The sequence below is a fragment of the Lolium perenne genome, chromosome 5 (genome assembly GCF_019359855.2).
Source record: "Lolium perenne isolate Kyuss_39 chromosome 5, Kyuss_2.0, whole genome shotgun sequence".
Lineage (NCBI taxonomy): Eukaryota > Viridiplantae > Streptophyta > Magnoliopsida > Poales > Poaceae > Lolium > Lolium perenne.
In genome coordinates, this window is record NC_067248.2 from 83,889,319 (window position 1) to 83,961,407 (window position 72,089).

At 42.5% G+C, this 72,089-nt stretch overlaps 1 protein-coding gene across 1 annotated transcript in view; it reads left to right on the forward strand.

Annotated features, from left to right (window-relative positions):
* Positions 1-1,539, forward strand: part of LOC127300713 (bidirectional sugar transporter SWEET13) — a 1,932-nt gene extending 393 nt beyond the window's left edge. Inside the window, exons 2-5 of the mRNA XM_051330870.2 lie at positions 275-311; positions 427-799; positions 895-1,014; positions 1,113-1,539. Of these exons, the coding sequence (XP_051186830.1) occupies positions 275-311; positions 427-799; positions 895-1,014; positions 1,113-1,427 (845 nt within the window). The 3' untranslated portion in view covers positions 1,428-1,539. The remainder of the gene's footprint in view (positions 1-274; positions 312-426; positions 800-894; positions 1,015-1,112) is intronic.
* The last annotated feature ends 70,550 nt before the right edge of the window (positions 1,540-72,089 follow it).

Here is a 72,089-nt window from a genome sequence, read left to right on the forward strand (position 1 = left end):
TATATATCTATATCGCTACTGATTGATTAATTAGCCTAGTACTAGTACCGTATTGTGTAGTGACATCATAGTGCACCAATAACACAAATAAAAACAGCTCTAATACAGCAGCCTACGTACCTTTGTTTGCAAAAGAAGGCAAAGCTTAGGCAAAAAGATGCACCTGGCGTTATCGCAGCTTATCTTTTTTTTTCGAGAGTACGGAAACGGCTTAGTCAAGTTTGCTAACTTTTGCAAACGGCTAATCTTGGCGCCTTTTTTTTTGGCCTTGCAGGCAACGTGATCTCCTTCGCGAGCTACCTGGCCCCAATGTAAGCACAACTATATGATGTTTCTCATTCATCTGATCTGATCTTGTTAACATGTTAGCTCGCCGCATCCACAAGTGTATCTATGACTATTTTTTATTGGAATCTGTGTGCGTAGACCGACGTTCTACCGTATATACAAGAGCAAGTCGACGGAGGGGTTCCAGTCGGTGCCGTACGTCGTGGCGCTGTTCAGCGCCATGCTGTGGATCTACTACGCGCTGGTAAAGTCCAACGAGAGCCTCCTCATCACCATCAACGCCGCTGGCTGCGTGATCGAGACGATCTACATCGTCATGTACCTGGCCTACGCTCCCAGGAAGGCAAAGCTCTTCACGGCCAAGATCCTGCTCCTCCTCAACGTCGGCGTCTTCGGGATCATCCTTCTCCTCACCCTCCTCCTCGCCAAGGGCGAGAAGCGCGTCGTCTCCCTCGGCTGGGTCTGCGTTGCCTTCTCCGTCAGCGTCTTCATCGCCCCGCTCAGCATCATCGTGAGTGCCCTGTCACCCGCAAACTTATCAAAATCAGTAGCTAGCTTGATGGATGTCGATCATGAACAGCTTACACTATTTTGTGTGTGTTGCAGGGGCGTGTGATCAAGACGAGGAGCGTGGAGTACATGCCATTCTCCCTCTCCCTCTCGCTCACCCTCAGCGCGGTCGTCTGGTTCCTCTACGGGCTCCTCATCAAGGACAAATACGTCGCGGTAAATAGACATTGAAATAATCTTAAAGCTTTGCGCATATAGAAGATCACTAGTATCTATATATATAGTTCACTCCTAACATCCTGCTTTTTTTGCAGCTCCCCAACATTCTTGGCTTCACCTTCGGGCTGGTCCAGATGGGGCTCTACATGTTCTACATGAACGCGACGCCGGTGGTGGCCGAGGGGAAAGAGGGAAAGCAGGAGGGGAAACTGCCGGCGGAGGAGCACGTGGTGGTCAACATCGCCAAGCTCAGCGCGACCCCAGAGAGGAACTACGGCAACGAGGTGCACCCGGTGATGCAGATGGCCGCCAGGGCTGCCCCCGGGAGCTGCGCGGCGGATGTGGCGGCGCCGGAGAAGGGAGCTGCACTGGCCGTGGACGTTGCACGTCCTGTCGAGGTGGTCGTCTAGATCCACGTACGCCTACGTCCGTGCATGGACCATGCATGCACACTTTATTATCTCCACAGGAGCAAACTGAAGGAGGACGACGGTATAATTATCAATTAATCTCCCTACTAGCTAAGCCTTTGATGCTTGCTTGCATCAGTGGTGGAGCCTGAGGACGCGAGGGAAGCTATATATTCCATATATGTATGATGTATAGGGTGATTATCGCTCTCCGTGTTGATTAGTGCTACTGTTGTATTCATTTCCATCGATCCATGATGTTCCCAATTACATGTCCTAGTTTGTTCCTTTGTACCTGTAATTCGTGTTTTCTAATAAAAATGTGATCGATCTCTAACTATACTGTCTACTAGTGACCGATTCCTTGCTAATAAGTAACACAAGGTTTTTCTTATTTTTTCTGCCATCTTTAACTTGTGTGCGATGCCGTGTACACAGCCGTGGAAACAGGCAGGAGAGGGAAAGCCGCTTATACTAAGCGCGTGCGGTCCAAGTGATAGGCACGTCACACGCACCCGACCAGCTTTGCTGTTTTAGAGCACACGTACGCGCCTCCTTTTACCTTTGCCTACTTTGGTAACGGCTCACGCTCTACCATGTGGTATACGTACAACTTCAGTTTACTTCTATATGTTTTAGCGACAATACTTTGTGGGGAAACAACTAATAATTTTACACCTATGAAATTATTCTTATAGAATACTGCTCAGGCCTCATCCGGTGCCAATGTTTTTTTTAATGTTTTGAGGGGTATTTTAGGTAAAAACACAAACCACCAAAAACATACCCAAAACACTATAAAACCCCTTTCATCCAAACACTTGTCAAAACACTTGTTTAAAACACTGGTTTTACAAACTAGTGTTTTCAAGTGTATTCAACATAAATGGATAAAAAGACAATATTTTTGGACAAAATTAGATTTGTATCACAAAAAATATGATATTTTTATCACACTAGAAGAACATATCTCACATCGATAATACAAAAACATCAGTACCCGAATGTATCATCGCTTTAACACAAAATGGATTTGATCATGCTTCTACAAGCATCAGTAAAGAAATGTATGCATTTCAGCAACAAGATCATCTATGTCGATCGAGTGGGGACATCTCTTGATCTCAAAGGCACATTCTTGTTACATACATCAGGGCATCAAAAAAATTAGCTCATAAAATCCATAGTACTAGTAAACTATGAGCATAAGTGAGTGATGCAACCATATGTAAAACATGCCACCAAAAACGACCTACAGAGGGAGCTACTAGGGAGCATATCATATCCTACCCGACATCCAACTTTACTTAACACTCATTCTAGCATGCAAAATAAGACTAATGCAAAAAAGGTCTCTGAGTTCCATTTAGCAAAGGAAATGAGTTCCATTTAGCAAAGGAAATGGTCTGTCAATGGAGTGTGGATATCTCTTGATCTCACCTTTTGGCAACTGGGCGCACACCGACCTAGATTATTAGAGGTTTTAATAAAATATTATCACTGTCCAATTGTCATACAAAGTAACCGTACAAGCGGGAAATGCTGCAAATGGTACTAGACTCAGACAAGCATATCATGAAAGGTGATATATATATCTTACAAATATGGAATACGGATATATTAGGAAAATGAATCAACTACCCCTTAACATGTTAAGACTCAGGCCTCATGTCTCAATCAAATGGACTATCCACACCACAAGTTTGATAACATACTCAAAATTTGCTAATTCTAGACGCGGATGTCCAGGAAAATAGGGAGCTTGCAGTTATGTCCAGGAAACCAGGATGTCACCACCAAGATCAAGACAACAATGGAGGTGCCTTTCAGCAACCTTCCACATGATGCCGACCTCTCATGTAACTTTTGGTAACAGTACAATCACTGTTTACTGCTTGCATTTTCATGTTTGGGCAACCTCACTGATAGCTTCATTGAATTAGATACACTGTGAAATTATGAAGAAGCGAGTATATGATCAGAAACAAATTTCTACGCACACTGAACAAACAGTACACATGTACACTGTAAGTATTACCTCTGTTCGACAAATATAAGCCTTATTAGAAAGCTAATTCTGCTATCTAAAAATGTTTATATTTAGGAACAGAGGTAGTAGCAAGCTATAGCTCCCTGTTTTAGTACACATTAGGGTAAAACAATATACATTCTTAAGATTGACATGGTTCTTGTGTAGTAGTATCAAGCGCACATGTTGGAGGAAATTAAGCTGGACGAAGTCTAACATGGTGTCAAACTACTTGAAAGGATCTTCTCTAAAACACTAGTATGTCATGTCTGGTATTTTCACCTAGCTATCTAGAAAATGATGAACAATCCATGTTTTTCGATTGCCTTTTTCGAACCACATTTGACTTGATTTCAAGTCTAGGTCGAATCACTGGGGCAGGGGACAAATGTGTTTCTTTTTGATGCATCACTCGTACTTGCGAGTTTTTTGGATCCCACAAATTCAGGGTAGCATCATCCCCCCTCCCTTCGCATGCAGAAAAATTGTTAGGCGAGTAGTAGAATGGCATGACCAACAAGTTTCGAGTAAAATTTTGAATATAAACAAAATGTACCAATTGATATATGAGTTAACTTGGCCTCATGGAAAAAAATGATGTCATTTAAATGAGTTAACTTGGCTTTTCTACCCTTGGATCCATAGGAAACTTTGTACTAATATAGTATAATAATCACCCGAGTTATTACACCAACAGTTCTGTCACTTACTTGTGGTTCCCATGTGTGAGATACCACACTTTAGTGAGCATAAGTCATGTGCGGTAGGTAGGCAAAATCCCATTCATCTTGTTTGTCAAGAGAAGACACATCAAGACTTTCTCTCGCTCTCTCTCTATCTCTCTCCCCAATTATCCACCTTCGTTGGCTGCCAGTTTTGGCAGGGCATTTCTAGCTCAGCTCGGAGGCCATGGTGTGCAGGCTCTGTAGCCATGGAGATTTGGTCGCGCCAAGTGATTCGTCCCCGGCTGCGACGAGGATCAATCCGGGCGGTGGCTGTTAAGGACCCGATCGCATTTCCTGCTTTCAGTCTAGGGTCCTCCATGTAAAAGTTAGGGATTTAGATGTAATTTCTTATTTATTTTGTGTACTGTTGTAAATTGTGCTCTGATGTGTATTGGCAGTCTGGGTCCTTCAGGATCCTTTGGTTGTCCCTCTCTAAAAAAAATCACTCTCATTCTTGGCCTCGCTCGCACCTCCTGCGCATTGCAAACCCTGCACAACAGTCAAGATCCACCGTAAAAGGGGAGACATCATGTGCTGCTTACTAGCACTACAAGAAAAGTTCTGATAGACAACGTCCTAAAATCGTCCACTAAGGAGCATTTTTCGTCGCCTATGGGCCTAACCCGACGATATGGGTTCTATTCTCGAAACTGCGTCAGGCAAAGGCCTACCACGTTTTTTTCGGTCCGTCGCATTTGGGCGCCCTTCCGCCATGGAAAATTGGACCGTTGCAGAAGTGTTTTCGGGAGCCTGTTGACTGCTGACGTCATGCAAAGTGACACGTGGCAGACGCTGTTAACTGCCAGTTAACGCCGTTAACCGGCTGAAACCCCGTGGTAGATGGTAGGCCCACACGGCCACGCCTTAAGCGGGTCGGCCCATTTAGTTTGCGGGCCGGGCCAGCTGACTTAGTTTGACCGGACAACTATTTAGCTGGGCTGGTCCATTAGGTACGTGGGCCGGGCCTAACCTCTAAGGTTGACTAGTCAAAATTTAAACGGGCCGGCCCATTAAGCATGTGGGCCGGGCCGAATGCACTCGTTTGACCGGTCAACAGGCAAAAGGGCCGGCCCACTAAGCATGTGGGGCCCACTTTCTGGTTACCGGGCCGGCCCATTTACCATATGGGGTCCACAATAAAACAAATGGGCCGGCCCAAGAAGGTAGTGTGCCGGCTGATGACCCACAAGTATAGGGGGTGTATCGTAGTACTTTCGATAAATAAGAGTGTCGAACCCAACGAGGAGCAGAAGGTGTTGACAAGCAGTTTCGATGAAGGATTCACTGTAAATGCTCACAGACAAGTTTTCAGGGGGTTTTGATATAGCAAATAAATAAAGTACAAGCAAGTAAAATGTGAGAGTAATAATTGCAGCGAGTGACCCAATCCTTTTTAGCACAAAGGACAAGACGGTTTGTTTTATAATGACCAAACGTTCTTGAGGACACACGGGGATCTAGTCTAGTGCTTTCGCTTCATATAGTTGATTAATCTTCATTGTTTTGATAAGTGTTGTGTGGGTGAACCTATGCTAATGCACCGCCCTTCCTAGGACTAATACATACTTGTGATTATACCCCTTGCAAGCATCCGCAAATACAAGAAAGTAATTAAGATAAATCTAACCACAGCCTTAAACTCTGAGATCCTGCTATCCCTCCTGCATCGATATACCAACGGGGGTTCAGGTTGCTGTCACTCCGGCAACCCCACAATTAGCAAACGAATACAAGATGTACTCCCCTAGGCTCATAAAGGTGAAGTATCATGTAGTCGACGTTCACATGACACCACTAGAAGAATAACACCACAACTTAAATATCAAACCATTAAATATTACTCAACATAGTTCACTACTAACATTTAGACTTCACCCATGTCCTCAAGAACTAAACGAACTACTCACGAGACATCATATGGAACATGATCAGAGGTGATATAATGATGGATAACAATCTGAACATAAATCTTAATCCAATGGTTTCACTCAATAGCATCAATAACAAGTAGTAATCAATAACGGGAGAGTTTCCCCTATGAAATACTCAAGATTCAACCCTAGATGTTACAGCGGAGACGAGGTGCAGCGGTGGAGATGGCGGTGTTGATGGTGGAGGATGATGATGATGATCCAAATGAAGTCCAGCTCGATGACGGTGACGATGGCGACGATTTCCCCCTCCGGGAGGGAATTTCCCCGGCGGATTCCTGCCCGCCGGAGAGCTCTTTTCTCTCTGGTGTTTCTCCGCCCCGCAGAGGCGGCTGTGTCTACGCTCCCTTATCCCCCGTGCCTTAGGTTTTCGGGATGATGAAGTACGCGAAAGATAGGAGGCCGAGGGGGGTCGTGGCCCCCCTCCCCACATGGCGGCGCGGCCAGGGCTGGGCCCGCGCCGGCCTATGGGGGGGCCCATGGCGGCCCTCCTCGGCTCCTCCTTCTAGCTGGCTCATTCTTCTGGAAAACTAAGATCTTCGATATAATTTCCATCAGTTATTGATCTTCAGAAATATGGTATCCTGACGGTGCTTTTTCCAGCAGAATTCTGACTCCGGTGAATAATTCTCCAATAATCATGAAACATGCAAAATAAGTGAAATAACATAAGTATCATCTCTAAATATGAAATATGTCAATGAATAACAGTAAATTATGATATAAAATAGTGATGCAAAATGGACGTATCAACTCCCCCCAAGCTTAGACCTCGCTTGTCCCCAAGTGAAACTGAGCTCAATAAACAAGACCACATGTTTATGGAGTGAAGAGTCGATAAATAAAATACGGACAAGAAGCATCATATTAATTCACACAAGACATTCTAGTAAACATCTTCCTCATATAACTCAACTTGAAATAAGTAAAGAGAAATCACAAATAAAGGTGCATAGGAAATCATAAACGGTTATGGCAAACTTTGTTCTTGGTCAGAGAACTATTAATAGATTGTACTTATCTTCCGAACAAAGCCTTTATATCAGAACTTTTATGGCCAAGCTTACATCCTTAATCATAACAATCTCCTCATAATCATTGATAACCTTCAAAGTCATATTCATTCAGATAAAATTTGTACTAAACAAGGAAGAGTAAAATGCATGATTAAATAGATCATAATATAAATGGTTGGATCACAACAACTCAATTGCTTGCATGAGATGGAGGGAAATAGGTTTACTGACTCAACATAAAAGTAAAAGATAGGCCCTTCGCAGAGGGAAGCAGGGATTAAATCATGTGCTAGAGCTTTTTAAGTTTTGAAATCATATAAAGAGCATAAAAGTAAGATTTTGAGAGGTGTTTGTTGTTGTCAACGAATGGTAGTGGGCACTCTAACCCCCTTGCCAAACAGACCTTCCAAGAGCGGCTCCCATGAAGGACGTTATCTCTACCAGCAAGGTAGATCATCCCCCTTCCCTTTTGTTTACACATGTATTTTAGTTTTATTATGGATGACACTCCCCCCAACCTTTGCTTTCTCAATCCATGGCTAACCAAATCCTCGGGTGCCTTCCAACATTTCTCATACCATGGAGGAGTGTCTATTGCAAAATTAAGTTGCTTACTGATAAATCAGGGCAAAACATGTGAAGAGAATTATTAATGAAAGTTATTAATTGGGGCCGGGAACCCCGTTGCCAGCTCTTCTTGCAAAATTATTGGATAAGCGGATGTGCCACTAGTCCATTGGTGAAAATCCGCCCAACAAGATTGAAAGATAAAACACCACATACTTACCCATGAGCTATAAAACATTGACACAATTAAGGAGTAATATAGTTTGAATTGTTTAAAGGTAGCACATGAAGTATTTACTTGGAGTGGCGCAAAATACCACATAGTAGGTATTTATGGTGGACACAAATGGCATGGGTTTGGTTTAAGGTTCTGGATGTATGAGAAGTATTCCCTCTCAGTACAGGTCTTTGGCTAGCAAGGTTGATTAGCAAGCATAAGAGTTGAGGGAAACAAACAAATATACATGTGATAGAAACAATCATGCATCTTCCTTGTAAGCACAAGCAATTTTAACTTCAGAATATTAAACTCATTAGCTAACAGGAAAGAAAGATAATAAAGTAATATATCTACATGTATTTCCTCTTTTATTTAAACTCAAAGTGTTGTTGCTATTGACCAATGCTAAGTTTGCCAAAACCAAATAGATTTACTTGATGCTCCCAAAGTGATATCAATACTAATGTCAAGAGTAATCATATAACAGAAATTGCAAACTAAAATAAGGTGTGCAAAAAGTAGATGATAAGACTTCTCATTAATATTCCATAACGATAACTCACACCAACGGATACATAGATAACTAACTAAGAGAGAGATACTTCCACACTGCAAACCATCTTATATGATAACTTCCCTACTCATGATATGACACTACTTGATAGTAAAAAGATAAAGATAGTGATGATGTGATACCGCGGCACTCCCCCAAGCTTGGAACAATCCAAGGGGATGCGAATACCAATGATGAATTACTCCTTCGGTGGTGATGGTGGAACGACCCTGATGGGGGTGAGGAACCGCCCTAGTATTCTGCAAAGTCGATTGTTCTCATCCTGAAGAATCTCCACTTCCCTTCTCAGAACACGGTATTGATCACAAAACTCATCGGTCACCCGAAGACCTTCTTCCGCAGCAGGGAAAGAGTTGAGGTCAGGTGCAGGTGGTAGAGGTCCCTGCAAGTTATGAGAAAAAGAACGTCGAGTGTTAACTGATCCCACCAAGATTGGCTTACTCCCCACAGCTTTCCGCTCTCTTTTTGTTGATGCCATCTTCTTCACTTCCTCATTGACCCCTTCATCCATCTCTTCCCGTCTTGTCACGACCCTTTCTTCTTCCGCCCATCCAACGAAGGTTCCTTGATCTAGATCCTGGAGGAGCTCACGTTGGCGACGCGTTGCATAGTCTTCTGAGGATGATCCTTGCGACGACATCTGAACAGAAACAGGTCGAAACAAAACAAGGCGAGAAAACGATATACGGACCTCTGGGGATCCGGGGGATTATATAGCAGATATTTTCACGACAAAAGGAAAGTACCAGGCCGAAAACGAGTGGAAATGGGACGCCGAGGGGCTGTCCCCATAGGGCGGCGCGGCCAGGGTGGGGCCCGCGCTGGCCTATGGGGGCACGCCCTCGTGCGTCTCCTCCACTCCGTTTCGATCTCGTAATTTTTCATATTTTCCAAAAATAACAGAAATATTGTTCGGAAAGTTAAACGCGGACTTTTTATTATTAAAACTGTTACCTATTTAAAGTCGAACTCTGCAGAACTGTCAATTTGATTTCTGATGAAAGCTTCCGGAGTCACTACTTGAATAACATCAATATCGATCTTCATTATAAGAATCTCCAGAAATATAATGCTTGAGTCTTTGTCCATTCACCACTTGTGTAGCATCATCTTTCAGCGAGGCAATTTTTATTGGTCCTGAACGATACACCTCCTCAATGACATATGGTCCTTCCCATTTTGAGAGTAATTTCCCTGCAAAAAATCTGAGACGAGACCGATACAATAGGACTTTATCTCCAACGTTAAATTCTCTTTTAATAATTCTTCTATCATGCCATTTCTTAACCTTCTCCTTAAAAAGTTTAGCATTTTCATAAGCTTCACTTCTCCATTCATCTAAAGAACTCAATTGAAGCAACCTCTTCTTACCGGCAAGTTTAAAATCTTTCTTAAGTTCTCTTACAGCCCAATAAGCTTTGTGCTCTAGTTCTAAAGGTAAATGACAAGCTTTTCCATAAACCATTTTATAAGGAGACATTCCCATAGGATTTTTATAAGCAGTTCTATAAGCCCACAATGCTTCCTTTAACTTACTAGTCCAATTTTTTCTAGATTTATTAACAGTCTTTTGTAAGATAGATTTAATTTCTCTATTTGATAATTCTACTTGCCCACTAGTTTGAGGATGATAAGCTGAAGCAATTCTATGATTAATACCATATCTAGCAAGAGTTTTTCTAAAACCACCATGAATAAAGTGAGAATCTCCATCAGTCATAATATATCTAGGTACTCCAAATCTAGGAAAAATAACATCTAAAAGCATTTTTAAAGAGGTCTCACCATCAGCACTTTTTGTAGGTATGGCTTCTACCCATTTAGTAACATAATCAACAGCGACTAGTATATGAGTGTTACCTTCTGAAGAAGGGAAAGGACCCATGAAGTCAATTCCCCAACAATCAAATGGTTCAATATCAAGAGTATAATTCATAGGCATTTCATTGCGTCGAGAGATATTACCAACTCTTTGACATTCATCACAAGATAAGATAAACTTCCTTGCATCTTGGAAAAGTGTTGGCCAATAAAAACCTGATTGTAGAACCTTTTGTGCGGTTCTATCTCCGGCGTGATGTCCTCCATAAACACTGCCATGACACTTACTCAATATCTCTTGTTGTTCATATTCTGGGACACATCTTCGCATAATTCCATCCACTCCTTCTTTATATAAGTGTGGGTCATCCCAAAAGTAATGCCTCAAATCATAAAAAAAATTCCTCCTTTGCTGAGCTGAAAAGGTTGGAGGCAAGTATTTTGAAACAATAAAGTTAGCATAATCGGCATACCAAGGACTATCTGGCGAGCTCACCTTTATTACAGCCAATTGTTCATTAGGAAAACTATCATTAACAGGAACAAGATCATAAGCAATATTTTCCAATCTAGATAAATTATCAGCAACAGGATTATCAGCTCCTTTCCTATCTACAATATGTAAATCAAATTCTTGCAAAAGAAGCACCCATCTAATAAGCCTTGGCTTAGCATCTTTCTTTTCCATAAGGTACCTAATTGCAGCATGATCAGTATGTACTGTGACTTTTGAATCAACAATATAGGATCTAAACTTGTCACATGCAAAAACTACGGCTAATAACTCTTTCTCAGTTGTATCATAATTTCTTTGAGCAGCATCTAGAGTTTTACTAGCATAATGAATAAAATTCAATTTTTTATCTACTCGCTGTCCAAGGACAGCACCTACAGCAAAATCACTAGCATCACACATAATTTCAAAAGGTAGATTCCAATCAGGAAGTTCAACTACAGGAGCAGTTGTTAAGGCTTTCTTCAGAGTTTCAAAGGCTTCCTTACAATCATCATCAAAAACAAAAGGTACATCTTTTTGAAGAAGATTAGTAAGAGGCTTTGAAATTTTAGAGAAATCTTTAATAAATCTCCTATAAAAACCAGCATGACCAAGAATACTACGAATACCTTTAACATCCCTAGGATAGGGCATCTTCTCAATTGCTTCAACTTTAGCTCTATCAACTTCAATACCTCTCTCAGAAATTTTATGTCCCAATACAATTCCTTCATTAACCATGAAGTGGCATTTCTCCCAATTAAGAACAAGGTTAGTTTCTTCACATCTCTGCAAAACTTTATCAAGGGTTCGCAAGCAATTATCAAAAGAATTCCCATAGACAGAAAAATCATCCATGAATACCTCAACAATCTTTTCACAAAAGCCATGAAAAATAGCAGACATGCATCTTTGAAAAGTAGAAGGAGCATTACACAAACCAAAAGGCATACGCCTATAAGCATAAGTTCCATAGGGACAAGTGAAAGTGGTTTTCTCTTGATCTTTAGCTCTAACAGCAATTTGTGAAAACCCAGAATAACCATCAAGAAAGCAGAAATGCATATTTTTAGACAACCTTTCTAACATTTGATCAATAAAAGGTAAAGGGTAATGATCTTTCTTAGTAAGTTTATTAACTTTTCGATAATCAATGCACATTCTATACCCTACAACTACTCTTTGAGGAATGAGCTCATCATTATCATTAGGTACAACAGTTATTCCTCCTTTCTTAGGAACACAATGCACAGGACTAACCCATCTACTATCAGCAATAGGATATATAATACCTGCTTCAAGAAGTTTTAATACCTCATTCCTTACCACATTCTTCATCTTAGGAATTAGACGACGTTGATGTTCAACAACAGGTTTTGCATCATCTTCCATGTTGATGGCATGTTGGCAAATAGCGGGAGAAATCCCCCTTCAAGTCATCAAAAGTATATCCAATAGCTCCTCGGTGTTTCTTCAATATTTCCAATAACCTTTCTTCCTCAAAATCTTAAAGCTTAGCACTGATAATAACAGGATATGTTTTCTTATCATCAATATAAGCATACTTAAGATTATCAGGTAATGGTTTCAAATCAAATACAAGATCTTCCTTTGGTGGTGGTGTTATACCTAGATCTTCAACCGGTAAGTCATGTTTAAGAATAGGTTGACGAAGGAAAATTTCATCAAGCTCATCCCTTTCTTCCCTAAAGACTTCACTCTCACTATCCTCCAAATGTTGCTGCAAAGGATTATTAGGAGCAAGAGCAATAGATGCACACTGTTCAACTCTAAAATCATCATTAGGCAAATCAGCTTTATAAAGAGTTTTGGAAAATTTAGAGAAGTTAAACTCATAAGATTCACCAGCAAATTTAGTAACAATTTTCTCTTTCTTGCAATCTATAACAGCTCCACAAGTATTTAGAAAAGGTCTACCAAAAATAATAGGACAAGACTTACTAGCAGCAGAACCAAGTACCAAAAAGTCAGCAGGATATTTAATCTTACCACATAGAACTTCCACATCTCGAACAATACCAATAGGAGATATAGTTTCTCTATTAGCTAGCCGAATAACCACATCAATATCTTCAAGTTCACAAGAACCAATTTCATGCATGATTTCCGTGTAGAGCTCATAAGGAATGGCACTAATACTTGCACCAATGTCGCATAAACCATAATAGCAATGATCACCAATTCAAACAGAGAGCACAGGAACACTGGCTTTCCTAGACTTATTAGGATGCGAAACAATATTAGAAGCATCTTCTCAAAAAATGATATGACTATCTTCTACATTTTCAGTTACAAGATCTTTAACTATTGCAACAGCAGGTTCAACCTATATTTGCTCCTCAGGTTCTATAGGTTTCTTTGCACTTTTATTAACTACACTAGTTATAACAGAATACTCCTTCATTTTAGCAGGGAAAGGAGTTTTTTCAATATAAGCTTCAGGAAGAACATGATCAACAGTTTTAATTTCAATGCATTTACCTATAGGTGAATCCGTTTTATCTTTATAAGGTTCATGATACTTATCAAAATTCTTCCTAGGCAATTCAAAATGAGAGGCAAAAGCTTTATAAATATTTGCAACAACTTGAGATTCAAGACCATAAGTAGCACTCATATTACGAAATTTATCAGTATCCATAAAAGTTTCAATGCATTCATAATCATAATTTATACCTGACACTCTACCTTTGTCATTCTCCCATCCTTCACTATTTTCTTGGATTCGATCAAGAAGGTCCCATTTAACCTCTTCTTTATTGCGTGTGAATGATCCAGAACAAGTAGTATCCAGCAAGGTTTTATCTTGAAAAGAAAGTCTTGCATAGAAATTATCAATGATGATATTACCAGGAAGCTCATGAATGGGGTATTTGAGCATTAAAGACTTCAATCTCCCCCATGCTTGGGCAATACTCTCTCCATCATGAGGCCAGAAATTATATATGCGGTTTCGGTCTTTGTGAATTTCACTTGGAGGATAGAATTTAGAGTAAAATAGAGGCACAATATCCTTCCAATCAAGAGAATGCCCATCCTTCAGCAGTTTATACCAATGCGCCGCTTTACCAGACATCGACATAGCAAATAATTTCTTCCTAACTTCATCCATTGAAATACCTGCACACTTGAATAACCCGCATAATTCATGTAAAAACTGTAAAAGATCTCCAGGATGAATTCCATCCCCTTCATAGCGGTTATCCACAACACGTTCAATAATTTTCATAGGTATTTTATACGGAATTACTTCCTCACCTGGTGCCTCATCCACTACCGTTGCAGTAGTAGTAGATTTCCCAAATAGAAATTCAAGAGAGGATCTCTCCATAATGACTTATAGCAGCAAGCAGAAACAAAATCAGCACGTACAGTAAAAGTTTTCCTTACCAATTCCACTTACCAATAGCGCTTCACTCCCCGGCAACGGCGCCAGAAAATAGTCTTGATGACCCACAAGTATAGGGGGTGTATCGTAGTACTTTCGATAAATAAGAGTGTCGAACCCAACGAGGAGCAGAAGGTGTTGACAAGCAGTTTCGATGAAGGATTCACTGTAAATGCTCACAGACAAGTTTTCAGGGGGTTTCGATATAGAAAATAAATAAAGTACAAGCAAGTAAAATGTGAGAGTAATAATTGCAGCGAGTGGCCCAATCCTTTTTAGCACAAAGGACAAGCCAGTTTGTTTACTTATAATGACCAAACGTTCTTGAGGACACACGGGGATCTAGTCTAGTGCTTTCGCTTCATATAGTTGATTAATCTTCATTGTTTTGATAAGTGTTGTGTGGGTGAACCTATGCTAATGCACCGCCCTTCCTAGGACTAATACATACTTGTGATTATACCCCTTGCAAGCATCCGCAAATACAAGAAAGTAAATAAGATAAATCTAACCACGGCCTTAAACTCTGAGATCCTGCTATCCCTCCTGCATCGATATACCAACGGGGGTTCAGGTTGCTGTCACTCCGGCAACCCCACAATTAGAAAACGAATACAAGATGTACTCCCCTAGGCCCATAAAGGTGAAGTATCATGTAGTCGACGTTCACATGACACCACTAGAAGAATAATACCACAACTTAAATATCAAACCATTAAATATTACTCAACATAGTTCACTACTAACATTTAAACTTCACCCATGTCCTCAAGAACTAAACGAACTACTCACGAGACATCCTATGGAACATGATCAGAGGTGATATAATGATGGATAACAATCTGAACATAAACCTTAATCCAATGGTTTCACTCAATAGCATCAATAACAAGTAGTGATCAATACCGGGAGAGTTTCCCCTATGAAATACTCAAGATTCAAGCCTAGATGTTACAGCGGAGACGAGGTGCAGCAGTGGATATGGCGGTGTCGATGGTGGAGATGATGATGATGATCCCAATGAAGTCCAGCTCGATGACAGTGACGATGGCGACGATTTCCCCCTCCGGGAGGGAATTTCCCCGGCGGATTCCTGCCCGCCGGAGAGCTCTTTTCTCTCTGGTGTTTCTCCGCCCCGCAGAGGCGGCTGTGTTTATTCTCCCTTATCCCCCGTGCCTTAGGTTCTCGGGATGATGAAGTACGCGAAAGAGAGGAGGCCGAGGGGGGTCGTGGGCCCCCTCCCCACATGGCGGCGCGGCCAGGGCTGGGCCCGCACCGGCCTATTGGGGGGGGGGGCATGGCGGCCCTCCTCGGCTCCTCCTTCTGGCTGGCTCATTCTTCTGGAAAAATAAGATCTTCGGTATAATTTCCGTCAATTGTTAATCTTCAGAAATATGGTATCCTGACGGTGCTTTTTCCAGCAGAATTCTGACTCCGGTGAATAATTCTCCAATAATCATGAAACATGCAAAATAAGTGAAATAACATAAGTATCATCTCTAAATATGAAATATATCAATGAATAATAGTAAATTATGATATAAAATAGTGATGCAAAATGGACGTATCACAAGCCCAATTAGCATGTGGGTCCCGCTTTCCTGTTACCGGGCCGGCCCATTTACTAAGCGGGGTCCACCATAGATCAAACGGGCTGGCCCAACAAGCTAGTGGGCCGGCCCAAAAACACAGGTGGGTCCCACTTTTCTGTTAAAGGGCCGGCCCAGTTAGTATGTTGGGTCCACCATCTAGCAAGTGGGCTGGCGCAACAAGATAGTGGGCCGGCCCAATAAACAGGTGGGTCCCACTTTCATGTAACCGGGCCGGCCCATTTAGTAAGTGGGGTCCACCATAAAGCAAGTGGGCTGGCCCAACAGGTTGGCGGGCTGGCCCAATAAACATGTGGGGCCCAATTTCCAGCTGACGGGCCGGCCCAGTTAGTAGGTGGGGTCCACCATAAAAGCAATTGGGCAGGCCCACCAAGTTAGTGGGCCGGCCCAATAAGCTTGTGGGGTCCACTACCGTGCTAACGGGCCGGCCCAGTTAGTACATGGGGTCCACAGTAAAACAAGTGGGCTGGCCCAACAAGTTAGCGGGCCGGCCCAATAAGCTCGTGGGGCCCACTTTCATGCTAATGGGCCGGCCTAGTTACCAAATGGGCTGGCCCAATAAGCTTGTGGGGCCCACTTTTCTGTTACAGGGCCGGCCCAGCTTGTGTGTGGGGTCCACCTTAAAGCAAGTGGGCTGGCCCAATAAGTAAGTGGGCCAGCCCGTTTAGTTGATGTTTATATGACGGCATGATAGGCGCTTTACGATTTTGCGGGCCGGCACATATATGATTTCGCTTAATTGGGTTGTTTAAGGGATGGGAATTTGTGATTTAGATTGCGCAGAACATAGAAAGATACTGAGAATATTTACGCAGCACATGATTTCTGTCGGATAGCCTCACTTAGCACAAGCACCTTAGAAAAAATGCGCGAAAGAAATATAAAAACTAACTAAATATTACATCAGCTGCAAGGCTTTGAAAAAATATTACAGAACCCAGAGAAATTGAATGGTGATTAAACCTAGCAATACAATGAAGCGATTCGACAATCTTTTAAGTTGTCCATGCACCACCTATATCTGAAACAAAGACATCATCATTTCGTCGTTATAACAAGATTATTGTAATGCGCACAATAAGCAAACAAAGAGTGCATGCCGCATACCAACAGCCAATATAACAGAGCACGTTAGAATGAAACATCAGACTTACTACTATCGAGTCCCATGCAAACCAACATGTTCAGGGAGTACAAAATTGGCATGAACAACATAGTAGCAGGCTATAAATTTTGTGACAACGACTGAGCAAGATGAAGTTATGATGGTTACATCTACAGAGCAGGGAATGTAAACCAAAAATAGAAGTTACAGTGGCAAAAGCTAAAGAGGAGGGAATGTGAACCAACATGTGCCAAGTGCAATTACTTCAAATTGGCCGTGAACTAAATAATACTCCTGAACTTATAGTGAAGGGGATGCAAATCAAGATGTTTTGGGATATAAACTTGTAATGAGCAACACATAGAGGATAGTTATGTTGGAGATATGCCCAAGAGGCAATAATAAAATGGTTATTATAATATATCTTTGTGTTTATGATAATGTTTGCATACCATGCTATAATTGTATTAACCGAAACATTGATACATGTGTGTTATGTAAACAACAAGGAGTCCCTAGTAAGCCTCTTGTATAACTAGCTTGTTGATTAATGGATGATCATGGTTTCGTGATCATGAACATTGGATGTTATTAATAACAAGGTTATGTCATTAAGTGAATGATATAATGGACACACACCCAAATGAGCGTAGCATAAGATCAAGTCATTAAGTTCAATTTGCTATAAGCTTTCGATACATAGTTGCCCTAGTCCTTCGACCATGAGATCATGTAAATCACTTACACCGAAAGGGTACTTTGATTACATCAAACGTCATTGCGTAAATGGGTGACAATAAAGGTGGGATTAAGTATTCGGAAAGTGTGAGTTGAGGCATATGGATCAATAGTGGGATTTGTCCATCCTGATGACGGATAGATATACTCTGGGCCCTCTCGGTGGGATGTCATCTGATTAGCTTGCAAGCATATGAATGGTTCATAAGAGATCACATACCACGGTACGAGTAAAGAGTACTTGTCGGTAACGAGGTTGAACAAGGTATGGAGATACCGATGATCGAACCTCGGACAAGTAAAATATCGCGTGACAAAGGGAATTGGCATCGTATGTAAATGGTTCAATCGATCACTAAGTCATCATTGAATATGTGGGAGCCATTATGGATCTCCAGATCCCGCTATTGGTTATTGCTCGGAGAGGAGTCTCGACCATGTCTGCATAGTTCGCGAACCGTAGGGTGACGCGCTTAAGGTTCGATGTCGCATAAGTAGATATGGAATATGGTATGGAGACGAAGTTTGTTCGGAGTCTCGGATGGGATCCAGGACATCACGAGGAGGTCCGGAATGGTCCGGAGAATAAGATTCATATAAGGAAAGTTGATTTCTAGGTTTCGGAAAAGTTCGGGATTTTTCCGGTGAAAGACCGGGAAGGTTCTAGAAGGTTCCGGGGGTCCCACCAGTGGGCCCACGACCCTAGGAGGCCTAGCATGGGCCGAGGGGGTGCACCCTAGCCTAATGGGCCAGGGGCACATGCCCCTCAAGGCCCAGGCCGGCCAACCCTAGGGTTTTCCCCAAAACCCTAGGGGGGATCAACTTGGGGGGGAATAATTCCCCCTCCCCCCTTTGGCCGCCGGCCCTAGATGGGTTTTGGGGCATTGGGGGGCCACCCAAACCGACCTCCCCCCCTATATAAAGAGGGGAGGGGGCAGGGGGGCGTTCACCCCTTACACAGCAAGTTCTGGCCGCCCCCTCTCTCCTCCATAGAGCTGTTCCGGCTTGGCGAAGCCCTGCAGCTTTTCTCCTCCACCACCACCACCACGCCGTCGTGCTGCTGGGATTCCGAGGGGATCTACCACACCTCCGCTGCCCGCTGGAACGGGGAGAGGAAGGGCTTCATCGACACCGTACGCGCGACCGAGTACGGAAGTGCTGCCGGATTGCAGCACTGGGGATGATCGTCTACATCAACAACGAGATCTGATCTCGTAGGCTTTGGAAATCATCAAGGGTTAGTATCTTGTCAATCTTGTTGCTTCGATCTTGTAGATTAGATCTTGGGTGTTCCATAGATTAGATCTTGGATTTATTCGTCTTGCGGTAGGAAAATTTTTGTTTTCTATGCTACGAACCCCATCAGTGGTATCAGAGCCAGGTCTATGCATAGATCTGTTGCACGAGTAGAACACAATGGTTTTGTGGGCGTTGATGCTTTTGTTGCTTTAGTTTGTGTACTTTGCATCTTGCGGGATGGTGGGATGAAGCGGCCCGGGCTAACTTTACATGACCGCGTCTCATGAGACTTGCTCCACGCTTGACATGCAACTTGTATTGCATAAGTGGCTTTGCGGGTGTCTGTCTCTCCCACCATAGTGAAGATTCCAATTTGCACTTTCTATTGTCAACACTAGTATCACCGTTGTGGTTCATGTTCGTAGGTAGATTGGATCTCACTCGAAAACCCTAAACCACGTAAAATATGCAAACCAAATTAGAGGCGTCTAACTTGTTTTTGCAGGGTTTGGTGATGTGATATGGACATGATGTGATGATGATTATATTTGATGTATGAGATGTTCATTGTTGTATTATGGCAACCGGCAGGAGCCTAATGGTTGTCTTTAATTTTTGTAAAAGACCTGCGTGTCTATTCATCATGTAATAGCTTTATTTCAAGTAGTTGTCATAGTAGCTGTATGTGATGGACAACCATGAAGCGGCGCCACGGACCTTGGTGCAATGCTGGTGATGATGGAGATCATGATCATGTGCTTTGGAGATGGAGATCAAAAGCACAAGAAGAAAGGCCATATCATATCACATATTATGAATTGCATGTGATGTTAATCCTTTATGCATCTTATCTTGCTTAGATCGCGACGGTAGCATTATAAGATGATCCCTCACATTAATATCAAGATAATAAAGTGTTCTCCCCTCGTATGCACAGTTGCTACAGTTCATCGTTTTGAAGCATCTCGTGATGATCGGATGTGATAGACTCTACGTTCACATACAACGGGTGTAAGCCATGTTTGCACACGCGGAATACTTGGGTTTGCTTGACGAGCCTAGCATGTACAGACATGGCCTCGGGACAACGGAAACCGAAAGGTTGAACACGAGTCATATGGATGATATGATCAACATGTTGATGTTCACCATTGAAGCTACATCATCTCACGTGATGATCGGTTTTGGTGTAGTGGATGTGGATCGTGTGCCACTTAACAACTATGAGGGATGTTGTATTAAGTGGGAGTTCATTAGTAATTAGATTAAAACATGAACTAATTATCATGAACATAGTCTGAATAGTATTTTGAATTAAATTTGTAGAATTGGCATCCGTTATCTACCATGCGCTAGTCTTGTAATTGAGATAGAAATACTGTTAAGTCTGACAAGTAACTCTACGGGCTGGTACCGTATTGTTAAAGAATCAAGAAATGATTAAGTCCTATTGCAAACTTTTAGTAAACTTCTCATTAATGATTCAAAGAACAATGGTTTCAATTAGTACCTAGAATCATCTTGCCTCCGTGAAACTTGAAGTTCAAATCTGTTTGAAAAGTAAGGAGCTGGAAATTTTGTTTTCAGAAATAAGCAAGGTATGAGATATATGTGATATCTAAGACCTTATTGCAAGATGATAGAATATAATCTAGTGAGACTACATAAACTCATAAGTTTTATGGGAATGTACGAAGGTTGAAGACGCCAGGCGTCCCAATCCTCCAACTAGTTGGGCACTAACGATATTCACATATTCATGAAGTGATCGTCCTTAGTATGCACCGTTGCTAAGACTCGTCGTTTCGAAGCATCACGTGATGATCGGGTGTGATAGATTCTACGTGTGCATAAAACGGGTACAAGCCAGATTTGCACATGCGAATACTGAGGTTAAACTTTACGAGCATAGCATGTACAGACATGGTCTCGGAAAGTCGTCATGATATGATGGACAAAATTATGAGTGAAATTGTTCATCATATTACAAAGTTACTAATAGTGAAATCTGGAACACTTGTCATATGATGATCAACTTCAAAGTAAGAACCTCAAGGTTATTGGTATTTGACCAATGGACTTAGAAGTCATTAAAAGTGAAGTGTTTTCTGAGAATGAGGAAAGCTAAAAGAGAAACTACAAAAGATATTTTGGCAGAAAGAAAGAAAATACTAGAAAGTCTAGCTCAGGTGTATATAGATAATATACATGTTATGAATGTATTCCCTGTTTTGGTCACACAATGAAATTCTTGGGTATTAGTACCATATTGGTTGGTATGAGGTGTCATACAAAACAACACAATACAAGAATACAATGGCCTAAGTGACTGAAAAGGAATATGACAGGAATGCACGTCTGGAACAAAAATAAAGTGTTATTATGTTCGTCGTTGGCATTTTGTCTAGCCATTCAGATTTATAATAAAGAACTTTATAATTGTTATTCTTGTTCTGGTTAAATGAAAACAATGAGTTGTTCAAATTGTAACAGCATTCCATGTACGATGGATAAGTTATTATAAATCTTTATGGTGAAGCACACATACATAACACTGACGCTAAAATGCCATAAGGCAAATAATGTGAATTGCACTCATTAGTGGAACCGCCATTTAGGTCATGTTAGAAAGGAACGCATGAAGGAACTCCATTTGAATGGATTTTTGGAGTCATTCGACTTGGAATCGTTTGGCGCTTGCAAATCTCTTCTAAAAGAGAATGACTTAAATACCGTTCATAGGCCAAGAGTTGAACGGGCAACTAACTTAGTGGAAACATGCATAGTGATGTATATGGTTCACTGGGCATAGTTGTGTGCGGGAGATTCTTCTACTTCATGAAAACTTCTAACAATGAATTGAGTATATATATGTGGATATATTCGATAAGGAAGAAGTTTGAAACATTTGAATGGATTCAAATAAATTTCAGCATGAAGTGGAAATCATCGTAATAGAAAAGTCAAATATCTCTGATTGGATCATGGTGGAAATATTTGAATTACGAGTTTTAGCAAACATCTAAGAGAGTTATGAAATTGTTCTACAACCTCACGTTTCTTGGAGTATCATAATGATGACGGAGTATCCAAGAGACGTATCCAAACCATGTTGGATTAATGATGAGATAATATAAAATGATGCCATTATATTTTTTGTGGATTATGCTTTAGAAACTATCGCTTTTACACTGAATATAGCATCATCATAATCCATTGAAATGACACCATACGAGTTATGGCATGGGTATAAACCCTAAATAGTCCTTTCATAAATTTTGGTATGCATAGCATAAGTAAATGAGTTTACAACCAAAATCGGATAAATGTCTTTGTTGATTATCCCATGAAATTGATTGGGAATTCTTTCCACTATAAAGTCAAAGACAAAAGTGTTTGTCGATGTTTCTTACTTATTTCAAAGAAATTGTTTCTAGTGAACTATTTGAGTGGGAGGACAATGGAACTTGATAAGGTTTGTGAACCTGAGCATGATGATCAGAGTAGCGCAGCGTCGGAAATGGTTCCGGAAGCGGCTACGAAGATCATGGCTCCCATGTCTACAAAGTGTTATAGTCATGGAGATCAAAGTACTTATTGAACCTTGTAGATTTGGTTTATTTTGTGATCAAATAAAAGATTTGTGAACAAAGGATTGATTTTGAACAATGATAAACCAACTACATACAAAGAAGTTATGATGGGCCCTGACTCCGTTAAAATGGCTATGCGCCATGAAATCCAAGATAGGTGAATACTTTTTGAAAGTAAATGGATCTATAGAATTGATGGACTTGGATGGAATATCCTTGAAGAAGCTTGACTTATCGAAAAGTAGTTTACGACAAAGTTCAAAGAGTTGACTACGATAAGATTAGATCTTCCGTAGCATTGCTTAAAGTCTATGTGGATTATTCTAGTAATCGCTACATATTTCTTTTATGAGATATGATAGTAGGATGGCAGAAATACATTCCTTACCAGAAGTGTGTATGAAGGATGTATACTAGATACAACCAAGAGTTTTGCTGGTCCGTGGAATACTAGATAGGTATACAAACTTCAATTGGATGAAGTGAGTATCGCGGAGTTGGAATCTTCACCGGATGAAATAATCAAAGAGTTTTGATTCCATCAGAAACGATGAAGATGCTTGCATTTGCAAGAAATTAAGTGGGAGCGCTGAGACATATTTATAATACTTTATGTAGATGACATATCGTTGATTATAAATAGTGTAATTATATAATTGGTTTAGAAGGTTTCATTGAGAATTAATTTCAATGAAAGGATATAGACTGAAACATATTTAGTGTCAAGATCTATAAAGATAGATTGAAACACATAATAAGTTTAAGTCAAGGTACATAGAATGGATATTGAAGTGGTTCAATATAAAAATGTTAAGAAGGTGTTCTTTTCCATGTGAAGGTTTAATAAGACTTCGGTGTATTTGACACTCGATGAGTAAATACACATGAGTGATTTTAGATCACGAATAATATGTACAAAGTCAGATGTCCTGTGCTCTAAAGTGTTACGAGCATATACCAGAATGATTCATGTAATGGTCATTGGACAATAGTAAGAATATCCCTGAGTACTTTAGAAGAACCAAGGATATATATAGTTTTATATGGGTAATGACAAACAAATCGATGTAAAGTGTTGCACCGATATTAGTTTGGTCACATATAAAAGTAAAATTTCAATCTCAATTAGGCTAAGTGTCATTTAAAAGGTAGCACAATGAGCTAGAATATGTCTATGCTAGATTTAGATGAGTTCTAAATATTGTGACGGATTCTACAAACGAAGGCAGAGTATGTCACTGTTTTGACAATGACTGAGGATGTTAAGTCGAGGAGTTCTTTGAGAACTTGGTGTAGTTCCGATAGTGTCAGAACTTTGAAGCTATATTGTGTGTGACAATATTAGTGACTTATTTCAGACCGCGGAATTAAGGTTCCACCAGAGGACTAAGCATATACAATTAATGCCAACTCATTTGGAAAATGAGTGATGCGTTGAGACGCAAAAGAATTGCAAAATACATACGTTTCTGAGCGTGTCAGATCCGTTGACTAAAACCTCTCCCGTGAGCAAAACATGATAAGCACCAGAAGGCCAAGGTGTTATATCTTTACATATGTAAACTAGATTATTGACTCTAGTGCAAGTGGGAGACTGTTGGAGATATGCCCAAGAGGCAATAATAAAATGGTTATTATAATATATCTTTGTGTTTATGATAATGTTTGCATACCATTCTATAATTGTATTAACCGAAACATTGATACATGTGTGTTATGTAAACAACAAGGAGTCCCTAGTAAGCCTCTTGTATAACTAGCTTGTTGATTAATGGATGATCATGGTTTCGTGATCATGAACATTGGATGTTATTAATAACAAGGTTATGTCATTAAGTGAATGATATAATGGACACACACCCAAATGAGCGTAGCATAAGATCAAGTCATTAAGTTCAATTTGCTATAAGCTTTCGATACATAGTTGCCCTAGTCCTTCGACCATGAGATCATGTAAATCACTTACACCGAAAGGGTACTTTGATTACATCAAACATCATTGCGTAAATGGGTGACAATAAAGGTGGGATTAAGTATTCGGAAAGTGTGAGTTGAGGCATATGGATCAATAGTGGGATTTGTCCATCCTGATGACGGATAGATATACTCTGGGCCCTCTCGGTGGGATGTCATCTGATTAGCTTGCAAGCATATGAATGGTTCATAAGAGATCACATACCACGGTACGAGTAAAGAGTACTTGTCGGTAACGAGGTTGAACAAGGTATGGAGATACCGATGATCGAACCTCGGACAAGTAAAATATCGCGTGACAAAGGGAATTGGCATCGTATGTAAATGGTTCAATCGATCACTAAGTCATCGTTGAATATGTGGGAGCCATTATGGATCTCCAGATCCCGCTATTGGTTATTGCTCGGAGAGGAGTCTCGACCATGTCTGCATAGTTCGCGAACCGTAGGGTGACGCGCTTAAGGTTCGATGTCGCATAAGTAGATATGGAATATGGTATGGAGACGAAGTTTGTTCGGAGTCTCGGATGGGATCCAGGACATCACGAGGAGGTCCGGAATGGTCCGGAGAATAAGATTCATATAAGGAAAGTTGATTTCTAGGTTTCGGAAAAGTTCGGGATTTTTCCGGTGAAAGACCGGGAAGGTTCTAGAAGGTTCCGGGGGTCCCACCAGTGGGCCCACGACCCTAGGAGGCCTAGCATGGGCCGAGGGGGTGCACCCTAGCCTAATGGGCCAGGGGCACATGCCCCTCAAGGCCCAGGCCGGCCAACCCTAGGGTTTTCCCCAAAACCCTAGGGGGGATCAACTTGGGGGGGAAGAATTCCCCCTCCCCCCTTTGGCCGCCGGCCCTAGATGGGTTTTGGGGCATTGGGGGGCCACCCAAACCGACCTCCCCCCCTATATAAAGAGGGGAGGGGGCAGGGGGGCGTTCACCCCTTACACAGCAAGTTCTGGCCGCCCCCTCTCTCCTCCATAGAGCTGTTCCGGCTTGGCGAAGCCCTGCAGCTTTTCTCCTCCACCACCACCACCACGCCGTCGTGCTGCTGGGATTCCGAGGGGATCTACCACACCTCCGCTGCCCGCTGGAACGGGGAGAGGAAGGGCTTCATCGACACCGTACGCGCGACCGAGTACGGAAGTGCTGCCGGATTGCAGCACTGGGGATGATCGTCTACATCAACAACGAGATCTGATCTCATAGGCTTTGGAAATCATCAAGGGTTAGTATCTTGTCAATCTCGTTGCTTCGATCTTGTAGATTAGATCTTGGGTGTTCCATAGATTAGATCTTGGATTTATTCGTCTTGCGGTAGGAAAATTTTTGTTTTCTATGCTACGAACCCCATCAAGTTAATGCTGGAGCTTAGGATAGACCAGATACAGAATATAGTGGGATCACCTGTGAACTTGTATAAGAGGGAATGCAAACCAATATGTTCAGCATTCCATATGTGAGCGTCATGCCAAGTCAGAGAAACAAGTCAATAATGCAGCTTTTGAAGAACAAGATGGCACACAAAATTATTATCTAGTAGTATGACAAGTTTATTTGTCCTACAGGCTAGATAGCAGAGTGATAGCATGCCAAACTAAGTCCTTACTTTGTTAGCTTACAATGAACTAGATACAAAACAATGGCATCACCTGTAGTACAGGGAATGCAAGCCAACATGTTCATGGAGTATAAAATTGGCACAAACAACATAGAGGCCATAATTTTTGTAACAACAACTGAGCAAGATAAAGTTATGATGGCTAGATCTACAGAGCAGGCACTACAACAGGGCAGAGCTTTGGTAACACAATCACGTAACACATTGTAAAATCTGTTACAGGTAAAAATATGGTAACACATAATTTGTGTGCCAATGACCGACTGTAACACAAACTATATAAGATCGAGAATTGTGTTACAAATATATCAACATAGTAACATATAAATATGTGTCGGAGGTAATGTGATACAAGTACGTTGACATAGTAACACAAGATATTTGTTCTCGGGAGTGTTACAAGCATTAGTTTGAGTAAGACATATCTCAACCTAATAGATATGACATATATCTTACCTGACAGATAAACCAAAAACAACAACATTGAGCATACATGAGAAGGAGAGCAACGAGAGACGTTGATGTGGTTCTTAGTTAAGGTGTGTGCACTTTGATTGCGGGAGGGGAATCCATTCGCTTGACCTGCTTCCCGTAATTATTTGTCCGATGGTTCCATGGAAGAAGATTTTTTTTGGAATGTGTCTTTTTTCTTGACTTTGCCAAATGACACTTTGGGTAGTGTGACATACCTTGTCATAAATCATGTAATATCAAGGAGCGATCCAGTTGTAATATTATAAACTAATTTGTATTTGAATAGAAGATCGATGTAGGTGGTGACCCTATCTTTCTTCATAAAAATATTGCATCTCTTAATGAAGGGCTTTTGAGGGATTTTTATACATTAGTCTAAGAGCTTCGGCAAAAGAAATAGGTAGGTTACGTGTGCAAATTGGGCACGGCACCAACCAAGCGGAGTGTGTCCGCGAAGTGTGTAATCAATTTTTACATATGTCATGTAAATCCGCAAAAGTATACATCCATATTTATTTCATTAATTTGTTAGTTCTTAGTATGTTATTTATTAAATATAGTCTCGCTCTAATTAATAAATGCATACATAGTATGCTCTATTTTTCTCTAACGCACTTCTCAAAATTATTTATTTCTCAAAATTTTCTTTGCCCAATTTAAAATTGCATTTCGAACCGTCTCCACATAGTTCTCGCAAAAATTTCTCTCCAGTTATCTATGTATAGAAATTATATCAGGAAGGAGACAGTCACCCTAGGAATCTCGGTGTTTTTTTTTAAATATCTTTGGGCCTATCTATTGTACTTGTTGATCAATACATTAAAAAGTCATATTTTGCAAAAAATCTTTTTCTGGCGCCAATCTGGTTATTTTGGCGGAGATGAAAAATCAAAGTATGGAAAATTTTGACGCTTCCCGCTAATGCACATATTTTCCTCCATTAATAGGCCCTATATATACAGTTATTCACCAAACCTACTCCCGCAATTATCTGATCTATAAACGCACAGAGTCGCACACTAATTTCCCCCACCGTGCCGCCCCCGATCGCCCCTCCCACAACCGCGCCGCCACCCCCCACTCCCACATCACCTCCCATCACAGCGCCGCCCGCCCAACCGTGCCGCTCCCCCAACCCCTACCGCTGATCCGCCCACCACCGTGCGCTCCTCCCCGTCGCGCCGCCACTCCGTCCTGTTGTTCACCGTTGCGCCGGCCACCCCGCCAGCTGCTCCCCGTCGCCACTCCTCGGCAAGGCCCAGCCATGCCGCCCACTGCTTGCCGTCGTGTGTTCTTGCCAAGGCCTGGCCACCCTCCTACCACGTTGACCTTGCTGCTAACGTCAAGTGCAGGCATTTGTTCAGGCCCCTGCAGCACGAGGTAATTCTGCAGCCACCAAGTACTCCCTCTGTCTAATCGTCCTGCTGACAGTCTCAATTTGTTTTGTTCGAACCCTAGTTTAGCCTCAGTTCCCGTGTATGTAAACCAGGGCCATACGTTACTCAACCATTCTATTGTGTTATAGTTTCCTTGTTATGCATTAAGAAAAAGCTCCAGACGTTTTGTTACTTTGCAAAGATCTGTTGAGAAGTGTAACATCCCAGAAATTTAAAACAAGATAAACAAATTTTCCTAGTTCCAAATTTTGGAACCAACAAAAACTTTTATTAAATTAAGTTTAGTAAATAAGAATCCTGCTTAATCCTTGTGCTATTGCCATGATTGCTTGTTACTAGTATTTGAAATAATCTTAAACCCTAAAGACTCACCCCTCTTCTCATCATTCTAGTGAAAATAAAATAAAAGGAAATTAAATGAGAAAAAGGCATATGTGCCTATGGATATAATTATAAATATTTACCCTAGACCTTTTTACTTTATTTAAAAAATTGGAAAAGCTTTGTAAACCTTATATAGTACTTCTTAAATCATTTCCAAGTTGAAACTAAAAAGAATAGAAAGAAATTAAAAATGCCATAGAGGCATATGAGAGCTAAATAGCAAATATGAGAATTTAAGAAAACTAACCCTAGGACTTGTTGTGAATGGTTGGATCACCTCCATATATCATTTCAACAATTCACAACACCATTGTGAATCAAACCAAGTCAAATTAAAAATAAAATACCACATATGCATAGAAGCCTATGTGACACATAGCCAATTCACTAAATCCTTGACCTATGACTTCAAACCTTGACCAAATGATGTGAAACCCTCTCTAAACCTATTATAACACTAAATGGACCCTAACCCATGTCCAAGTGAGGCAAGAACAACCCTAGTACAAGTTTATGAAAATTTGACACCTCATCTCTTATGTATTAAGGCCAAATGTGCAAATCTTTGAACAAGACCCTTTGATTTAGTTTCAATGCTCTTAAAATGTTTCTAAACTCATAAGAACCACATTAGAGTCAACCAAAGTCAAATCAAATGGAGAGAATTCAAATGGTGAGGAATTCCCAATTTCCCTCACATACACATTATGCCAAAATACAAATCTTCACCCTAGGCCATAATTGCTTGCCCCCTTGCTTGTAAAATACTTAGAGATGATAAACTAACACTTTTTCATCCTTGGATCAAGAATCAAACACAAGGAAATCTCAAATTCATCTTACATATGATAATGGTCATATGACCCATTTATAAAATCTTCACTACTTTACCCCCCTGCAATTCTCAAATCCTAAACTAAACTTGGTCAACTATGACCATGTCATCCAAGACCATGTCAAGGTCAACAACTTTCATGTTGACCATCTCTGCTAATGTTGACTAGGTTGACCAGAAAGACAGGGACAAGTGGAGACTTTAAATCTATGTGAAGATGACCCCATTTTGGAATTCTTGTAAACCTTCACCAAAATGAGCACCACCACCACCATTCCATCACTCTAATTATATAAAAGAGATGCACCAAAAAGAATTTCAAAATTTGAATAAATTTCTCTTGCGGCCATTTCAACAAACACTTGGCAGGCATAGTTTCCAAATTGAGTTACAACCTATTGTCCACTGGTTTCTTCACTAAACCACTTTAACCTTGTGATCATTAGCTATCTCTAGGACCCCTGCATCGAGTTGAGTACTTGCAAGGGTTTGGAAAAGTGTAAAAATAAGAAAAACAAACCATGCCGTGGCCATGCCGGCCACCATGGCACTCGAGCAACCTGGGCCCCTACTCTCCCCTACACCTTGTCATTGAGCATCTCTGGTACACCAGGACGCTGCCTGTGCACGGCCAAGCCTCCCCCTTGCACGCCAGTGGCCAGGCCAGCCGTGCCCAGACGCGCCCGAAGCATGCCAGGCACGCGGTGAGCGTGCACCAGCACCATCCTGGACGCGCCAGAACGCGTGCGTGTCTGGTCGCCATCGTCCTCCCCTCGCTTTGCCCTCGTGCACGCGCGCCCAACACCACACCCGAACCCTGCTAGACAACCACTTAGGCTCGCAGAAGCACCGTAGCCATCGCCATGATCGCCGACCTGCCGCGCCGGTACTACATGGACGCCATCATCGCCAGCTCGCCTCAGACCACCTTTTGCCGTGCCGTCAAGCTCATTAGCTTCACCTAGCCGTCGCCTACGCCATGCGCCCCCTAGCCTGCCCCTTCGCGCTCTGGAGCGCCATGGACGCCGGTGACCCTCCACGGGCACCCGCAGCACCTCGCGCCCCTATAAAAGGAGGCCGCTCCTGGATGATCACCACACACCAGCTGCTTCCCCTCTCTTCTCTGAGCCTCCTTGACATCTCTCCTCCCCACATTGTCCACTCCATCGCCGGAATTTGGCCGGAGCCCGCCGCTGCCATAGCTCGACGAAGACGACGACTCCGCGCCTCCCCCGACCAATCACGGCCACCACTCGACTCCCCATCCTCTGCAGAACCGTTTGCCCCCATCGCCAGCCTGGGAGAGCCCCTGCATCGCCGTCGCCGGACCCTCCTGCAGCCTAGGGTTCCGTCGACTCGCCGGAGAAGGTAAGCCGCCCGATTTCGTGAACGCACCAGATTATGCCACGTCGCCCCGCCTGCTGCCCGCGAATTTAAACCCAGCCGCGCCGTTACTGGGCATGTTTCCCTCATTCAAATCATTTGGGCCCAAATTCTTTTCCCGCGCGGCCCACAAATTCAAACGTTGTTTAATTAATTTAGCTGAATTCAAACACTGATGTCTACTTCAAATTTAAATAGTTTAAATTCTACTAAACCAAATTTAGCAAATTTTATATATTTGGAAAGCTCATGAAATTGTCTAAATAATGGCACTGGCCTCGTGTCCAAATTCAAAATTAAATTTAAATGATAAAAATAACAAGGCAGTGACTTTTCTGACTTCAAATAAATATTAGAAATTATCTAGAAATGATTTTAAGTTGATTCCAACTCTAATAAATCACATTTGACATAATATAATTGTTTATGCAAAAATATAGCAGGGTTGTTTTGCATGATCATGGATTATAATTAAATAATGACTATGGAGCCATTTCTAGATCATTTAATACATACACATAGACTTCTTTAAATAGTATGAGGGCTTCTCTCTCATTTAAATTGTGATCTTAAGTAATTCAAATAGAGGTACTGACCTTGATCAAATAAGTCTCATGCTTGGTTAATTAGAGAGGTTAATCATTTAGATGATAGTTTAACTTATATGAGGTATAGCCTTTCACATAAACCATTAGTCCAAATAGTTCAATAAGAATTAATAACACATAAGTAATGACCCATAGGTTTGTATTTGAAAATACTTAATCCTTCTCATAAGTAGTACTTTAAATATTTCAAACCTATTTATTAAATCATCTAATAGACTTTGGTCTCATTTAAATCTTACCTCAACCAAATTAATATAAAATAGATCCCATGGTCAAATAAAATTCACTTTTAATTAATTAATAATATTAAAACATTACAAGGTGTTACTAAAATAGTATGAGGTGTTCATCTAAATAGTATTTGTCAAACAAAATGAAGTAATGTATTGACCTTTAATCCCTAAGCTCATACTTGCTCCCTTATAAATCTCAAATCTAAATAATATTTAAATTAATTAAATCACATGAGATGGTGAATCTCATTTAACTCCCTTTCTCAAAGTACTAAGTGTGAAGTGTTAACCTTGGTCAACATAGGATCATCCCTGGTTGTTTTGAGAATATTAAATCACCTCAATAATGGTCCTTTAAATTTGTTACACTTATGTGTTAAATCATATGAGAGATATTCCTCTCATTTAAACCTTGTTCTCAAGTAATTCAACATGAGGTAGTAATCATAGTCTAAGTAACCTCATCTTGAATTATTGGGTGGCATTAAAACACTACCATGTTAGTATTAAATCGCATGAGGTATGGAACCTCATTTAAATCATTTTCTCAAATGATAAGTATGAAGAGGTTGACTTTAGTCAACCTAGGTCATATATTATTCGTAAGAGAAATTAAATCTTAAGAAGATTCAATGAGAGGAAATTATTTTCTCACAAACTAAAGAGAAACCCTAACTCCATTTTCAACGAGAGGAAATTATTTTCCTATTATTAAATAAGGAAACCCTAGCATAATCTTGTAATAAGTGCTAAGTACTGATGCTAGACTATTGTGTGAGCCACTAAGGCTAATTAAGAGTACTTAAGTATTGTTTGGTGATTGTATCCTCGTATTCGTTTATAGACGCTAGTACCGGAGACTATCAAGAGGAGGAAGTATTCTACCAAGAGGAAGAAGAAGAATACCTTGATCACTTCACCAATCAAGGCAAGCTAATATTAATATTACCCCTACAAGCAAGATAATACTCTTGCAAGCTAACCCTTGCTAAAACTAAGTGCAAAGCTCTACCAGAGCAGGGCATCATTACATTTTACTTTATGATCCTATCCCAAGATTTTAATTTACAAGCTTTAATACTTTTGGTTTATCAAAGCTTACTTTTTGATTTATGATTCAATTGGTCTAGAGTAGAACAGTACTTGATTTAGATTGGCACCCCTCAAAGCTAGATAGCACCCCTCATATAGTGGCTATCGCTGATCAATTAAAAATTGGAACTACTCTAGATGGGAACATGTGACTTTGAAATGAAGTTGAAACCTTGGAATGATGGTTCATTCCATGGAATGACTTTGAAGGTGAATATGACCAAGAGAAGATGGTGATTTTTGATATAAAACTGATGGTTGGGTTCGGATGCGATACCATTCCAATTTTGAAAGTACCCCCACAATACCCAAAATGGGTACGGGCTTAACTAGAAATTTATGTGCTTTAGTATGGGTTCCCTCTAAACAAGCGTTATCGGGGTTAGGCTGAAGGCTGCCTCTACGGAAGGGATGTGATATGACGTAAACGAGGTGAATTGTACAGCCCAAGCCCTGTGCAGTTCCCGGGTTAACAGGTTGGTTCTCACCGGGAGGCCAAGCTCATGGGGAGAGGTGCCTGTACTAGAGTATATAAGTGAAAGGTTATGGTTGGTAGTCCGCATACGGAGTATGATAAATCAGGGCCGATTAACACGACGGATTATTGCAAATATTGTGGCACAAGTGTACGACCTCTGCAGAGTGTAGAACTATTCGAATAGCCGTGTCCACGGTTACGGACGATTGGAAAGGCCATACTGTTCCGTCATCAGACCATTTTTCAAAAATGTGACATGTGACTGGTGACTTGCTGTTGCAAGTTAAATGGTGATTCGGGATTGAATCACAACTGAGTTGTGGGAATGACACTAATGTTCCCACTTGAGATTAGTCTATTTGATTCAAGCATCTTTACTAAATGTTTATGAAATAAACTTGGCTTTATGCAAATAAACCTAGAGCTTAGTATCCCCTTACCGCAATTAATAGTGCTTACACTAGTATTAGTTTGCGAGTACTTTAAAAGTACTCACGGCTTTGTCCCTGGCTATTCAAATGGCCAGACTATGAAGGTGAACAGCTGTACGAGGAAGATGGACAGCAGAACGACTACGACAACTAGGACCGCTCCTGACGTCAACAGTTGCCTGTGGAACATATGGACCACGACCGTTACTTCGCTTCCGCTATGTGTTTTGTAATAGGATCTCTAGATCCACTATGTTGTATTAAGACTGGATCATGTGATCCTTTGTTGTAAGACGATTATGTGTTGTAATAAATGATGTGTTGTGATATCAAGCTATTATGTCTCGCAAAAACAATATTCCTGGGATTGCGAAGAATGGCATAATAGGCATCTGGACTTAAAAACCCGGGTGTTGACTAGTTGGTATCAGAGCCATTGTTTGACCTTAGGAGACCCTAGTTAGAATGGACGTTCGGAAAATTTTTAGTTTCTAAAACAAATGAAGGAAGTATTTGTGAAAAACTTATTCATTTTCTTCTCTACCAGATCCTCTTAAAAATCATAAGCCATGCACCTCCTTATAATCCATTAAAATTTTGCCACACTTGTTCACATATCTAACTTACTTATCCATTCACTTTCAGATGGAGCCCTACGTCCAGACGGAGACCTACGATCTGGAAAACGGAGGAAGTCTGGTGTTTGAGCGTGACTTGTACCTCGTGTCCGAGAAGCTCGAACGCCCACCTCCCCAGTTCAACCTAGTCCGAATCCACAACACCCCCGCTGGGGAACAGCAGTGGATGATCACCGCTGACTTGAAGGGAAGCTCGGAACCTCCCATTTCGGAGAGGATCCTTTTCTCCTTCAAAGCCTACAGCTGGGTGGACGGTCTTGCTCACGCCCTTCAGGAGGGACTTGCTCGGGTGTGCGGACAGAACATTGCTGCACTCCGGGGAAGCCGCTTCGCCCACTTCGCGAGGCACGACACCGTGGGGGAACCCATGGCTCTCTCTTCGCACCCAGTGCTCAAGATCCATGTGCAGCATTTGGACTTTATGCTTCATGAGACCCGGAAGGACCTGGAGCTGACACGTGTCCACTCCCACCGTGCCCAGATGGCTTTGGCTCATCATGCTGACGCCATCAGGCTACTCGCCAAGGACCGCCGATCACTTCGCCTGCAGCGCGCCAAGAATGTCGCTACTATCACCCGTCTTCGCGAGAAGATTCGCACCTTAGAGGTGACTGCCCGGACACAGCAGGACCAGATCCAGGAGATGGAGGAGGATGGAGAAGACATCCAAGGAGGAGATGATTTCCTGAGTGACGATAATGACTTTGAGGATGACGAGATCACTGACGAGGAGGACTACGAGTTTCTGGAGGCTGCAGAGGATGGGATCATTCCCATCGATGTAGATGAAGACAATGAGGAATAGTTGCACTAGCTTCACTTGCGTAGGTGTGAGTTGTACCCCGCACCATGTATCGTAGATTGTGGAAGAAGGGTTCTTAAAACCCTTAGTGCTTTAGCTTGTAATGTGTGATGTTTGTTGTGAATAAATAAAATATGTGTTATCTTCATCCTGAAAATATTTCAAGTTTTAAGCTTAAACTTAACTCAAAATAAGCCATAGAAAATTCCCTCTTACCTCATGATCTATCTACCTGTTTAGATGGCCCCACCAAACCGCAACACCACCTCGGATGCCATGATGCAACTACTGCAAACAATGATGGCAGACCGGGAAGCCGAAAGAGCTGAACGCCAAGCAAACCTTGCTGCACTACAACAGATAGCTCAGAACAATCAAGGCCATGGAAACCACGATCACCCTGGGTCAAAGCTGAAGAATTTCCAGAACACCAACCCTCCAATGTTCAGCAAGACCGAAGAGCCCCTCGATGCTGATGATTGGCTCCAGAAAATAGAGAACAACCTTGAAGTTGCGGGAGTTGAAGCCGCAGAAAAAGTACTGTTTGCCACCCACTACCTGTCAGGACCTGCAAGAGCCTGGTGGACTAGTGCCCGTGCAATGAATGCAGGACAAATGATGACATGGGAAGACTTCAAGCTGAAGTTCAGCAAGTACCATGTGCCCCAGGGATTAATCAAGAAAATGAGAGACGAGTTCCGTGAACTCAAGCAAGGAAGAATGTCCGTGGTGGAATACCGCGACAGGTTTCTCACTCTGTCAAGGTACGCCCCGGACGAGACCGACACCAATGAGAAGAGAAAGGAAAGATTTCTGAACGGACTGCACGACGAGATGCAAACTGTGTTAGTGAATATTCCGTTCGCTGACCTCGAAGCCCTCGTGGACTCAGCCATACAAATGGAAGGAAAGCTGCATCAGGCCAATGAGAACCGCAAGCGCAGAATGATGAACCAGAGTGGACCCCACCATACCCAGAAGCACCGCAATAACTCCTCTGGAGGATTCACCCCCAGAAACAACAGGCCACCTGCTCAGATTTATCGCCCCAATAACAGCAACAACCACGGAGGACCCCCGAAGCCCGGAGGCAACAACAATAACAACCGCAACCCCAACAGCCACAACAACAATGGGAACAACACCAACACCAACACTGGCCCAAGGACTGGAAGCAATGCTATCCCCGTCGCCCCGAAGGACAAATCAACGGTAAACTGCTACGAATGTGGAGTTGTAGGCCACTTTTCCAAAGAATGCCCCAAGAAGCTTGCCAAGATTGCCGCCAACACCGCTACACCTGCCCAGCAACAACGCCGCTTCGCAAGTAGAAGGAACCAGAACAACAACAACGGACGTTTCTACCACATGACTACCACTGAAGCTCAGGAAGCACCCCAGACCCTGACAAGTATGCCTTCCTGTTAAATCAAAATGCTCAATCTCTCTTAGGAACCTAACTCCTCTTAAAATCTCGGGACGAGATTTGTTTAAGGGGGAAGGGTTTGTAACATCCCAGAAATTTAAAACAAGATAAACAAATTTCCCTAGTTCCAAATTTTGGAACCAACAAAAACTTTTATTAAATTAAGTTTAGTAAATAAGAATCCTGCTTAATCCTTGTGCTATTGCCATGATTGCTTGTTACTAGTATTTGAAATAATCTTAAACCCTAAAGACTCACCCCTCTTCTCATCATTCTAGTGAAAATAAAATAAAAGGAAATTAAATGAGAAAAAGGCATATGTGCCTATGGATATAATTATAAATATTTACCCTAGACCTTTTTACTTTATTTAAAAAATTGGAAAAGCTTTGTAAACCTTATATAGTACTTCTTAAATCATTTCCAAGTTGAAACTAAAAAGAATAGAAAGAAATTAAAAATGCCATAGAGGCATATGAGAGCTAAATAGCAAATATGAGAATTTAAGAAAACTAACCCTAGGACTTGTTGTGAATGGTTGGATCACCTCCATATATCATTTCAACAATTCACAACACCATTGTGAATCAAACCAAGTCAAATTAAAAATAAAATACCACATATGCATAGAAGCCTATGTGACACATAGCCAATTCACTAAATCCTTGACCTATGACTTCAAACCTTGACCAAATGATGTGAAACCCTCTCTAAACCTATTATAACACTAAATGGACCCTAACCCATGTCCAAGTGAGGCAAGAACAACCCTAGTACAAGTTTATGAAAATTTGACACCTCATCTCTTATGTATTAAGGCCAAATGTGCAAATCTTTGAACAAGACCCTTTGATTTAATTTCAATGCTCTTAAAATGTTTCTAAACTCATAAGAACCACATTAGAGTCAACCAAAGTCAAATCAAATGGAGAGAATTCAAATGATGAGGAATTCCCAATTTCCCTCACATACACATTATGCCAAAATACAAATCTTCACCCTAGGCCATAATTGCTTGCCCCCTTGCTTGTAAAATACTTAGAGATGATAAACTAACACTTTTGCATCCTTGGATCAATAATCAAACAAAAGGAAATCTCAAATTCATCTTACATATGATAATGGTCATATGACCCATTTATAAAATCTTCACAACTTTACCCCCCTGCAATTCTCAAATCCTAAACTAAACTTGGTCAACTATGACCATGTCATCCAAGACCATGTCAAGGTCAACAACTTTCATGTTGACCATCTCTGCTAATGTTGACTAGGTTGACCAGAAAGACAGGGACAAGTGGAGACTTTAAATCTATGTGAAGATGACCCCATTTTGGAATTCTTGTAAACCTTCACCAAAATGAGCACCACCACCACCATTCCATCACTCTAATTATATAAAAGAGATGCACCAAAAAGAATTTCAAAATTTGAATAAATTTCTCTTGCGGCCATTTCAACAAACACTTGGCAGGCATAGTTTCCAAATTGAGTTACAACCTATTGTCCACTGGTTTCTTCACTAAACCACTTTAACCTTGTGATCATTAGCTATCTCTAGGACCCCTGCATCGAGTTGAGTACTTGCAAGGGTTTGGAAAAGTGTAAAAATAAGAAAAACAAACCATGCCGTGGCCATGCCGGCCACCATGGCACTCGAGCAACCTGGGCCCCTACTCTCCCCTACACCTTGTCATTGAGCATCTCTGGTACACCAGGACGCTGCATGTGCACGGCCAAGCCTCCCCCTTGCACGCCAGTGGCCAGGCCAGCCGTGCCCAGACGCGCCCGAAGCATGCCAGGCACGCGGTGAGCGTGCACCAGCACCATCCTGGACGCGCCAGAACGCGTGCGTGTCTGGTCGCCATCGTCCTCCCCTCGCTTTGCCCTCGTGCACGCGCGCCCAACACCACACCCGAACCCTGCTAGACAACCATTTAGGCTCGCAGAAGCACCGTAGCCATCGCCATGATCGCCGACCTGCCGCGCCGGTACTACACGGACGCCATCATCGCCAGCTCGCCTCAGACCACCTTTTGCCGTGCCGTCAAGCTCATTAGCTTCACCTAGCCGTCGCCTACGCCATGCGCCCCCTAGCCTGCCCCTTCGCGCTCTGGAGCGCCATGGACGCCGGTGACCCTCCACGGGCACCCGCAGCACCTCGCGCCCCTATAAAAGGAGGCCGCTCCTGGATGATCACCACACACCAGCTGCTTCCCCTCTCTTCTCTGAGCCTCCTTGACATCTCTCCTCCCCACATTGTCCACTCCATCGCCGGAATTTGGCCGGAGCCCGCCGCTGCCATAGCTCGACGAAGACGACGACTCCGCGCCTCCCCCGACCAATCACGGCCACCACTCGACTCCCCATCCTCTGCAGAACCGTTTGCCCCCATCGCCAGCCTGGGAGAGCCCCTGCATCGCCGTCGCCGGACCCTCCTGCAGCCTAGGGTTCCGTCGGCTCGCCGGAGAAGGTAAGCCGCCCGATTTCGTGAACGCACTAGATTATGCCACGTCGCCCCGCCTGCTGCCCGCGAATTTAAACCCAGCCGCGCCGTTACTGGGCCTGTTTCCCTCATTCAAATCATTTGGGCCCAAATTCTTTTCCCGCGCGGCCCACAAATTCAAACGTTGTTTAATTAATTTAGCTGAATTCAAACACTGATGTCTACTTCAAATTTAAATAGTTTAAATTCTACTAAACCAAATTTAGAAAATTTTATATATTTGGAAAGCTCATGAAATTGTCTAAATAATGGCACTGGCCTCGTGTCCAAATTCGAAATTAAATTTAAATGATAAAAATAACAAGGCAGGGACTTTTCTGACTTCAAATAAATATTAGAAATTATTTAGAAATGATTTTAAGTTGATTCCAACTCTAATAAATCACATTTGACATAATATAATTGTTTACGCAAAAATATAGCAGGGTTGTTTTGCATGATCATGGATTATATTTAAATAATGACTATGGAGCCATTTCTAGATCATTTAATACATACACATAGACTTCTTTAAATAGTATGAGGGCTTCTCTCTCATTTAAATTGTGATCTTAAGTAATTCAAATAGAGGTACTGACCTTGATCAAATAAGTCTCATGCTTGGTTAATTAGAGAGGTTAATCATTTAGATGATAGTTTAACTTATATGAGGTATAGCCTTTCACATAAACCATTAGTCCAAATAGTTCAATAAGAATTAATAACACATAAGTAATGACCCATAGGTTTGTATTTGAAAATACTTAATCCTTCTCATAAGTAGTACTTTAAATATTTCAAACCTATTTATTAAATCATCTAATAGACTTTGGTCTCATTTAAATCTTACCTCAACCAAATTAATATAAAATAGATCCCATGGTCAAATAAAATTCACTTTTAATTAATTAATAATATTAAAACATTACAAGGTGTTACTAAAATAGTATGAGGTGTTCATCTAAATAGTATTTGTCAAACAAAATGAAGTAATGTATTGACCTTTAATCCCTAAGCTCATACTTGCTCCCTTATAAATCTCAAATCTAAATAATATTTAAATTAATTAAATCACATGAGATGGTGAATCTCATTTAACTCCCTTTCTCAAAGTACTAAGTGTGAAGTGTTAACCTTGGTCAACATAGGATCATCCCTGGTTGTTTTGAGAATATTAAATCACCTCAATAATGGTCCTTTAAATTTGTTACACTTATGTGTTAAATCATATGAGAGATATTCCTCTCATTTAAACCTTGTTCTCAAGTAATTCAACATGAGGTAGTAATCATAGTCTAAGTAACCTCATCTTGAATTATTGGGTGGCATTAAAACACTACCATGTTAGTATTAAATCGCATGAGGTATGGAACCTCATTTAAATCATTTTCTCAAATGATAAGTATGAAGAGGTTGACTTTAGTCAACCTAGGTCATATATTATTCGTAAGAGAAATTAAATCTTAAGAAGATTCAATGAGAGGAAATTATTTTCTCACAAACTAAAGAGAAACCCTAACTCCATTTTCAACGAGAGGAAATTATTTTCCTATTATTAAATAAGGAAACCCTAGCATAATCTTGTAATAAGTGCTAAGTAGTGATGCTAGACTATTGTGTGAGCCACTAAGGCTAATTAAGAGTACTTAAGTATTGTTTGGTGATTGTATCCTCGTATTCGTTTATAGACGCTAGTACCGGAGACTATCAAGAGGAGGAAGTATTCTACCAAGAGGAAGAAGAAGAATACCTTGATCACTTCACCAATCAAGGCAAGCTAATATTAATATTACCCCTACAAGCAAGATAATACTCTTGCAAGCTAACCCTTGCTAAAACTAAGTGCAAAGCTCTACCAGAGCAGGGCATCATTACATTTTACTTTATGATCCTATCCCAAGATTTTAATTTACAAGCTTTAATACTTTTGGTTTATCAAAGCTTACTTTTTGATTTATGATTCAATTGGTCTAGAGTAGAACAATACTTGATTTAGATTGGCACCCCTCAAAGCTAGATAGCACCCCTCATATAGTGGCTATCGCTGATCAATTAAAAATTGGAACTACTCTAGATGGGAACATGTGACTTTGAAATGAAGTTGAAACCTTGGAATGATGGTTCATTCCATGGAATGACTTTGAAGGTGAATATGACCAAGAGAAGATGGTGATTTTTGATATAAAACTGATGGTTGGGTTCGGATGCGATACCATTCCAATTTTGAAAGTACCCCCACAATACCCAAAATGGGTACGGGCTTAACTAGAAATTTATGTGCTTTAGTATGGGTTCCCTCTAAACAAGCGTCATCGGGGTTAGGCTGAAGGCTGCCTCTACGGAAGGGATGTGATATGACGTAAACGAGGTGAATTGTCCGGCCCAAGCCCTGTGCAGTTCCCGGGTTAACAGGTTGGTTCTCACCGGGAGGCCAAGCTCATGGGGAGAGGTGCCTGTACTAGAGTATATAAGTGAAAGGTTATGGTTGGTAGTCCGCATACGGAGTATGATAAATCAGGGCCAGTTAACCCTGACGGATTATTGCAAATATTGTGGCACAAGTGTACGACCTCTGCAGAGTGTAGAACTATTCGAATAGCCGTGTCCACGGTTACGGACGATTGGAAAGGCCATACTGTTCCGTCATCAGACCATTTTTCAAAAATGTGACATTTGACTGGTGACTTGCTGTTGCAAGTTAAATGGTGATTCGGGATTGAATCACAACTGAGTTGTGGGAATGACACTAATGTTCCCACTTGAGATTAGTCTATTTGATTCAAGCATCTTTACTAAATGTTTATGAAATAAACTTGGCTTTATGCAAATAAACCTAGAGCTTAGTATCCCCTTACCGCAATTAATAGTGCTTACACTAGTATTAGTTTGCGAGTACTTTAAAAGTACTCACGGCTTTGTCCCTGGCTATTCAAATGGCCAGACTATGAAGGTGAACAGCTGTACGAGGAAGATGGACAGCAGAACGACTACGACAACTAGGACCGCTCCTGACGTCAACAGTTGCCTGTGGAACATATGGACCACGACCGTTACTTAGCTTCCGCTATGTGTTTTGTAATAGGATCTCTAGATCCACTATGTTGTATTAAGACTGGATCATGTGATCCTTTGTTGTAAGACGATTATGTGTTGTAATAAATGATGTGTTGTGATATCAAGCTATTATGTCTAGCAAAAACAATATTCCTGGGATTGCGAAGAATGGCATAATAGGCATCTGGACTTAAAAACCCGGGTGTTGACTAGTTGGTATCAGAGCCATTGTTTGACCTTAGGAGACCCTAGTTAGAATGGACGTTCGGAAAATTTTTAGTTTCTAAAACAAATGAAGGAAGTATTTGTGAAAAACTTATTCATTTTCTTCTCTACCAGATCCTCTTAAAAATCATAAGCCATGCACCTCCTTATAATCCATTAAAATTTTGCCACACTTGTTCACATATCTAACTTACTTATCCATTCACTTTCAGATGGAGCCCTACGTCCAGACGGAGACCTACGATCTGGAAAACGGAGGAAGTCTGGTGTTTGAGCGTGACTTGTACCTCGTGTCCGAGAAGCTCGAACGCCCACCTCCCCAGTTCCACGGAGTCCGAATCCACAACACCCCCGCTGGGGAACAGCAGTGGATGATCACCGCTGACTTGAAGGGAAGCTCGGAACCTCCCATTTCGGAGAGGATCCTTTTCTCCTTCAAAGTCTACAGCTGGGATCATGCTGGCTGAAGACTTCGCCTAGACACAGAGCATAGCAGATCGATCCGGTCGTTCATGGCAGCAGTATCTCAAATACACCAGACAGCTGCAGCTTGCATGGTCTGCCCATATGAGAAGGTAACCGAAGCCTCAGTGCACACAATAGATTAGTGTTCAGCTGTATATGACTCTTCTTATTGCTTCATTCTGCTTGCCTAATATGTGAAACTGAAGACTTACATTAGTCATCTTTGATCTGACAAAAGAATTCAAGTCCTCTTAAGACTTGAAATAGCTGAGAGTATACAGTGATCTTAATAAAAATGTGCCATTTCGAGAGCTTTGGTAGAAGTAAGATCCTTTTAGATGATACATATTTATACATGTATTTCCTGTTGCATCCACTTCCTGTATTCTATTTTTCAATCAGTACACATTTCATTTATATGCATTAAGAGACTATTTTGGATAAATATTCGATTCATTAGATTCAAAAAGATGGTAGCTTAACTATCAGTATTTTTAACCACTAAGAGTCATCCTCTATATATACAACCTTTAGGCAGAACTGTTAAATGGAGTAAACTACATCTTTTTATATCAGTTTTAACTACTTATGGAATTGTTGCGCACCTAAAAAAAAGTAGTGGCACAATACTTGATGTTGTAATTAATATTCAGTGTCCGTTACAAATTTATGCCGGTTGGTAGCTCTGTGATATCCTGTAAGGACCTTAGTATATTTTCTTGAGGGAAAATATAGTTATTAATATGTACTACTGTGTTAAAAAGAAACTTTTGGGTAGACTTTGTAGTTGGCGAATGCTTTTGCTGCAGGATACTTAATTGCTTGGCTTTCACGTTTTGTTCGTTTATTTTTTCTTCCATCTTCTAGAATCACATTTGAGTACATTTAATTGTATAACTGTGATGTTTAATTTTCTTTTACAGATTCAAGTGAAGGATCATTGAGTTTTATCTGGATTCTCTGGTTGGATCAATAAGCAAATAAAGCCAAAAGGATTTTTCTTAGCAAAACATAAAGTTCATACTGATAGATTGACAAATGTAATTCATTTAAAGATCTTTTTCTTTGTTTGAATTGATGTAAAAGATACCGTGTAATATTTGTCACAAGTATATTATCCACAGTAAAACTTATATAAAGGTTAATTCGTGATATATATTTTTATATAAAGGTTATGATGTTAAACCAATAATATTGTTATTTGTTTATTGGAATGCAAATAGATTTGCACTCTTTTATATTATAATATATCTCTTCATATGTTAAATATGTGGATGTGATGTGCTTCAATATCTCTCTATGAATTTAATGGTGCCAAGCATCAAAAGAAACTCATTAATTAATTTAGCATGTAAAATGATTATGTTAAATAAATGTATATTCCATAAAATGGGTAGCTAATTTTGTGCTTAATAATAGAAAATAAATACATTTATTGCTAATATGGTAGTGTTACTAATGGTGTTACTACAATTACAAACTGTTACTATCATAGTTGACAATTACAAATGGTGGTGTTACAATATTTGAATATTATGTTACTAGTTGCATCTTCAAGCTAGACAAGATGTTACTAGTTATGTTACTAGAATTAGAAAAATATTTTACTACTAACATTCCACGTTAACGGAAATATGTTACTACTGGTGTTACTATAACTACAAAAGAATGTTACTAGTACATTTAGTAACACGAAATATGCATGTTACTACAATGTAACTTGTAACACAAATTTCGACATATGGTAACAATTATTATGTGTGACTGGGGACACCACTTAGTAACACAGCCTAATGGAACACATTTGAAAATATGTTACTAAATGGCCTAGTAACACTGTTTTGGACCTGTAGTAACACAAGACAGTGTTACAGAAGCTCTGTCCTGTTGTAGTGAGGGAATGTAAACCAAATATAGAAGTTACGATGTCAAAAGCTATAGAGCAGGGAATGCAAACCAACATGTGCAATTACTTAAAATTGGCCATGAACTAAATAATAGTAGGATGTTAATATAATAGCTAGGAATAAAACAGATAGGAGTTATAATGGCATCACTCATAAACTTGTAGATAAGGGAAACAAATCAATTTGTTTCGGGATATAAAGTTGTAATGAGCAACACATAGAGGATAGTTAATGCTACGGCTTAGGATGGACCAGAAACGGAATATAGTGGGATCACATGTGAACTTGTAGAAGAGGGAATGCACACCAATATGTTCACCATTCTATATGCGAGCGCCATGCCAATTAAGAGAAACAAGTTAATATTGCAGCTTTTGAAGAATAAGATGGCAGACAAAATTATGATGGAAGTAGCTGCTGTGACGAGTTCAAATAAATTTGTACTGCAGGATGACAGAGCGATAGCATGCAGGAACCAATAGCAGGCAGTTACTTTGTTAGCTTACGACGAAGTAGATAGAAATAACAATGGCATCACCTGTAGTACAGGGAATGCAAACCAACATGTTTAGGGAGAACAAGATTGGAATGAACAAAATAGTAGCAGCCTATAATTTTTGTAACAACGACTGAGCAAGATAGAAGTTATGATGGCTACATCTACAGAGCAGGGAATGCAAACCAAAATCTTCAATCGCTTAAAGTTAGCAATGAACTAGAAAATAGCAAGGTGTTACGGTCATAGCTAGGAATGAACTAAAAGACCTTCAGACAAACAAGCATCTGAACCCAGAACATGCCGCTAAAACAAGGGACTTACATTAGGAGAAGCACTCTGTGGGAGTCACAACAGATCTTCCTGGGGTGGATAGATCCGGTGATGAAGTACACTACATGTGCTACTTGGGGTTGGAGAGACGGCCATTACAATTCATGGTTACTCATCTCATCTGCAAAAACGTAACGGCGCGTCGTTAGCACAAACAGGTTCCCCCAAGATTAAACAAGAACTTGCAGGCAAGCAATAGAAAAGCGACAGTAGAAGAGTTTAGATCATGCACGGCGCTGGTGAAGCAGATCTGGTTCATGCACAGCGGTGTCGGTGAGCAAGATTCGATGTGGTGGACGACGGATCCGGCGAAGCGGCTCCGGTGGGGTGGACGATACCGCAGCTGAAGCGACTGCGGTAGACTGCTAGATGAGCATATGGTTTCGAGGTTCGGCGGGGATGATCCGATCCCACTACTAGGAAAATGGCTATAGGTGGAGGCAAGTGGTGCCGGCGCACCACCTCTGACATGCGCCGGTGGGAATGGTTGCCGGCGCACCTCTTTGCTGCCGCGCCGGCGATGAAAGCCTACTGCCGGCGCACCTGCCGCACAGACGCGCCGGGGAAAAAACTTGGCATGGCCGCGGTCGATTCGGGCCAGGCCCAAGAGTCATTGCCGGCGCACCAGCCCAGGGGCGCGCCGCGGAAAACGCGCTATTGCCGGCGCGCCCCTGGGCTGATGCGCCGGCAATGACTCTTGGGCCTGGCCTGGGGGTGGTATAGCCGAAATAGCTATGTTCTGCCGGCGCGCCCGTGCCATGGTGCGCCGGCAGTAACCTGGGCAGTTATTTCTGCTCAACAACCACTCCCCCACTCTACTACCACTCCACTCCTCCACACAAACCCGAGCCTTCTCCCAACCCAGCTCATTTTTGCCCATTTCTATCCCCAATTTCACCAATTTGACCAAACAAAATCATATTTTTTGAGCAAATCTTCCCGTCCTACATGCATCTCCCACATCCCCCTATGTAGATCTAGATCTAATATCCCGCATTGACCGCTCAATCTAGATCTAGATCTAGAAAGTCGGCTTCCATACGCCATTGTCGCGGCGCTTCGTCTCGATCTCATCGACGAATATATCAAACAAATAGGTGATTAATGAACAAATTAAGGAATGAAATCGACGTATGTTGGACATTTGAAGCAAAGCTAGCTCTCGTGTGTGGCATATATATATGTTGTGCTTGTGCTTGTGTGTGTGTTGGCGTTGAAAATGAGTTGCCAACGTTGCGCCGAAATGTTGATTCTTCAAGTTTCCGTTTCGGCACATTTCTGGCGCTCCTATGTCCTACCGTGTAGGAAGGTCATGCCGAAATTTTCCGTGAAAACTACCGACGGATGCATGGTTCTAATCAATTATGTAATCTTACCATGCAGGCGAGAATGGTTATCGAGATGAGTGAAAGCATCGTGATGAGATATCTGAAACACGCGATCATCGACATGTATGAAAATAAACGCGAGGAGGTATTGTGTCCGTGCCGGAGATGCAAACGAGGGAAATGGTTTGACCCGTATTCAGGAAAATTGCAGGGGCACCTGCTCACTAATGGTTTCATGCATGGACACACTCAATGGATGAGCGATGATGGCACGGAGGTCAATGGGGCGACGGCAGCAGGTGGTAATAATGGCCGGCAAGAAGGAGGGCATCATGACATTGATGACGATGAAGAGTTTGTCGCAGAAGACGATAACCTTGACGACGATAATAACCTTGACGATGACAATAACCTTGACGACGACGAAGAGGTGCCGCTAGCTTCAGTCGTGCGGGACCCTCATCTTCAAGATCTGCTTCTCGAAAAGACGAAGGGCGCCAAGCGGAAATCAAAGCTTGAGCAACTGGAGATAGACTCGAATACTCCGTTGTACGACTCAGGTCGCGGGTTGGGGGAGTCTCGCTTGAGAGTAGCTCTCGATGTGCTGCAGATGAAGGCGAAACACGGATGGACGGACACAAGCGTCGACGACATCCTGGAATACGTGAAAGATCTCCTTCCTGCCGGGAACACGTGTCCTGGTAGTCTAGCCGATGCCAAGAGAATCACGTGCCCTCTCGACTTACCCCACGAAAAGTATCACGCCTGCATCAACGACTGTATCATGTATCGCAAGGAGCACGTGGACAAGACCAAATGTCCTGTGTGTGACGCTGAACGGTACAAGAAAGGGAAGAAGAAAGCTCCTCGGAAAGTTGTGTGGTACTTCCCGCTCGCCCCCCGGCTGCAACGGTTCTACGCGGACCGCAAGGAAGTAAAGCTCATGCGCTGGCACGCTGAAAGAAAGGAGGCAGTGTTGAATGATGAAGATCGGATTGAGCACCCAGTGCTGACACACCCTTCGGATGCAAGCCAGTGGAAAGCATTAGACAATGAATTCGGAAGTTTTGGGGCAGAACCCAGAAACATCAGGTTGGGTGCGAGCATGGACGGATTCAATCCGTTCGGAAACCAGAGCAGCACACATAGCACATGGCCCGTGTTTGTATGGATCTACAACCTCCCGCCCTGGCTGTGCATGAAGAGGAAGTACATACAGATGAGTATGCTAATTCAAGGGCCGACACAGCCAGGAAACGATATCAACATGTATCTCGAACTATTAAAGGAGGAGCTTGAAACGTTGTGGGCGGAGGAAGGGGTAGATACATGGGACGCCGTCGCGGAAGAATATTTCCCTTTGAGAGCCGCGTTGATCACGACGGTGCAGGACTACCTCGGATACGGTTACATTTCGTGCCAGGTGTGCCATGGACACAAGGCATGTGTCAGGTGCATGGAAGAGACGATGTTTTTGCAGCTTGGTAAGGATCCCGGCTCTTCGAAAACAGTTTACATGGGGCATCGAAGGTGGCTACAGAAGACTGACCCGTGGAGAAAGCGTGGAGATCTGTTCGATGGTACAAATGAACCCCGAGGACCTCCACGGAAGAAGAGCGGCGAAGAGATCGATACATTACTGAAAGGTTGGAAGGAGTTCCCTCCGCCGGGAAAGATACGTCAAAAGCCTGGAGAGAAGAAGAAGAAAAAGGCAACGGCGACGCCGCTCATTGGTGTATGGAAAAGGAGGTCCGTGTTTTGGGACTTGCCGTACTGGAAAATTCTCGATACACCTCACTGCCTTGATGTCATGCATATTACAAAGAACGTGTGCGAGAGCTTGCTTGGCACTCTTCTCAACATGCCGGACCGGACCAAAGATGGGCCGAAAGCAAGACACGACCTGAAAGTTTTGGGCATCAGGGAAGAGCTTCAGATCCCGGCGGCCCAAGAGGGACAGTCGGAGGAGGAGGCGGACGGCGGTCAGAAGCGCAAAAGGATTAAGCAGCCAGACTATTACTGTCCCCCCTCCTGCTTCACTTTTAGTCCGGCCGAGGTCGATCAATTTTTCAATTGCCTTCTAGGAGTCAGAGTGCCCTTCGGTTACTCCGGGCTAATAAGCAGATACATGGACGCCAAGAAACGAAACTTCAGCGGCATGAAGTCTCATGACTGTCACGTGATGATGACGCAGATTCTTCCGGTTGCAATCCGAGGTATAATGGATGACCATGTCCGTGCAACGCTGATCGGGCTCAGAACTTCTTCGACGTCATAACTCGGAAGTCGATAAGCGTGAAGAAACTCGCAAGGCTCCAGGAAGAGATCGTGGTGATCCTATGTGAGCTTGAGATGTACTTCCCGCCCGCATTCTTTGACGTGATGGTCCATCTCGTTGGTCCATATCATGGATGATATCGTCGATCTAGGGCCGGCATTCTTACACAACATGATGCCGTTTGAAAGAATGAATGGGGTCATTAATGGATACGTGCGTAACAGGTCACATCCGGATGGTCGGATCGTACCGGGCTGGCTCACGGAAGAGTGCATCTCTTTCTGCACGAATTATCTAGACATCGAGGACCCTGTTGGTTTGCCTCAAAACAAGCACCTCCGCAGGTTCGAGGGAGTAGGCCACAAAAATGGAAGGAAGGAACTGCACGTGCGCATGTCTGGTCGGACTTCCGACTTTGACAGGGCCAACTTAGTAGCGCTACAACACATTGACTTGATCGATCCTTGGTTGAAAGAGCACAAAACCATGATAGAGAACAGTGGCAAGCCGATGATGACGGAAGCAGAAATATACAGAGAGCACAACTCCTCTTTCGCGCGCTGGTTCAAAGACCACATTGATGCTAATCCCCCACCAATGGATTCTGACAAGGATAAACTAGTATTGGCCTTGTCACATGGCCCCGCGCCCAACCTCATGACTTACCAAGCGTACGATATCAACGGGTACACATTCTACACGGAAGAAAAAGACAAGAACATTGCTTACCAGAACTCAGGGGTAACGATGGATTCCTGGACGGGTGACGTAAAGACTAGATACTACGGAAGAATCGAGGAAATCTGGGAGCTTAGCTACGCTGGGGAGAAAGTGCCGATGTTCCGTATCAGATGGGCTAAGAACGTCACATAAGAAGACCGGTATTTCACCACCATGTTTCTACCCGAAGCCAACAAATCAAAGTCCATGAACGCCACCGCGCAGAATGAGCCATGGGTACTGGCAGAACACGTGCACCAATGCTTCTTCATAACCGACCCATCCAGGCCTAGCCGTGTTATCGTGAGGAGAGGCAAGAGGACCATCATCGGAATGGATGGAGTCGCCAACGAGGAAGACTTCGAAGGACAAGTCGGAGACCCAATGATGGAAGAATCCGAGGACGAAGACACAACATACACCACAAGAAGAAGCAGGACCACGCTACCGAGGTCAGGTCGACCCTTCAAAAGAAGAAGTCACGACACGGGGCTAAATTATTCAACAACGAGCAAGAAAAGCAAGAAGAAAGCGAAACACTCTTCTCAATCGACGATGTAAAACTTTATTTGCAATCTATAACTCATATTGCTTTTGTAATGCATAATTAACTCATATGGTCATGGCCAATATTTTATGTATGACTAATTAATATTGTGTTGGTAAATATTATGTGTATGTATATATAACTCATATTTTTTGTAATGCATAATTAACTCATATTGCTTGGTTATTATCTTGAAAAGAGAAGGAAATAAAATAGTATAGGATTTGGGGGAATAGAAAACAAACATAAAAGAAAGAGAAAGGAAATAAGGAAATGAAGAAAAAGAAAATAAAAAAGGAAATGGAAATGGCCAGGGCCTGATTTGGCACAGGGACAAGTCCCAGGTATAGCCGTGCCAAGGTTATTGCCGGCGAACAAGGGCCCTAGTGCGCCGGGGGTTACACGTGTCCCCGGCGAACCAAAGGCGTGGTGCGCCGGCAGTAAGGGGTCCGGCTATAGTGGGGACTTAACTGCACGCGTGTGTCGATCCTCTTCCCCCCAGTCACATTCTCTTCACGCGCCGAACCCTAGCACACGCCGAACCCTAGCACCGCCGCGCTGTCGTCGACCTCTCTGCACGCCCCTGCGCCGTCGTCGACCTCGCAGCACGCCGGAGCCGCCGTGCAAGGAGGAGCAGGGCGTCACCGCGGAGAGGAGGGGGAGGGCGTCACGCGCCGGCCACCGTCGCCACCATCGACGAGAGGAGGAGGAGGCCGTTGCGCGCCGGCCACCGTCGCGGAGAGGAGCAGCAGGGCGTCGCCACCATCGCCGTTGGTAAGAACCTCTCTCCCTTCAGCTCTTCCTTCCCCTCTCCATCCCCCTCTTCCTTCCCCCTCTTCCTTCCCTCTCCATCCCCCTCTTCCTTCCCTCTCTCTGCGCCGTTGTTCTTGCAGTAGTTGAATTATTGCGCCGATTCTTGTATTACTCATAGAAAATTGAATTTGATGCCCTGTACCCTTGCAAATTTGATGCCATGGTTGGCCCTGTACTGCCCTATTCATTGGTTGAAATGCTACTTCTCATGCTCAATTTGCTACTGCTCATGCTCAATTTGCTATATATTCATGTTAAAGAATTAAATAAATGCAATAGCAGGTGAAAGAGTCAATTTTGAAGTTTAAATTTGAAGAATTAAGCACATCATTGTCTATATGAGTTCAGTACTTAGGTTGATTAGTTAGTTTTACTCAATGTTAGGCTTTTTCTACAGCAAAATATATGATTTAGGCTTTTTCAATGTTAGGGTTCATACAGAATGAACAAACAGCAATCAGGCTTTTCCAATACCAACCATCATACTGACCAATAGCACTAAAATCATCAATTTGAAATTTTATGGTTTGAAATAAAATGGTGAAATGCAGTAGCAAATGATGAAATGCACTCATATTCATTCTCTGGTTTGAAATTTTGAGAGAGCACTAAAATGAATTCATTCTCTGGATGCAAAAAAATGCTATATATGCAATTATCAAGCTTGCCATAAATGCAAAAATGCTTGATCATGCTCATGCTTGCCATAAATTGCTACTGGTTCAAATTGCTTGTGATATGCATGGTTCATTTATAAAATGATGAAAAAATGGTCATGCTACTCCTACTGGTTGATTTAGTTGGTTAATCAAAATGCTTGGTATCTCAAGTTGAGATTTTGCATTCTCTGGTTCAGTTTATGCTATTTTAATTTCTCTGGTTCACATGCTATTTCTCTGGTTTGAATTTGTTCTCTGGTTTGAAAATAGAAAATGAAATGCATGCAGTAGATTTGTTTATATGAAATGCAAAATGCAGTAGTTGCTACTGCTGCTATATATGCAGTAGTGGTTCTTCATTTAAATGCCTACTGCCAAGAATTGGTTGATATATAAAATTCATTGGTTGATATGCAAAAATTCATTGGTATTTTCTTGATATGCAAAAATTCATTGGTTGATATGCCTATTTGCTTGATATGCAAAAATTCATTGGTTGATTATTTCATTGGTTGATATGCAAAAATTCATTGGTTGATATGCAAAAATTCATCAAATGCCACCAGTAGCAAGTGTTAGGGTTAGGAATGCCTCACATTTATTCACTAGCAGTAGGTTTACTTTATTTAAAAAGAACAAGTGATATGTTCATTCTCTGGTTCATTTAAAAAGAACAAGTGCTATGTTCATTCTCTGGTTTTAAATGGATGCTGTCAACTGATGTACACTGTTAAACATAGCTGTGTTCTGTGTTGTACACTGTTATTTTTATCTGCTTAGTTCTTATTTCTGCACTCACACATTCACTACCAGAGTTAATCTAGCTTCCCTTATTCGCAAAAAAAAGAACAAGTGCTATTTTATGCTACTGTAAGTGCTATGAAATGATTTAGTGTCAGGAATTCAGTATGCATATAAAATGATTTTGTGTCTCTGGTTAAATGCATGCTACTGAATTTGTACTCTGGTTTGAAAATGAAATGCATGCTACTGGCATGGTGCTTCTGATGTTAATTGCATGCTGATGTATATCAAATGATTAAGTGCATGTTGATGTATATGGTGCTGTGCATGCTGATGTATATGGTGTTGTGCATGCTGATGCAATGGTGCTGCTCTCCACACTAAATGATCAAGAATGAAATGGTGCTAAAGTATATGGTCTTCTTTTTGCATTTCTATACATTTGCAGGGATTGAGTTGCTATTGAGTGCCGGAATGTCGATTCATTTCCGTTCCGGCAATTCTAGCACTCGGCATGACCAATTTTTAGCAAAGGTCATGCCGAATTTTTCCGTGAATTCTAACTCTTTCATCTTCTATTAGTGCAAGCCACCATGGCGTCTGAAGAACAATTAGAGGAGCACTACAATAGGCACTTCTTTAGGACGGAGGAGGATGCCGAGGCCGCTGGTGTTGGCGGCGACGAGGATCATGAGATGGAGGATGACGCTGGGGGTAGTGGCGACGAGCCAAGCGGCAACGAGGCAAGCGACGCCGCCGGGGGTAGTACCTACGCGCCAAGCGGCGACGAGGCAACCGGCGCCGCCGGGGGTTGCGGAGAGACAAGCGGCGACGATCCTAGCGGCGCCGCCGGGAGTAGTGGCACCGGGACAAGTGGTTCCAAGAGGCCGCGGAAGGCAAGGCGCCAAAACACGGTCGGCACCGGCAGAGACACAGTCAAAGAGGTGGACCCCGCCAGTGGATTGCCGAAGGAGCCTAAGGATGTTGCCAAGGGGTACGGCAACCAACTGGCATGTATCCTCCGAGAGGTCGTCAATCTCAACGAGACGGACCTCCGAGCTGAGAGCAAAGCGCCTCTGCGAGCCCAGCTCATTGCGAGGTTGCACTCACGATACAAGTTCCTAGGCGACTACGCCTCCACTGATCAAACCAATAACATTGTGAACTCACAAGCCCTCCTGAAGTTCACCAAACACCTCAGCAGCTACAAGTACATGGTGCGGAAGCTGATTGCTGAGGGCAAAGGTTTCGAAGAGGTCCACTCCGCCTTTCCGCATGTCTCCCAGGCGGACTTTGATGCTTTTGTGGCCAATGAAGAGCTACAAGCAACCAAGAATCACAAGTTGTGGGGGAAGGAAATGCGGGAGCTTAACATCGGCAACCACAACCTTGGGAGTCGTGGGTACGAGGGAAAGGAGCCCTATTGGGCGAAGGAGGACGAGGCGTATGTAAATGCCGGCATTGAGAACCCCTGGCTCAAGTACAAGGACCCGCTTGAAAGAAGATTCATCAGGTCCCGGTACCATAAGAAGAAACTAACCGGGGAACTTGTCACGGACCCGAAGGTCGTAACCGACATAATTTGGTTCACGAACGACAAGAAGGTCCTGGCGTTGGAGAAAAACTGGTAAGCAATTTACCGGTTTAATTAGATCAAGTATCGTTCATATAATAGTAGCAACATTTCTAAATGGTTCGCGTTTCTTCCGCAGGAAGAAGAAAGACAAAAACTTTCTCAATGTGACGAAGGCTCCTCCTCCCAGGCGTCGACGGGCAGGGTAGCCTGGGACAAGCCTCTCGTACGGGCGCTAAACATCGTCAATGAGCATTCACCGACGAGAAGGCCGCATAGAGGCCGTGTGGCTGGCGCCGGTACAGGCTACAAGCATGGTCACTATGGCTTGTCGTCTGCGGACGATAAAAATGCGCGCAGTGAGAGGAAGCAGCGGGAGGCGGAGGAAATGAGGGAGTCAATCCTAGCCGAAGTCCAAGCTGGTTTGGTACCGCAACTGGTACCGCAACTCAAAGCTACGCTCGTACCTGAAGTCAAAGCTGAAGTCGCCGCTTCAGTCCAAGCAGATTTCAACGCTCTACACGCGTGGTATGAGGGTGGCAAACAAGCCCCCCCGAAAATGCAAGTGGTTAGCTTCGACGGCAGCAACTCGATGGCGCCGCCGTCCGCCGGTAATGACAATGTTATAATGGAGACTCCTCCGGCCGCCGGCAATGTCGCTGGTGCTAGGGATTCACCGTCCATGCCGGGTAGCAGCCCCTCCGTCACTTGCACGCCTGCCGCCGCATGTGCCGGCCCGTCGACATTAGCCGAGCTCAACGCCCTCACGGTAATTAACCCATGTGTACATCAAGTTAATATATTAGTTTCGTCATCCTTGCCCTCTCTCTAACGCCATACACATGTTCTCGCAGGCGCTCTCAACGCCATGCACCTTCCTGATGAGAGTAAACGGCGAACTCAAAGACGTCGCGAGGGGGTCCATCCTTCGGCCCCTGGCTAAGAAGTGGCACACACGAGATATGGAGGATGACGTTTACCGGGTTGAAGTGGATCGGGCGTTACCGGGCTATGAGGATTTGTTTCCTCCTAATCAACCGCATGGTGCCGATGACGAAGACCCGTTGAATCTTGCCTCACTGAAGGGTTGGGTACTGCTATGGCCGAAGACCCTAATTAGGATCAACACCTACTCGGGGTCGACGGCAAGCAAAGACAAGCACCTTGCGGCGCCACAGGTCAGCGTCCCTCCACGACAGCCAGCGGCGCCGGTGGTCAGCGCCCCACCACAACGGCCAGCTGCACAAGAGGTCAGCGCCCCACCACAACGGCCAGCGGCGCCGGTGGTCAGCGCCCCACCACAACAGCCAGCGGCGCCAGAGGCCGAGGAATACGAACGTGACGACTTCCAATGGGATATTCCTACGTCTTCACAAGTTGTCCATGAGGATCAGCCGGCCTCAAAATATGGGTGCTCCAAGAAGCTGTTCGATTCTCAAGAAACGGCTGAGGAGGAAAATCCTGAGGAGGTCGCCGCCGCCGCCGCCGTCAAGAAGATGCTGAGCCCTAACACACTCCGTGCTACGGTTACGGCGGTGGGAGATGGTCCAGTACTACAACCCAAGAAGAGGAAGAGGCCAGCTAAGAAGGACGCCAAAGACAAGGCGGCGGCCAAAGACAAGGACAAGGTGGCACTCCTTGACAAGTTGCCAAACAATTGGTGACCTCTGCATCACTTGGGTGAACCGATGCTGCCGGAGCATGTCCTCAAGTTACTCACCGGGGATATGGCGAGCTTGCATAACCAAGTCCAGTATTTGGAGAGGCAGCTTCTCAAATCAAAAAATCCTAGTTACCCTCTCTTCGTGGCGAAGGTGCCAACTGGCATGAACTTCGTCGAGAAGTACCCCGCGGACTTGTGCTTCATCCGGTTCAATGACATCTTCAGCATCTATCGCAAGCAAATGCTCCACTTTAGTGTGGTTCTCCTAGTTGCTCTTAGCTTGTCTTCCCAGATCGTTAAGGAGGAGACGCCGACCATCGCGATAATGGACCCCTTCTATATGCGGGAGAGCATCATCTGCAACGCTGGGGATCGGGCGATTGCCACCCGGCAGGTCGAGGATTTCATGCTGGCGAACATTAAGAAGGGCGCAATTCTCATCCCTTACTTCCCCGAGTAAGTAATCACTCGCTAGTCCCCATCACCATTCTATCCTATATCTCCATTTGCATTTCCAAAGGTTAATCTGTGTGTTTTCCGCAGAGACATGTACTGCACCCTCATCGTCGTGCACCCGCAACACTCGCATGCAGTCTATCTCGACTCGGGTAGGGACAAGAAGAAAGACTACACCAACATCAAGGCCCTTCTCAATGATGCTCTCACCGGCTTCGCCAACAAGGCAGGCCCCCTCAAAGTAGAGAGGAAATCCCGAGGAGGCTTGGTCTTAACCCACACAACCAACTTCCCCTGCCTCAGGCAGTCGAATGAAGACAATGGGATGGACGCGTGGTACGCCATCCTTCAGATGCAGGAGTACATAAAGTACGCAGATGACATGTTGCTGCCAGAGAGTCTCAGAGAGAGGTTTTTAAACATGGCGGATGCCCCTGATAGAGAGATTAGAAAGAACTGGGGTCGCATCCAGCAGTTCATTTGCACGGTAATCGTGCATGATGTCAACAATAGGTCTGGCGAGTTCTTCTACGGCTACGGTCTACCACCTAATGACGAGATAGAACTCCGCTTGGAGATGTCGCGTGATGAGAGGCCGTTCAACACGCTTGAGGGCTGCCGTCCATTCCCCCCTAGGCGTACAACCTGATCCTACAACGGGAACACTATTGCTAAAGCTTGAACGATATGTCTTTGAACTTCCGTATTGTAATACTTGCTACATATTCCCATAGAATCGACTTGTTGCTTTTATTTAGTTGTATGGATGTGCATGTGAACAGGTGTCTATAGTTTCATTTAGTTTGCTATATATTTCAAGATTATGCCGTAGATACCTTAATAATTATTTGCATTTACTCGACCCCTACTTGCCTCGTATTTGGAGTTCGCCGATGATTAGAATGTTCGGTCACTAGTACACTCGGGGGTGGAGCCAGTGAGCCTTGGTGCGATGGCCACAAGTATCAATCTATTGTGCATCCTACCTAGCCTCACTGACTCCATCCCTGGATGTTAATATGTGTTTCGACCGACATAGTATGAGGCACGCTATTTAATTCGTACTACTTTTCTTTTATTTGAGTTCGCACTTCTTAATTGCATTGGCCAATGATTAAAATGTTTGGTCACTTGTACACTCAGGGGTGGGGCCAGTGAGGCTTGGTGTGATGGCCACAAATATCAATCTATTGTGCATCCTACCTAGCCTCGCTGACCCCATCCCTGTATGTTATTATTTATTTCGACCAACAAAGTATGAGGCACATGCTATTTAGTTCATACTACTTGTCTCTTATTTGAGTTGGAACTTGTTCATTGCATTGGTACTAATGTTTTACTTGTCTTGTGCATGGAGATGCCGACGACATATGTCGTGTACAAGGGGAGGGTTCCTGGAGTCTACGACGACTGGGAGGACTGTCGGAGACAGGTGCACCGCTTCAGCGGCAACAGCTACAAGGGATACCCCACTAGGGTGGAGGCGGAAGGAAGATACGCCCGTTATCTAGCGGGAGAGATGAGGGACATGAGGAGGAACCGGATGAAGACCATGCCTTCGTGATGATGGTCATCGTGACCATGTTGTTCATGTTCTATGTGATTGTAGTTTAGGTTAGGAGCTACATTGTGAGGTGTATGACGACACTTGTGACGACTACCGAGACTTCTAACTTTGTGAAACTTAGTCCTTTGGTGTTGCATATGCACATGTTGTATGAATCACCATTCCGAAACGAGACTAGCGTATTTGTGTATTGATACCGAAATGAGACTTGGATCTCTATGTGCTTCTCATATTGCATGTTCTGCTGTCAAAATATGAACTGTGTTGTAAATATATACTGCTGTCAAATATGTATTCTAATATGCTGGAAAAAAGCTGAAAAAATAATTTTCGAATTTATTGCCGGCGTACCTAAATGACCTAGTGCCGGCGCACAAGGCATGCGCCATTACTCGACGCACTACTGCCGGCGCAGCTGTTGGCGCGCCGGTGGAACATTTCCTTTGCCGGCGAATGAGCGATGGCGCGCCGGCAGTAAGCACACTATCGCCGGCGAACTGCATGGTGCGCCGGCAATGGCCAGTTATCACCGGCCCGTTCGCACCGGCGGGCTCTTGGTGCGCCGGCAATGGGCCATTTAGGTTCGCCGGCGGTAGGCCTTTTCCTTGTAGTGTCCGGTTGATGACGGCGTCGATGAAGCGGCTCCAGCAGGCAGCCGGATGACGAGGATCGCGAGGCTTCGGGTAGGCCAGGGAAGTCCGGCGGGGATGTTCCAGTGCGGTGGTCGTGGAGGTGGTAGAGAGAGGGACTTGAGAAGTTCCGGTGGGTGGTCTCAGAGGAGAGACTGAAGGAAATGCATTTTTTGGGAGGGTTTCCGGGGCTAGGGAGATGGTGATCGAAAAAATGACGGGCAGACCCCCCCACCAACCGACTTTGCTTTCATCTCCACAGGGGTATAATGGGAATTTGGAAGCGTGTGAAATTTTTGTATTTCGTGGGCGGGAAGTTTTGCCGCTATGGGATGTTGAATTTGGCTACGGTCCAAGTATAATGATAAAAAATTGTTAGACCGTACTAGTACCTCTGTTCAAGGCCGAGTACAAAATCAAACCATCATCACCTTGAATATCGGTCACTACCATGATCATGATCTATCTCTGAAATTAGCGTATCCGCTAGATCTTGCAAAGTATAATGATAAAAAGAATTGTGAGACCGTACTAGTACTTCTCTTCTAGGCCGAGTGCAACATCAAATCATCATCACGTTGAAAATTTGTTACCATGATCATGATCTATCTCTGAAATTGGCGCATCCGCTAAATCTTGCAAAGTATAATGATAAATAATTTGTGAGACAGTAGAACTTCTGTTCAAGCCAGAGTGCAACATCAAATCATCATCACGTTGAAAATTTGTTACCATGATCATGATCTATCTCTGAATTTGGCGCATCCGATAAATGTTGCAAAGTATAATGATAAAGAAATTGTGAGACAGTAGTAGTACTTCTGTTCAAGGTCGAGTGCAACATTAAATCATCATCACGTTGAAAATTTGTTACCATGATCATGATCTACCTCTGAAAATGGGCGCATCCGCTAAAACATGCAAAGTATAATGATACAAAATTGTGAGACCGTACTAGTACTTATGTTCAAGGTCGAGTGCAACATCAAATCATCATCACGTTGAATTTTTTTTACCATGATCATGATCTATCTCTGAATTTGGCGCATCCGCTAAATCTTGCAAAGTATAATGATAAAGAAATTGTCAGACAGTAGTATTACTTCTGTTAGAGCCCGAGTGCAACATCAAATCATCATCACGTTGAAAATTTGTTACCATGATCATGATCTATCTCTAAATTTGGCGCATGCGCTAAATCTTGCAAAGTATAATGAGAAAGAAATTGTGAGATAGTAGTATTACTTTTGTTCAAGCCCGAGTGCAACATCAAATCATCATCACGTTGAAAATTTGTTACCATGATCATGATCTATCTCTGAATTTGGCGCATCCACTAAATCAAAGTATAATGATAAAAAAAATTGTGAGACTGTACTAGTACTTATGTTCAAGGCCGAGTGCAGGATCAAATCATTATCACGTTGAAATTTGTTACAACGATCATGACATATCTCTAAAATTGGCGCATCCGCTAAATCTCGCAAAGTATAATGATAAAAAAATTGTGAGACTGTACTAGTACTTATGTTCAAGGCCGAGTGCAGCATCAAATCATCATCACGTTGAAATTTGTTACAACGATCATGAAATATCTCTGAAATTGGCGCATCCGCTAAATCTTGCATGTGGCGCATCTCAGTGCGGAGCAACAGGCCGGTGCTATCAAGGTTGAGGCATCGGTAGCGTCATCGGGCTCTCCTCTTTTGATAGATCTTCTACATGGCGTGGTGCACCGCCCGTCGAGAAGCAGTCACATGTGATACCGAGGTGGAGACGTCACCGGCATCCTCGAGGCGCGCCCGCCCTTCTACGAGCCAGCGTCGACTCAAGGTATGAATCCATGCGTTGTCGCGCCCCTTCTTCCGATGAAGTGGGGTGCCTTAGATTTATTGTTCTTCTCTTACGATTATTTCGAGCCGAACATGTGTGCTCTTTCTCTAAATATATTGCTTGAAAAGCTAACCAAGTTACTTAAATTCACTTCGTTCTTAATCTTGCGTGCTAATTTTGTTATTTTTGCTGACAGTGGTGCGCACAGGGAGATTTATTTGTGGGTGTGCTGAGCTGTTAGGCCTAAGTCGAAATCCTCAGCTAAACGAGGCCTCAGCTTAACACATAAAAAAGGTGTTCAATCTCACCCACAATGTCCTCTTCTTTCCTCTTCCTTTATTGGAACTTGTTTTGCAGACAAGGAAAGTGGCACATGTAATGTGAGTAAAACCCTCTTAGCCAAAATCAGCTACGAGCAAGATTTTATGTATTGTAGATGCCCCAATTGACTCTCATCCCCAATGTAGTCTTTTTTTATGTTAGTATAGACTTCTTTACTGGATATATACTATCGTACATGGCATGCATTTGCCTAATGAGCAGCATTGTATAGCCATTCTAGCCAACCCGATCAATCTGTCAAGCTTCATGCACGAGATGCCATGTTTAATTTACTCCCTCGCTCCGATCCATATTTCTTGGTGCTAAAAAGAATGTGAATTGGAGGGAGTACTTTTCTTAGATAGTACTATACCAGTTCAAAAAAAAAGTACTACTACATCACAAATGCATCAAAAGAGTACAACATCACAAGACCACCACTGTTGTACTAGTAGAGTTTAATGCTGAACTTCCAAAGGGAATACTAAGATTACACATATGAACTTTAAACAGGACCAGGAGCATGAGGGCCAGTGATACGTCCAAAACGTATCTACTTTCCCGAACACTTTTGCTATTGTTTTGCCTCTAATTTGTGTATTTTCGATACAACTAACACGGACTAACGCTGTTTTCAGCAGAATTGCCCTGGTGTCTTATTTTTGTGCAGAAAATCAACTTTCAGGAAAATCCCCAGAAATAATTGCAATGGGCCTATTTTACAGAAGACCCACGGAGCCAGAAGACGTGACAGAGGGGGGCCACGAGGCGCGCACACCACGTGGCGGCGCGGTGGGCCCATGGCCGCGCCGCCACATGGGGACGCCACCTCGGCCAGCCCCCGGCGCTCCCCTCTGGACTACTTAAATCCCTTGACCTAAAAACGCACGGGAGGTTCGACCAATTTTCCAGAAGACATCCAGAAGTCCGCCGCCATCGAAAACCCTATTTCGGGATCAGAAACTCCGTTCTGGCACCCTGCCGGGACGGGGAATTGGAGGAGATCATCGCCATCATCGCCACCGACGCCTCTCCATCGACCATAAATGTTTCCCACATCCATGTGTGAGTAAATCCCCGCTGTAGGCTGAAGGGGATGGTAGGGATTGGATGAGATTGTTCATGTAATAGCCATAAGATTGTTAGGGTATGGTGCCTAGTATCCGTTGTTGGTACTTTTATGATATTGTTGCAACTTGTTATGCTTAATGCTTGTCACTTAGGGCCTGAGTGCCATGATTTCAGATCTGAACATGTTATTGATTCATGATGATATTCATTGTTTTAAGATCTTACCTGCAAGTTGTACACACATATTGCTGTCCGGAACCCGAGGCCCCAAAGTGACAGAAATTGGGACAACCGGAGGGGAAGGCTGTGATATGAGGATCACATGTGTTCACGGAGTGTTAATGCTTTGCTCCGGTACTCTATTAAAAGGAGTACCTTTATTACCAGTAGTTTCCCTAGAGGCCCGGCTGCCACCGGCTGGTAGGACAAAAGATGTTGTGCAAGTTTCTCATTGTGAGCACGTACGACTATACGGAACACATGCCTATGGTTATTTAGTACTTGGATACTGTTTTATTATTATCTGCAAATGCCTAGTCTTGATTATTACATGAGTTATCTTATCCATGCGGCGCCCGTTCATCCATCCCTATGCCTACAGTATTTTAATCCTGCTGTTTACTAAAATCACTACTGCTGTCTTTATTACACTGCTGCTTATATTTCACTACTGCTACTGCTATAAAATTGTTACTACTGATAAACTATTGCGAGCAAGTCTGCTTCCAGGTGCAGCTGAATTGACAACTCCGCTGTTAAGGCTTACAAATATTCTTTGGCTCCCCTTGTTGTGTCGAATCAATAAATTGTTTTTTTACTTCCCTTGAAGACTGTTGCGATCCCCTATACTTGTGGGTCATCAAGACTATTTTCTGGCGCCGTTGCCAGGGAGCATAGCTTTATTTGCAAGTTCACCTGAATTGACATTGTTCGCTGCAAATCCTCCATCATGGGTAAACCTCGCGATGCTAAAGTCGCCATATTACCATCCACTACAAGAAAAGGTACAACTATGAGTACCTCTGCTGCTCTTGATTCACCATCTGTGATAAGTCAACTTGTTTCACCACCACAAGCTTCACGTGTTGGTACTTCTGCTGAATCTGAAAATTCCTCTTATAATTTTGATGATGCTTCTACTGTGCTTGATGATAATGGTTCATTAGGTCCTTTTCTAGATGCTACAATTGCTAGGTCTAGACAAATTGAAAATACTAAAATTCCTAATGAAAATACTGTTACACCTGTTAATTCACCTGAGTCTGGTGAACACTCTAGTGATGATCCTGATGAAGATTATGTGGAACCTGATGATGATTTTATTGATAAATGTAATGCTACTATGATGACCCACAAGTATAGGGGATCGCAACAGTCTTCGAGGGAAGTATTACCCAATTTATTGATTCGACACAAGGGGAGACAAAGAATACTTGTAAGCCTTAACAGCGGAGTTGTCAATTCAGCTGCACCTGGAAATAGACTTGCTCGCAAGAGTTTATCAGTAGCAACAGTTTTATAGCAGTAGGAATAGTGAAATAACAGCAGCAGTGAAATAAAGACAGAAGTAGTGATTATAGTAAACAACAGGATTAAAATACTGTAGGCACATGGACGGATGAACGGGCGTTGCATGGATGAGAGAATTCATGTAACAATCATGGTAGGGCATTTGCAGGTAATAATAAAGCGGTATCCAAGTACTAATCAATCAATAGGCATGTGTTCCATATATAGTCGTACGTGCTCGCAATGAGAAACTTGCACAACATCTTTTGTCCTACCAGCCGGTGGCAGCCGGGCCTCTAGGGAAACTACTGGAAATTAAGGTACTCCTTTTAATAGAGTACCGGAGCAAAGCATTAACACTCCGTGAACACATGTGATCCTCACATCACCGCCTTCCCCTCCGGTTGTCGCAATTCTTGTCACTTTGGGGCCTCGGGTTCCGGACAGCAACGTGTGTATACAACTTGCAGGTAAGATCATAAAACAATGCATATCATGATGAAACAATAACATGTTCAGATCTGAGATCATGGCACTCGGGCCCTAGTGACAAGCATTAAGCATAACAAGTTGCAACAATATCATAAAAGTAACATCTACGGATACTAGGCACCATGCCCTAACAATTTTGTGACTATTACATGATCAATCTCATCCAATCCCTACCATCCCCTTCAGCCTACAGCGGGGGAGTTACTCACACATGGATGGGGGAAACATGGCTGGTCGATGGAGAGGCGTCGGTGGTGATGGCGGTGAAGATCCCCTCCAATTCCCCGTCCCGGCGGAGTGCCAGAACGGAGTTTCTGGTCCCGAGGCGGAGTTTCGCGATGGCGGCGGCGTACTGGATGGTCTCTGGAAATATGGTCGAACCCCCTGGCGTTTTTAGGTCGAAAGACATATGTAGTCCAAAGGAGAGCGTCGGGGGGCCGCCGAGGCGCCCACACAACAAGGCGGCGCGCCCCCCTCCTGGGCCGCGCCGGCCTAGTGTGTGGGGGCCTCGGGCCCCCACCTGGCTTGCCCTTCTGGCTCCGTCAATATTCTAGGAAAATAGGACCTTTCGCATAAATTCCGAGGATTTTCCTGAAAGTTGGATTTCTGCACAAAAACGAGACACCAGAGCAATTCTGCTGAAAACAGCGTTAGTCCGTGTTAGTTGTATCCAAAATACACAAATTAGAGGCAAAACAATAGCAAAAGTGTTCGGGAAAGTAGATACGTTTTGGACGTATCAACTCCCCCAAGCTTAGCTTATTTCTTGTCCTCAAACAATTCAGTTCACAATTGAGTGCGATAAAAGAACTTTCACGAACACATTTGTTCATATGATGTAAATATTCTCATGATATGGCAAGTGCTTAAGCAATTCATAATAAGGTACATGCAAATAAAGTCATCTAGTAACTGTGTCAATCGTAAAATAGATACCAACAAACTAATAACAAGCATCATGAAACACTTCAATAAGCAGGATTGCAATGTTCATAGAAGGATATGATAAAGTGGTATCTCGCTTGCCTGTATTTGTAGCAAAACATAAATGCCTAGGCACCTCTGAAGTTCATAGAAAGACTAGAAGTAAAATTGTCAAAGATAAAAGCATCAAAGTTATACCACAGCTGATCATATTTTGGGACAAGCATATTATACTAAGAATGACAGTCATGCTCTCAAGAAAGTGCTCAAAGAAAGGGTGGTGACTCAACATAAAAGTAAAAGATTGACCCTTCGCAGAGGGAAGCAGGGATTAACATGTGCTAGAGCTTTTCATTTTTCAAAGACAGAAGTAAAATTATTCTGAGAGGTGCTTGTTGTTGTCAACGAATGATAGTGGGTACTCTAACCACCTCGCCAACCAGACTCTCAAGAGCGGCTCCCATGAAGGACGTTATCTCTACCAGCAAGGTAGATCATCCCTCTTCTCTTTTGTTTACACATGTATTTTAGTTTCATTATGGATGACACTCCCCCAACCTTTGCTTACACAAGCCATGGCTAACCGAATCCTCGGGTGCCTTCCAACATTCACATACCATGGGGAAGTGTCTATTTGCAAGTTAAGTTGCTTACTGATGAATCAGAGCAAAACACGTGAAGAGAATTATTAATGAAGGTTGATTAATTGGGGCTGGGAACCCCGTTGCCAGCTCTTTTTGCAAAATTATTGGATAAGCAGATGTGCCACTAGTCCATTGGTGAAAGTCTGTCCGGAGTAAATGACAAGGTTGAAAGACAAAACACCACATATTTCCTCATGATCTATAAAACATTAAAACAAATTGAGAAGTAGTTTGAAGGTTTAAAGGTAGCACATGAGAATTTACTTGGAATGGTTTAAAATGCCATGCATAGGTATTTATGGTGGACACTTTGGAACAACTTGGTTTTCAGGTGTTTGGAAGCACGAGCAGCGTTCCCGCTCAGTACAAGTGAAGGCTAGCAATAGACTGGGAAGCGACAATCAAGAGAGCAATAACTGTCATAATCATGCTTGCGACAAAATAAAATTAACGGAGGCATAAAAGTGATACAAGAACTCTGAAGCAAAGTAAATCATCGAGGCTTAATTGACTTTTGTTCAGTCATATGCATGCATGAGCACGTTCCAAGTCGATTCAAGTGAATTATTCAGAGGAGGATACCACAATGTCATACCGATCTACGAATAAAACAATGCAAGCAAATATCCATGACATGCTACTCATTATTAATAAATTGGAACTAATCATGAGAGATCATGAACTACTAGACTTTCATTAAATGACATATACCTCACATGAACCAACTAAGCATGCTCACATGGATGAGTATATGTACAAAAATGAAAACAAATAGAGTTCATACCAGCCTCTTACCACAGTCAAGTTGCCGTAGATCGTCATTATTGCCTTTCACTTGTGCAGCTTGAATAATAATATGAAATGAAACCAAGCTCCAACCACCGGAGACCTCTGAACTCCCTAATGAACTTTACAAAACCAAAGAAGAACAACAAATATTTTTGGTGTTTTCGGGTTAGAAACAAGAACAAAAGGAAACAAGAAAACAAAGCAAAATCTTTTTGGGTTTTCTCATAGCAAACCAACGATAGCAAATAAAGTAAATTAAGAGAAAAGAACCAAATAAACAAATGGTGAAGAGAAAAAACAGAAACATTTTTGGTCTTTTTGTGTTTTAGGAAAGAAACAAAGCGAAAACAAGAGAATGCAAACTAACAGAAACACAGAAAAGCAGGATGGCAGAAATCTGCCAAAACCTGACAGCAGTACAGAAATCGAATTTAACAAAATTCTTCCTTTGCTCAGCTCAAAAAGTGTTCAACTAATGAAAGTTAGATAACCACCTGGGGCACATGCTCAAAAATTTGCAACTCAAAATAACATTCTGGCTGTGCGTACGAATGTTTTTGGTAACAGCCCAGAATCTGTTTTTGGACAGCACTTCCCCAAATATCATCTCCCTCTCATTAGAAAACCACTCTAAAAAAATAAACAAGTATGTACAAGTATCCAGCAACCATAATATGCAAAGAATGAGTGATGCCGGTATACCTCCCCCCATGCTTAGGCTTTTGGCCTAAGTGGAGTTCATTCCCAACGAGGGTCGGGGTTCCATGCCGGTGGATCGTACATGGAGTGATAATAAGGCCCCTGCGCAGAAGAATGTCGTGGAGGCTCCACATGACCATAATGTTGATATGAGGAGCTCGCTGCATCGGATGAAGAGTCGAGGTGCTCCTCGGCCTCCCCCGTGCCGTCCCTTGCATGATGGCCTTCCCTTTCTATGTATGCATTTAGCTCATTTTCTGTGACCGACCACCCTTTCCTGGAATCAAGGTTAAGCAGAACAGGTGCAGGCAATCGTACTAGTTTTTCAATTTTCTTAGTTATTCTCCAATTTTTCTTATAAAATGTTATCCTATAATACAGGTTGCTCAAGTTAGACGCATCTGAAACAAACTCATGTTTAATCATAGAAACAACATCAAGTTTCTCCATGGAGAGCGGAATATCTAGATGGTGAGGTTCTACACCATGCATAGCTAATAAGCGAGATGCGATAAGACCTCCACAAATTCCTCCCTTCTCACGGTTAGTGGCAAGTCTACAAGCTATTAAAGCACCCAAATTATAAGTCCTATCCTGTTGCAAAGCAGCAGCTAAGAAAGCCATATCTTGGACAGACAACTTACTTGCATTCTTTCTAGCAAGAACGCACTTTGTAACGAAATAAGCAAAGTAGTGGATAGCTGGGAGTTGAATGCTACTGATCTTACCACCATCATCGGAGAAGCTTCTTCCTTGACAAATCATTGTAAAAAGGGTCGAGAGCTCCCGCGGCGTTCCCCTGACCTTCTCGCAGGATCCCCATTGTGGCACTCTAATTGCTGCACAAAAATCAGTAAATGGCAAGTTGACAGTTTTGTTATAAATCTTGTATCGGACCATGGGGTTAGTTTGGGACCGATGAAATTCGAAATCCTGCACCACCGACATTGTTAGTTTCGCATATTGGTAAGGTTCACCAACAGTAAAACTTTCCAACCCTGCATTGGAAATCAGTGTTTGAACATCTTGCAGGATTCCTGCATTCCGCATAAAATCAGTACATGGGTAATAAGAGGGGTATACTCCCTCTTCGCGGTGAACTCTCTTGACTTGTTGCACCTCCAATTCTTGTTGATTTAGTTGGTGCCTACTTCCTTCCATTTTCTGAAATTTTTCAACAATCATTATAAAATTTGATTTCAAGGTATATAATTGAGGGAAACTACTATAGGAACTTGCTAGACTACTAATCATGCATCAAAACTTGTTTCTACCACTTAGAACAAGCATGCAAGCTCACTAAACATGTTCAAGGTATACTCAACCAAAAAAAAATTCTAATTGGGTAATCAAAGGAGTCACATACCGGAGAGCAAATGTGCCAAATTTCAGACAGAAATCTGGGCTGAGCAAAGAGATCGAGAAATCTCGAGTTCTTCAGCAGAAACGCGAGTGAGAGAAAGTGAGTACGAGTTTTTTCAGGAGAGAGAGTGCAGTGAGTGAAAAAGATGATGAAGTGGGGCAAGGAGGGGCCCACACACCAGGGTGGCGCGCCCCCCTTGCTAGCCGCGCCGGCCTGTGGGGTGCCACCCTGGGGTGCCCCACTGGTCATCCCCAGGTGCTCCCAGGTGCCCCTTCAAAAAATAAGACTACCAGTATAATTTTTGTAAATTTTTGAGAACTTCGAAAAATGCACATTTCTGGGTGTTAAAGTAATTATTACTGCGCAGGAAAATGATTTCCAAAATCTTAAACATCTAAAGCATATTGCAAAACAAAAAGTGCTACAGCAAGTAGAACAAATGGAGGGAGAAAGAAAGAAAGAAATGTTGTTTAGCTCTGTTATGCATTAAAATATACTTGTTAACAAGGTTGATCAAGTCTTGCTACCAAATAAATTTTATATGACATAAGAAGAAATAAACCTCAAATCAATCATGTTACCTTATATTGAATTGATATAGATCCAATCACAAGAGTTTGATATTCTTCTTTAGGCTCATATATAGGACAATCAATGGATCCCACCTTGATAGTTTTCACATTACAAATTGTATTAACTCCATATACTTTATCAATCCTCTTGGGAAAATAGACAGTATGTTCCTTGTCATCAACATTGAAAGTAACCTTGCCTTTATTGCAATCAATAACAGCCCCTGCAGTATTAAGAAAGGGTCTTCCAAGAATAATAGACATATTATCATATTCAGGCATTTCCAACACAACAAAATCAGTTAATATCAAGCAATGTTGAGTAACTTGAACAGGAACATTTTCACATACACCAACAGGAATAGCAGTAGATTTATCAGCCATTTGCAAAGATATATCAGTTGGTATCAACTTATCTAAATCAAGTCTCTTGTAAAGAGAAAAAGGCATTACACTAACTCCTGCTCCCAAATCACATAGAGCAGTTATAACATAATTATTCTTGATGGAACAAGGAATAGTCGGTATACCTGGGTCTCCCAGCTTCTTTGGAACCTTACCATTGAAGGAGTAATTAGCGAGCATAGTGGAAATCTCCTCATTGGGAATTTTCCTTTTGTTAGAGACAATATCTTTCATATACTTTGAATAAGGAGGCAATTTAATAGCATCAGTCAAAGGGATTTGCAAAAATAAAGGTTTCATCCAATCACAAAATTTATTATAATGTTCCTCTTCCTTTGATTTTAGTTTCTTAGCAGGAAAAGGCATTGGCTTTTGAACCCAAGGTTCTCTTTCATTACCATGTTTCTTTGTAATAAAATCTTCTTTAGTGTACTTTTTGTTTTTAGCATGCTTTTCAGGTTCTTTTTCAATTTCTTCTTTATCGGGAGCATCATTCTTATCATTATCTTCATCATGTTCATTATCACTTTCAGTTTCAGCATCAGAAATAGAAATACTATTAGGATCATTAACAGGTTCAGAGGATTCTACAACAACTTTATGTTTCTTCTTCTTTTTCTTAGAAGGACTATCAGTTTCTTTAGTTTGTTGAGAATCTTGTTCAATTCTTTTGGGGTGCCCTTCAGGATATAGAGGATCCTGGGTAGAAACACCGCCTCTAGTTGTTACTTCATAAGCATGTTTCACTTCATGAGTTTTTTTTAACAAGTCATTTTGCACTTTAGTAAGTTGATCAATTTGAGTTTGAATCATATTAAAATGTTTAACAAGCATCTTAACATCATTGGAGGTTCTCTCCACAATATCATGCAATTTACCAATAGCTTGAGAATTTTCCATTAGATGATTCTCTACTCTCATATTAAAATTATTTTTCTTAACAATGTAATTATCAAATTCATATAAACATTGATCAGGAGGTTTTGAATACGGGATATCTCCTCTATCAAAGCGTTGAAAGGAATGTACCTCGATTGTTGATGAAGGGGGAATTATCTTACATAGGTCTTCTATTGGAGGCAAATTCTTCACATCTTCAGATTTAATACCTGATACGTCTCCAACGTATCGATAATTTCTTATGTTCCATGCTACTTTATTGATGATACCTACATGTTTTATATACATTTTATGTCATATTCATGCATTTTCTGGAACTAACCTATTAACAAGATGCCGAAGTGCCAGTTCCTGTTTTCTGCTGTTTTTGGTTTCAGAAATCCTAGTAACGAAATATTCTCGGAATTGGACGAAATCAACGCCCAGGTTCCTATTTTTCCACGAAGCTTCCAGAACACCCGGGATGGACCAGAGGGGGGCCACAGGCCCACCAGGAGGGTGGCCGGCGCGGCCTAGGGTTGGCCCGCGCCGCCTTACCCCCTGGTCGCCCCTTCGACCTTCTGACGCCGCCTCTTCGCCTATATAAAGGTCCCTGACCTAAAAACCCTTACGGAGGAAGCCACGATACGAGAAAAGTTCCAGAGCCGCCGTCATCGCGAAGCCAAGATCTGGGGGACAGGAGTCTCTGTTCCGGCACCCTGCCGGAGCGGGGAAGTGCCCCCGGAAGGCTTCTCCATCGACACCGCTGCCATCTCCACCGCCATCTTCATCACCGCTGCTGCTCCCATGAGGAGGGAGTAGTTCTCCATCGAGGCTTGGGGCTGTACCGGTAGCTATGTGGTTAATCTCTCTCCTATGTACCTCAATACAATGATCTCATGAGCTGCTTTACATGATTGAGATTCATATGAGTTTTGTATCACTACTATCTATGTGCTACTCTAGGGAAGTTATTAAAGTAGTTCTATTCCTCCTGCATGTGTGCAAAGGTGACAGTGCGTGCACCGTGTTAGTACTTGGTTTATGCTATGATCATGATCTCTTGTAGATTGCGAAGTTAACTATTGCTATGATAATATTGATGTGATCTATTCCTCCTACATATGCATGAAGGTGACAGTGTGCATGCTATGCTAGTACTTGGTTTAGTCTTTTGATCTATCTTACATTTAAGGTTACTTAAACATGAGCATTATTGTGGAGCTTGTTAACTCCGGCATTGAGGGTTCGTGTAATCCTACGCAATGTGTTCATCATCCAACAAAAGTGTAGAGTATGCATTTATCTATTCTGTTATGTGATCAATGTTGAGAGTGTCCACTAGTGAAAGTGTAATCCCTAGGCCTTGTTCCTAAATACTGCTGAGTTACTACTGCTTGTTTCTTGTTTCTTGTGTTACTACTGCTGCAATACTACCACCATCAACTGCACGCCAGCAAGCACTTTTCTGGCGCCGTACTACTGCTCATACTTATTCATACCACCTGTATTTCACTATCTCTTCGCCGAACTAGTGCACCTATTTGGTGTGTTGGGGACACAAGAGACTTCTTGCTTTGTGGTTGCAGGGTTGCATGAGAGGGATATCTTTGACCTCTTCCTCCCTGAGTTCGATAAACCTTGGGTGATCCACTTAAGGGAAAACTTGCTGCTGTTCTACAAACCTCTGCACTTGGAGGCCCAACACTGTCTACAGGAAAGGAGGGGGAACGTAGACATCAAGCACTTTTCTGGCGCCGTTGCCGGGGAGGAAAGGTAAAAGGTACTCACACTCCGGACCTCGGCTGCCAAGCTATTTTCCGTCGTTGTAAGTACTCGAAGCTATTTCCTTTAGACTTTGCAATTGCGACATTTGGTTTCTTGTTTACACTAGTTAGGCATAATGGAAAACAACAAAAATATGAGAGATCTTTATGAACTTTATCTTGAATTAGGACATGATGTGTTTGAAGAGAGAATTAAAAAACCCATGGAACTTTATATGCATGCTAATGGGAATGTTATTACTATGAATGCTTTGAACACCATTGTTGCTAATGCTATGGAAAATTCTAAGCTTGGGGAAGCTGGTTTTGATGAGCATGATATTTTTAGTCCCCCAAGCATTGAGGAGAAAATTTACTTTGATGATACTTTGCCTCCTATTTATGATGATTATAATGATAGTAGTCTTTTGTTACCACCTGTTATGGAGGATAAATTTGATTATGATTACAATATACCTCCTATATTTGATAGCTACTTTGTTGAATTTGCTTCCACTACAACTAATAAAATTGATTATGCTTATGTTGGGAGTAGTAATTATTTTATGCATGAGACTCATGATAAGAATGCTTTATGTGATAGTTATAT